At 40.4% G+C, this 72089-nt stretch overlaps 5 protein-coding genes and 1 non-coding gene across 23 annotated transcripts in view; 3 read left to right on the top strand and 3 right to left on the bottom strand.

Moving 5' to 3' along the window:
- The window catches only part of ctss1 (cathepsin S, ortholog 1), an 11831-nt gene extending 7258 nt beyond the window's left edge, over positions 1–4573 (bottom strand). For 3 of the 5 annotated variants that reach the window (XM_089122650.1, XM_039665907.2, XM_089122649.1), the window contains exons 1-2: positions 4462–4573; positions 824–958 (exon numbers count right to left, since the gene is read on the bottom strand). The gene's annotated coding sequence lies outside the window, so the exon portion shown is untranslated. Of the gene's footprint in view, positions 1–812; positions 959–4461 lie in introns of all 5 variants that reach the window. The other 2 variants (XM_089122651.1, XM_039665909.2) reach the window with 1 other exon arrangement.
- Positions 4574–4861: 288 nt separating this feature from the next.
- Positions 4862–7857, top strand: lingo4a (leucine rich repeat and Ig domain containing 4a). The gene has a single exon (XM_039665903.2). The coding sequence runs from the start codon at positions 4862–4864 to the stop codon at positions 6674–6676; it is 1815 nt and encodes a 604-aa protein (XP_039521837.2). The 3' UTR covers positions 6677–7857.
- Positions 7858–11409: 3552 nt separating this feature from the next.
- Positions 11410–11600, top strand: LOC120475334 (U2 spliceosomal RNA). Its single transcript, XR_016147486.1, has one exon. It is a non-coding gene; the product is annotated as a U2 spliceosomal RNA (small nuclear RNA).
- Positions 11601–17100: 5500 nt separating this feature from the next.
- Positions 17101–58657, bottom strand: syngap1a (synaptic Ras GTPase activating protein 1a). 7 transcript variants are annotated; one of them, XM_089123282.1, is made up of 21 exons: positions 58394–58657; positions 49711–49841; positions 47664–47769; positions 34054–34148; positions 32836–32957; positions 32512–32665; positions 31369–31467; positions 29840–30079; positions 28405–28734; positions 27506–27650; positions 27278–27422; positions 26448–26684; positions 25226–25427; positions 24969–25150; positions 24088–24277; positions 22202–22792; positions 21291–21749; positions 20494–20667; positions 20139–20350; positions 19981–20053; positions 17101–17643 (listed from the first exon to the last, which is right to left on the bottom strand). In XM_089123282.1, the coding sequence occupies exons 1-21, from the start codon at positions 58413–58415 to the stop codon at positions 17614–17616; spliced, it is 3939 nt and encodes a 1312-aa protein (XP_088979408.1). In that variant the 5' UTR covers positions 58416–58657; the 3' UTR covers positions 17101–17613. The 7 variants fall into 7 exon arrangements, with proteins under 7 accessions (XP_088979408.1, XP_088979409.1, XP_088979407.1 ...); XM_089123283.1 differs by having other exon boundaries at positions 22202–22750; XM_089123281.1 differs by having other exon boundaries at positions 22202–22750; positions 24969–25427.
- Positions 58658–61790: 3133 nt separating this feature from the next.
- Positions 61791–68005, bottom strand: scn1bb (sodium channel, voltage-gated, type I, beta b). Of its 6 annotated transcripts, none has more exons than XM_039664118.2 (8): positions 67848–68005; positions 67419–67634; positions 66614–66780; positions 65675–65912; positions 64673–64814; positions 63767–63838; positions 63294–63317; positions 61791–62747 (listed from the first exon to the last, which is right to left on the bottom strand). In XM_039664118.2, the coding sequence occupies exons 2-6, from the start codon at positions 67471–67473 to the stop codon at positions 63772–63774; spliced, it is 669 nt and encodes a 222-aa protein (XP_039520052.1). In that variant the 5' UTR covers positions 67474–67634; positions 67848–68005; the 3' UTR covers positions 61791–62747; positions 63294–63317; positions 63767–63771. The 6 variants fall into 6 exon arrangements, with proteins under 6 accessions (XP_039520052.1, XP_088979044.1, XP_039520051.1 ...); XM_089122918.1 differs by having other exon boundaries at positions 63294–63314; XM_039664117.2 differs by lacking the exon at positions 63294–63317.
- A 747-nt stretch (positions 68006–68752) lies between these two features.
- The window catches only part of zbtb22a (zinc finger and BTB domain containing 22a), a 4927-nt gene continuing 1590 nt past the window's right edge, over positions 68753–72089 (top strand). Inside the window, exons 1-4 of one of the 3 annotated variants that reach the window (XM_039664115.2) lie at positions 68753–68809; positions 69087–69294; positions 70587–71178; positions 71272–72089. The exon at positions 71272–72089 is cut by the window's right edge and continues 1590 nt beyond it. In XM_039664115.2, the coding sequence (XP_039520049.2) occupies positions 69088–69294; positions 70587–71178; positions 71272–71780 (1308 nt within the window). In that variant the 5' untranslated portion in view covers positions 68753–68809; position 69087 and the 3' untranslated portion in view covers positions 71781–72089. Of the gene's footprint in view, positions 68810–69086; positions 69295–70586; positions 71179–71271 lie in introns of those variants that run through there. The other 2 variants (XM_039664116.2, XM_089122917.1) reach the window with 2 other exon arrangements.

The raw sequence follows: 72089 nt of genomic DNA, 5'->3' as shown, positions 1-72089 counted from the left end.
ACACTTCGAGACCATCTGTAAGACATTGCCAGCTCGACGTACGAGACGAGTGAGTAGCTTGAACATACAACACAGCAAATATTCGAGAGCTGTTGCGTCAAAAAAAATATCATGGAGGGAAAATCTGAGGGGGCACGACTCGAGCCCCTCACTAAGAATGGGCATGATGCCACTGTCAAACACGACACTTGGCAGTTTTAAAAAGGGAACTTTACAGAATTTTATGTTTATTATATATTATTATCATATTATTATACAATTTAGAATTTTTATATGAAACATTAATTTTCAAAAACATGTTTTACCCTAAAACTGTGAGAAAATCAAAGCCATAAATCTAAAACCAGTTGTGTTTTGCATAAATCTGTCAGTAAACGAGCGTTCAGTGAGTGTGTGTTCGGCTGCAGTTCCAAACGCGTCCACTAGGAGAATTCATTTACAATGCGCCGTTTCCAACCGCGAGGTCCTCAAGTGTGACTGTTGTTATCAGGACCATTTAACCTGTTCAGATCATGCCCATGATTTTTTTCTGTGTTCACACAGCAAGTGTCAAAACCTTTACCAAATTTCGTACCGTTCCGATGCAGAAAAAAATCTTACAAAAACAAATATTAAATTTTTTGGGTCAAAAATGACCGAAGAGCGTATCGACTACACGATGAGCTGATGCACGATACTCGGATACCGTATACTCGGAAACACACACACTCATCCTGCAGCAGACGCACACACAGCGTGAAGCGCGCACACACACACACACACACACAGATGGAGAGGATCTGACTCAGCAGAAACACACGAGGGAGATTCACCTCTCGCTCACCTCTGGGAAACGGATCAGATGAGAACGCTTCTCCATCCTCTCTCTGAAGCGACAGCAGAAACACACACACACACACACACTTTCTCCATCACCCCTGGAGCCGTCAGTCCAGCTGGGGAAGATCATGGGCCATATCTAAAAAATTAGCAAAACAGTCAAAGTTGAAAACGAAAAATGGGAAATGTTTTGTAATTTATCCCAATATGAGACACATTTTGTAAGCATGTCACACATGAAGTTTAAAAAAATGCAATAATTATTAATGTAACAACATGTAACACAAAACCCTAATGTTCATAACTTATTAGAAAAATCTAAGAAAAACTTTAGAAACTGAAGAAACTTCTTCAACAAAAATATATCAAATATGAAATGTCAATTTACTTTCACTGTAAATTATACGATTTACAAATATAAAACTACATTAAATGTACGGTTAGATCTATAGTTATTCACCAGTTCAGAAACTCTCTGCTAACCAATGAACAGCTTTTCACCGCAGCACACACACACACACACACACACACACACACAACAGATGCAGTGAAGAAGCCGAGACTCAGTCTGAAGATGCGGTGTGTGTTTTTCTTTCATTATATAAAGATCACTAAACATCAGCTGTAAACCCCTCTAATCTTCACACACACATAAACACACACAATCCTGTGTGTTTCAGTCTCTCACACAAACACAAGCTTCACTAAATATGAGTGTTTGATTTCTGTGCGCTTTCAGTGTTTGAATGAAACCATAAAGCTGCAGTCTCAGCAAATAACAACAAATCACAAACACAGATTACACACACACACACACACCCGTCCCGCAGATGCTGGATTAATCTGAGATCAGTCTCTCTCTCTCTCTCTCTCTCTCTCTCACACACACTCTCTCTCTCTCTCTCTCTCTCTCTCTCTCACACACACATACACACACACACACACACACACACACACACACACACACAGTCTGGAGCACACTCAAACAGTCATTCATAAAACACTCTGTTTGGATATAATGTTATCTCGGTAAAGCTGCTTTGAAACAATCTGTATTGTAAAAAACACTATATAAATAAAGGTGACTTCATGACAGTGACAGTAGAATGTGTGTGTGTGTGTTACTCGTGATTACACACTCTCTAGTCTTGCTGTTCTCATTAAACATGAATTAATACCTTTTTTCATTCTCTCGATGATGAAAATGACAGGCTCGAGGAGTGACATTAAGACGCACAAAAGCTCCATTTATCCATTTAAACTATTTATTTATTTCATTTATTTTGAGTGTTAAATCCGCAGATTAGTGTGACCCTCATCTTGCACCCGCATCTGAAGAGTAATGCGCGTTCTTGGCTCGAATCCACGCTCATGTTTGCGTAAATAAATCCGGCCGCGCGCGCTCCCGCGGGCGCTCGTGACTGTTTCGAGCTGATGCCGTTGAGTGGCGGACGCGCACATGAACGCGACAGAAACTACCTGAGGGAATATACCTGGATCTCTTTCTCCCGGTCCCGAAGAGTGAAGCAAGTGAAGTTCGCGTCGATCCGCGCAGTTTGATCGAGTCTGAGGTAAAAAAAAAAAAAAAAAAAAAAAAGCACCTGTGCGCGTGCACGCGGAAAATGATGTGACGATGATGATGATGGAGTTCGCGCTTCTGGACTTTGAAGGACAGACGCCTGGCATCAGGTGAGAATAAACACTATATTAATAAACAGAATGTGTGTGTGATGTAAGCTGGAGTGTGTGTGGTGGTGTCGCTCCTGAGGGTAAATCACGAACATAAAAACAAAGAAGTTTTGAGAAAAAGAATATTTTTCTATTTTTTTTTTTTTTGCATTGTGAACTTTAAACTTAATTTAATGGCAAATGAGCTCATGTACCCCCATTTTTTTGCTGTAATACAAAAAAAATAAATACATATTTATTTAACATATTATGTAACATATTTATAATGGCAGCGCCTCACCTGTCAGAGGTCATGTGCTTAGGTGAGGAATGAGTGACCTCTGACCTCTGAAACAGAGAGAGCGACACGGCTAAAACATTACGCATTATTAACTAATATGGCTTTGATTCTGATAAATTAAAAACTTTTGTACATTTGCAATGCCGTCACTGTGGATTAAAGCATCTGTAGTGCATTACTATCAGAAACATGTTTGCATGAGAAAGTTTGACATTTATGGAAGGCCAGAATGGTCAAAAACGTTAAATTTGCGTAAAATACTCGTAGTTTACGTGTTGTAATGTATTTTACAGATGCTTTCATCCACAGTGACTTGCAGACGTACAAAAAATGTACGTGATTTTGGACCTTTTGTCTTTCCATAGTCATGGGTTTTAGTAACGCAGGCCATCATGTAGGAGATGAGTGTGATTGGCTGTGAGTGTGTGTTTGCACATCTGGATGACAAGTGTGTGTGAGTGAGTGTATGCGTAAGTCTGTGTGTGTGTAATCTGGTCATCAGATGGCCTGTAATGATGGTCACTCATCCTCTGTTTGTTTACATCAGCACGTCTGTTTCAGTCCATTAAGCATCTTTAAAAGTGTGGACGTTTAAACTTCCTGCCCTTAAAGAGCATCCAGATGTGCACACACACACACACACACACACCAGCTCATTCACACACACACACACACAGAATCTGTGAATTAAACCACTCATGCCCAAGTGCTTTTGAGAGGATCTTATACTTCTATACTAGCTTCCAACATTGATAATAATCATAAATGTTTGTTGAGCAGCAAATCTGCATATTTGAATGATTTCTGAAGGATCGAGAGACATGATTTGCTGTAAAAAATTAAATATTATGAGTTTTATTGATGAAATATGATTCAGCGCAGTGAGGACACACACACAGTCTGACTGAAATTATTACTAACCGTGAGTTCGAGAGGAGCAGATCTAAACTAGTTCGACCCACCAACATCACACACACACACACACACACACACACAGGCCCTGTCCACACTACTGCGTTTTCGTTTAAAAGCGGAGACCTTTTGCTACGTTTGCACCTCCCGTCCAGACTAAAACGGGAAAAACGAAGACTTAAAACGGAGAAGTTTAGAAACGCTGCGTCTTGAATCTTCGGAGGGCGTTTTAGTGCAGACGAGACTAAACGGAGGACATGATTCCACTCTATGATTGGGTGTAATCAGTTGTGACGTGTCCTTCCCTGATTCGTCAGCCACCAGCACACGCATGCCCAGTGTTGGTGAATGGTCACGTGATCCGCGTTTCCAGACGGTTTAATGTGGATGGAAATCAATTCTAATACACAAATAAAACGCTGGTGTGGACGGAGATCGTATTCGTTTTAATTCTCCGTTTTTAAATGAAAACGCTGCAGTGTGGACGGGGCCTCACTCACTCACACACACACACACACACACACACACACAGATGCATGCTGTGTCTCTGGCAGCTCCTTGTTTTGTTGCGGCTTTGATACATTAAACACTGCCAACATTTGGTTATGCAAACATGACGCTTGGAGTCCTGGACAATCATACAGAGACTTATACACACACACACACACACACACACACACACACTCTCTTACACACATATACCAGAACTGGTCGCCGTGAGCAGAGCTGTGTTTGAGGAGGTAAAGAGTGTGTTGTTTTACCTTTAACTCTCTCTCTCTCTCTGCAGGCTGTGAGAGGGCGAGAGAGACTCTTCTGCTGTTGGTAATGAGAAGGAGCCGCCCCTCGTCCAGCTGGTGAGTGTTTCCCTCACATCTACACACACACACAGATTTTTAATGTTAAAAGATTTCTTCTGCTCACCAAGGCTGCATTTAAAAAAAATAAAAAAATAAATAAAACATATTGTGAAATATTATTCTAATGTAAATCATCAGTTCTCTATGTGAATATCCAGTAAAGTGTAATTTTTTCCTGTGATCTTTATCATCATTACTCCAGTCTTCAGTGTCACATGATCCTCCAGAAATCACTCTAATATGAGGATCAGGTAAACGGTGCTCTGATGTCTGGCTCTGTGTTCCCCTGTAGGCGGGTCTCCAGATGTGTGTGGCTGCTGATTGGAGGAGGCTGCACTGGTGGGTGGTGCTCCAGTGGGTAGTAGGCGTGGCTTTATCAGGCCCGTGTTCCCAGCGCTGCGACTGTGTCCCGAAGCTCCCCATCGTGAACTGCTCATCCAGACAACTAGCGTCCGTTCCCGACGGCCTTCCCGACGACACCCAGACGCTCAACCTGTCCGGGAACCAGCTGACGACGCTGACGCGGCGCCGGTTCACCGGGCTCACGCTGCTACGCGAGCTCGACCTCAGCGAGAACATGCTAACGGCGATCGAGGCCGAAGCCTTTGCCGGCTTGCAGAACCTCCTCACGCTGAGACTCGCTCGCAACCGGCTCAAGATCATCCCAGTCGGAGCGTTTTCCGGCCTTCCCAACGTTCAGGTTCTAGACATCAGTGAGAACGAGATTTTAGTGTTCCTCGACGATATGTTCCGAGAGATGCCGTCGCTACAGAAACTTGAGGCTAGCGAGAACGACCTGGTGTTCATCTCGAACCGGGCCTTCGGCGGACTGGCTAATCTCCAGGAGCTGAATCTGGACCGGTGCAACTTAACGACGGTGCCGGTCGAGGCCTTGTCGCCGCTAACCGGTCTCCTTCAGCTCCGCCTCTGCAGACTCGGGATCACCTCACTTCCCAATCACTCCTTCCGTACGCTAATCCGCCTTCGGGAGCTACACGTATCGCACTGCCCGTGGTTAGACTCGCTAGCTGCTAACAGCCTCATCGGACTTAATCTTTCCTCACTAACGCTTAGCCATTGCAACCTGAGCGCTGTTCCGTATTCCCCGCTTCACCACCTCGTGTACCTGCGATACCTGGATTTGTCCTACAATCCGATCTCTATTATCCTTCCAAATCTCCTCGGGGATTTGCTACGCCTTCAAGAGCTGCATTTAGTCGGCGCCGGATTGTTGCGTATCGAACCGGGCGCTTTCCGTAACCTAGCGGGCTTCCGGCTCCTAAACGTGTCTGGGAACCGATTAGCGACGCTGGAGTCGTCGGCGTTCCACTCGGTCGGGACTTTAGAGGTGCTCAGGTTGGACGGTAACCCGCTAGCGTGCGATTGCCGACTTCTCTGGGTGATGCGCCGACGCTCGCGGATTAGCTTCGGGCGTTCGCCCACCTGTGGCTCACCTGTGCAGGTGCAAGGCCGGACACTCCACGACTTCTCCGAGGCCGAGCTTCCCCGGTTGTTCACGTGCCGGCAAGCTCGCATTCTGACCCGTAAGCCGCAAGACGTTCGTACGGACGAAGGCCACACGGTTTTGTTCTTCTGTGCGGCGGACGGAGACCCGGCGCCGGCGATCACCTGGGTGAACCCGAAGCGCTCCGTTCTCACCGGTTCGGGGAGGGTCCGCGTGCTTCCCAACGGGACGCTTGAGGTGCGTTACGCACAGGTGCAGGATAGCGGATACTACCTGTGCGTTGCGTCGAACGCCGCGGGGAACGATAGCGTCTCTGTTAGCCTGCGGGTGCGCGGGTTTCCGGCGTCCACTCGAAACCGCTCAGGTCCGTTCTTTCTGGAGGGCTGGAGCTTCACGTCGGGACAAGTGCCGGTCAACGGGTCGCAGCCTTTCCCGTTCGACGTGAAGACGCTAGTGATCGCGGTGACTATGGGGTTCCTGTCGTTCCTGAGCTCGGTCGCCGTGTGCTTCGTGTTCATGTTCTTCTGGAGTCAAAGCAAAGGGCAGATCAAACACACGGCGACCATCGACTTCGTCCCGCGCAGCTCCGCGTCGGCGAACAGAACCGGCCGGAGCACCGTGGAAACGGGCCGGTTCACCATGAAGCTGATCTGAGCCTGTTCCAGGTGCTACTAACCCAACAGATCCGCAGTGCATGAGCTGCATGAAGATCCCAGTGTGAATGTCCTGTGGTTTCTCTCTTTTCCAGCACAAATATCTGAACATTCCCTCTGGCGCTTTTCGCTCAATTTTGGCCGAAAAATTTTAGATTCGTTTTTTTTTTCCTTCATTGGAATGGTACAAAATTTGGTAAAGGTTTTGGCATTTGCTGTGAGAACACACACACACACACACAAATCAACACAAAAATCATAAATGGGAAACGAATCTCATCTAGTGGAAGCGTTTGGTACTGCAGCCAAACTTTTTTTAACACGCTTGTTTAGATTTATGTCTTTGATTTTCTCACAGTTTTAGAGTAAAACATGTTTTTGAAAATATATATTTCATATAAAATGAGAAAATGTGCAAAAATACTATTTTACATAACAAAACTTTTTAAGGTCACTTTTTAAAGCTTTTTGCACTTGATTTTGACCATTTTTGACTGACACGTGAAGAGCACCAGAGGGTTATAGGAGGAGTTCACTTCAGAATTAAAATTTCCTGATAATTTACTCGGCCCCACCCATCCAAGACATCCAATATGTTTTTTCTTCAGTTGAAAATAATTCCACTCCAGGATTTCTCCATATAGAGACTTCAATGGGGTCCAACGGGTCGAAGGTCCAGATGTGAGTTTCAGTGCAGCTTCGAAGTCTCGACACGATCCAGCCGAGGAATAAGAGTCTGATCTAGAAACCAGCGACATTTACAACAAAATACACATTTATATACTTTAAGTCAATGTGCAAACGCCCTTTACAAAAAATAAATTAAAATAAAAGGTAAAACAACGATGTTGGACGGTTTTAAAATTGGAGGAGGAAATGAGAGTTTTTCGCTCTACGTAACATTTCTGAACCAGAACACGCGTGACCTTTCACCCTGATCACGTAATGAGTGAAGTCGTGGACGTGCAAGACCAGCATTAGTGGTTAAAAGTATATATCGGTGTTTTTGTTCTTAATGTCCGCTGGTTTGTCTAGACTCTTATTCCTCGGCGAGACTTTGAAGCTGCACTGAAACTGTTTTCCTCAAAAACCTTCATTTCTTTTCGACCGAAGAAAGAAAGAGATGAACATCTTGGATGACGAGGGGAGAGTAGATTATCTGGAGATTTTAATTCTGAAGGGAACTAATCCTTTAAATCAAGAAACATTTACTGGACATGCTAAATTATTTATGAAGTCTTGTTTTCTGAGAAAATTATCAAAATTAAGTGAGATTATGGGTTATTACAACTAACTGAAGCTAAAACTAAGAAATTTTTTTGTTGCTTTAGATTTTTTTTTACTAAAATAAAATATAAAAAACTTAAGCTTATAAAAAATTTGAGCTAAAACTGAACTAAAATTTTATAAAAATATATATATATATATTCAGAAGAAATAAAAAAAAATTAAAACAAATTAATTAAAAAAAAAAAGCAAAAAAGCTATTAAATTTCATTCTAAAATATTTTTTTCTTATTTTAATGGAAATGGTTGATTTTTATCAATTAAAGTGAAGAAAGAATGCGGTTTTCACGTATTTTCTCGTTTCACAATCTCTCGTCTGCATAACTCTTGGCATCTCAGATTTCTGTGTGTGTCTGTGGTTAATCTGCCCTGTGTGTGTGCTGATGAAGTGTGTGAGATGAGGACGAGCTGCAACTCTTCTGAAACGCTCTCGCTGATCTGCATGAGTGATGATGTCACCGGCTCTAACGAGAAGATCTCAGGTTAATTAGGGTCATGCATGTTCAGTAAATCTTAGAGGAATTACAGCATTTATTCTGTGATAAATGAAAGCGCTGCATCTCAGGTGCACGGTTGCATGTGTTTTATGAATGTTGATATTGTTGATGCAGACGGTAAAAAAATCCCATATTTATGCATTTACGCATATATATATATATATATATATATATATATGCAATTAACTCAGAGCAATATTGTATCCTCATGCACTGCTGTTTATTACCATACATAATCGTTCCAAATTTTGATTCTGTCAGTTTTTTTTTATTAATTTTACATCTTAATTTATCTCTTTGCATCATTTGTTTTATTGCAAATATTAATATGCTGATCTCTTTTTAGAAATATCAGGGGTTTGATTGTCAATTTTTCTCATGTTTTTTTTTCTCAATTTTTCTTATTGTGTTCTAAAGACGCTATTAGAAATATACTAGAATTTGAGAAGCGTGTCAGTTTAAATATTTCTATTTACTATTTTTGCTGTTCAATTTTTTGGTTTGTTTTAAATGATCAATTTACTTTTTAATTTCCTGGATTTTTTTTTTTTTTTACTATTCACTGAAAATTAATCAGTTTAGCAATTTCTGTAAGAAATCATCACCAAAAGCATTAAAGTTATCTCAAAACTATTTGTTTGATGCAGTGCTTTATTCATCATACATATCCAATGATCATATCATATGCTGTAAATATTCGTTTATATGTGCAAATCTCATTCATAATTCACATGAGATAACACTCATATGGTCCCTCATCAACATTCATGTTCACATCATGAGATTAATCTGAGTCTGAATGCAGACGCTCTGATTGGACGTTTCTAGTCACGTGTCCGTCTGATCTGTCGTCAGGGTCATAGACATAATAAATACTTTTAAAATTCCCAGTCCTGCCAAAGATAAAAGAAATGCAATTCAAAATTATAAATAAGATATATCCAACTAAAGACTTATTAAAACAATGATTTAAAATGGATGTAGGAAATTGCAACTTTTGTGAAACTGAACCCGAAGATTTGATCATTGATCTAAGTTATTTGTATGAAGTTGTAAAAAGGTTTTGGCTGGTTTGTCTCCAAAGGATTTCAGTTAATGAATCTAACATTTAATGATATAAAATTCGGTATTTTTCGTAATGATCACAATGATTTTGGCATTAACAACATAATTATTTTAAGTAAACATTTCATTCATAAATGTCGTTTTTACAAGATAATTCCTAACATTACTCATTGGCGAAATGAGCTGAATCTTTTATAGAACCATTTATAGATTAATAAGACCACAGATCGCCCGTTAGATAAACACAAGACGAATTATATCTCGTGTTTAACCACTAGAGACATCCGAGCAAACTTCAGATCAAAATTTTAAATAGGCGCCTTATCTTTATAAACAAACCACATATTTGAGCTTTAAACAACTACATTGTCGACTGAAAAACTACTAAAGCTACATTTTCGTGACACAATAACAGTAGTATTTTTAAATTTAACCTCTGAACGTTAGTAGTAAACCTTGACCAAATACAACCAAAAACAAACGTCCGATCTTGCTTGTGAAAGGTACTTCCTCGAAAGCTGTTTTCAATTGTGTGGCAATTTGTACAGTTTTACTTTATTTCTAATCCTATGTAACACCAGTGTTTTGATGGGACAGATTTATTCACATGTACGTAAGAACACAGTGTAATTTACATTTTACTAAGTGATAGGCCACCAACTGCCCTACTGGCTTTCTGAAAGCAGAGGAGCAACATATAAGAGTTGTACTTATCTGTTATGATTCGTTGAAATATGCTCATCATCAGTTGTTGATAAATATTTCTCCAAAAAAGCTCTCGACTTCACCCTCTGTGTAGGCCTGTACATGGAAGAGCGAGCTGAAGGTCTGAAGAGACAGAGAACCCTCTTGTTCATTTCCACAGCTCGGCCAAGTTCATAACCCACTCCTAACGACGGCTGTTTTCTGGAGCTTCACACTGGCGCCTCCTGCTGCTCAGCCAATCACATTACAGTCTGTGCTGCCCTCACGTGACATCGGACATTTCCTACTTCCCTCTTCGGATGTCGCGTTCGAGTGCTTTTCTGTCGGAAAGTAATCATGGAGGACACCAGGTTTATTCTTATTATTCATTGGAGAAAGAATTGATGGTATTTAATTTGGAATAAAATGTTGCCTCCCATTTACTTACAACCATATTTCACTGCACCAGATAGAAAGACAGCTTGCTGAGGATCCTGGAAGGGTTTGGGACTGTAACACAAATGTATACCCCGGCCCATATAATACAGTTTGGCGTCATTATGAAACTGTAAGGCGACTTTTCAGTAATATTAGAAGTCTAACTTTCTTGTGTTCACGTCTTGTTGTCGAGTGTCTTTTTATTATTTACCATCCTTAGTTTAATGAGTTTGGAGTGGATTTGAAACTTAATCCGTAGCACTGAGGTTGTGTAAAAAAACACAGATTGCTATTTTGTTGTGTTTTGAGTTTCATTGACCAGTTTTAGCGTCAGAAACGGCAGAAATTAAACGCCTCAGTGAGTGACGTTGATTCAAGCGTCGCATTTAGTCGCATTCAAGCGAATAAAAGTGTGCAAAAACACCGTTTCCTCTGTGTTATTTACAGAATTTATTGTCTAAATTCACCCTGAAATATTTCACTTTGTTAACGTTAGTCCTAGTGTGTGATTGGCCGATGGACTCTGTGCTCGTGTTTGGTTGGCCGATGGTAAACTCCGGGTTAACGGTTGAATCCGCTTGTTTTGAGGGTTTTCTCGTTATTTGTGCGAATCTCCGCGTTTGTCTCAGTCTCCGAGCGGGACATTATTTCTCGAGTGTGTGTGTTTGTAGTTTGAAGAGTTTCTCCTGATCTCAGACCGAGTGACCGTCATTGAGGTGTGTGTCGCGCTGAGTGAGTCCTTTAGCTCGAACCCTTTCTCAGTATCGCTTCTCGGCCTTTTGGCTAAGATCAAGTGTAGTATCTGTTCTTATCAGTTTAATATCTGATACGTCCCCTATCTGGGGACCATATATTAAATTGATTATTGGATCAGGGAGATGGAATAGGGGCTTGCTCCGTCCACTCCACGCATCGACCTGGTATTGCAGTACATCTAGGTGCGGTGCACCCCTCACGGGGAATAATAAAGTTCAATATTAGATCTTATGAATCGAAATAAAATTTCATCTGCACTTAATCATATTTATGATTTTTTATTAACTTTGTCACGAGTGAAATTAAATATTAGTAAAAATGTACGTGCATTGCACACGAGCATTTGTCGAAGATGTTCGGAAGTTCCTGACACGTCGACGCGTCCGCCATTTTGCAACGGGCAGTGGTGTTGTCTCATCAACGATGCCACAACATTGCCAAGATTTTGGTCGTGTAACCGAGGTGATTTAAATTCAGAAAAAAATGGGATAACCTTATATTGGTGAGAAAGTGTTGATTTTTATATGTATAAACTCAATATTACATGTTTTTTACTGCGGTACATTATTTTTAATATTTTTACTTTATGATACATTTTTAATGTTGTGTTAAGTGTTCTTTTAATATTCTTGTAATGCGTTAGTTTGCTAAATTCATCTAATGAAAGTCTATTTCATATATAGATATTCATGCCATGAATCTATCTGTGGTAGCAGCTCAGTCAACTTGCTCTCACATGTTCACGGACTGTCTTTAACTGTTCCAATATGGCGGACGCCTTATGTTAGCAGCCACGAGATCAAGTGCCCCTCAGAATTACCATTTGAGGAGTCGGTAAGTCGTTTTCTGTAAAAAGAAATGTTTTGATGCAAATCAGCTAGCCTTACTATGTTTAATGCTTTACGGGCATGAGGCTGTTAGCCTGACTTTGTCATACTCATATTCTAGTCAGGTCTTTGATTATGAGGCGTGTCTTAACCGAACCAGGTAAAAAAAAAAACCTCTGCACTCATCACAGTCCCACCCACCACAACCCGAGAGAGCGCTGGTGCCGGAAGTAAATTTCCCATTCATTTCTCCCATTGACATTTTGTAAAATCCATATCTAAAGTCTATTAGAGCATGTCTGAGGATAATCAGCTACGACTGAACTCATAAGCATACAATACATCATTTCAAGTGAAAAAACGAAGAGAAAATCCAAAAAAAGTCGAGGGTACAAGCCTGTGTACATATCATTTCCGAGCAAAAGAACTACTCCTCCCATAAACCACCGCGCCTCACTGAAGTCGTCTGAAAGCCACCGTGAAAGAGCCTTTTGAGCGACTTCCAAATCTGACGACGGGCACGTGAACTTTTTCTCCAGTGAATTTTATATAGTGAATGTGCAGGGAAACTCCTTTTCCTCGATTTACTGAAGCAAACGCATTTGCAGCTCAACATGCAAAAACATTGAGTATCTGGCTCGCTCATTAGCTAAGCTGTGGCAACTGCACATCCAATGGCGCGCGGGTGTCTCAGAAGTGCGACCAATGAACTTAGCCCTACGTCATTACGCGATCTTCAGTCTTCACGTACCTTCGCGGGGTTTCAGACACGTGACACGACTTCCACCAATCAGATGCATCACTGTTGGATTGTGGGATTGTTCAGGATTGTGGGTAATGAAGTACTTATCCTATGCATCGCGAATAAAAGGCATTTATCTTAAAACAAGGTTAGTGCCCCATGAACTTTTGCCGTTTATATGAGCATATACAATCGCTTAGTACAGCCGTAGCTGGTTTTAAGTCTACCATGTATGGTTACGTTTTTATGGCTTATATCTCAAATGTCAATGGAGGAGAAATCGTATAGAAATTGTATTTTTACTTCCGGCACCGGCTGTGGGCGGGACTGTGATGCTCTATTGGATAGTCGGTAAACCTACAACCAATCAGAGCAACGCAGTAAGTCAACTCCTTTGCATAGCGCAGTTTTCAACTATACAACTTACTTATTTTAGAACTAAAATAATGAGTGTTGCTTCTTTTACTTACTCTCCTCCATGAGTGCGACCAAAGGAGAAACCACAACGACCACAGGCTTTTCATTAAGTCCCATCTTCTTAGCGACCATCAGAGCCAGCTGATAAGTTAACTGTTACACTTTTGCGGAATCATGTAAGAAGGACGGCAAAAATATCTTTCCGATTGACAAATGCCTTGATTGCAGTTTCCTGTTCGTCTATTAATTTGAAATTCTGCGCTGTAAATCTATTTTACAACAGACGCGACAGCGGAATCTATACATCTCAATTCTCCAGCTGCAGTCACCTTTGAAGGAAATCAGTTAAGCGCTCTTTGATAACGTGATGATTACGTCACTGGAGATCATCTGTCCATCATCGCATAGTGGGCGGGGTTCGGGCTGGCATCCAGGCTACTAGGGTTTGGGACAGAAGTACAACACGTTGTTTAACTACATACAATAATTTATAAAGATGTAAATTGTATTAAATTAAATGTTTTAAATCCCATTTTAAGGGGTCATCTAAATGTTTGTAATCAAAAACCACCTTTAAAATCGCATTAAACTTTTAACAAAAAATAAATTTAAGTGCCCTATTAAATACGTTTAATTTTTTTCCCCTAAATTTAGTTTTCATTTAATTACTTTAGTATTCCATTTTAATGTTAAAATAAACAGTTAAAAAACACATCGATTATTTTTTAAATCATGAAATAAACAATTGAACAAAAATGTATTAAAAGTTTTACAAAAAACACATTTTAGGACCCTATGAAATATATTTAATATTGTTTTCAGAAATTCTATTGTCATATTTTTTTAATTACAAATTTATTCTTACAAATAATACTGACACATTTACAAAATTCTGCACATTCCCCAAACCTCCAATGTTCTTTTATTAACTATTATTTTAGTGTAACATGATGATGCTTTCAGTGTATTAATAAACTCAAACACATTCAGGTCCTAAAATAAACAGATCCATCAAATAAAAACACATATTTTGTTAAGCATGTATATATTTATTTATTTGTTTGTTGAAATATTTAAAGTTTTGTAATATTTCCCCAGAAAAATGTAAACTTCTCCATATTCACAAAAAGAAAGACATTTCTGTTTATCAATCATTGTCAATAAAATGAAATTCATAATTACAATAATAATCATATTTGAATATAATAATATCTTTATAATAATAATCATAATATGAACATTCAAAACATCACTCCATATTCAGAGATGCTGCACTCTAGAATCAACAAATCTCTCCCGCATTCGAGAATATGTCCATGAGTAAATATATAAATATATACATCCTACGCTCCTGAATCAGGTCAGGGGTCAGGGGTCAGAGGTCAATGCTATGGCTTGTCCGTGTCTATGGCTAAATTAGCGGGTGGTTCCCGTTCGTCATGAACTCATAGCAGTAAGAACTAGTGCTACACGATGGGAAAAGATACACAACCACGATCTGTCGTAGCATAACTGACCCCTGTACACACACCATGGCTGTGTACACACACGTGCTCGTGTTCAGCCAATCAGAGCGCCTCACTGCCGACACGTGCTCGTGTTCAGCCAATCAGAGCGTCTAAATGGCGACACGTGCTCGTGTTCAGCCAATCAGAGCGTCTCACTGCCGACACGTGCTCAGCCAATCAGAGCGCCTCACTGCCGACACGTGCTCGTGTTCAGCCAATCAGAGCGTCTCACTGGCGAAACGTGCTCGTGTTCAGCCAATCAGAGCGCCTCACTGCCGACACGTGCTCGTGTTCAGCCAATCAGAGCGTCTCACTGGCGAAACGTGCTCGTGTTCAGCCAATCAGAGCGCCTCACTGGCGACACGTGCTCGTGTTCAGCCAATCAGAGCGCCTCACTGCCGACACGTGCTCGTGTTCAGCCAATCAGAGCGCCTCACTGGCGACACGTGCTCGTGTTCAGCCAATCAGAGCGCCTCACTGGCGACACGTGCTCGTGTTCAGCCAATCAGAGCGTCTCACTGGCGACACGTGCTCGTGTTCAGCCAATCAGAGCGTCTCACTGGCGAAACGTGCTCGTGTTCAGCCAATCAGAGCTCGGTATGGGAACTGTAGGCACAGAAACACTGTTCATTATCATCGTTTTTTCATAACTATTATTACCTGAAATGCAGACCAAAGTAATACTTCCAACAGAAAAGGTAAATAAAGACGAAAGTAAGTGACTAAAGGCCCAGCAGCGACTGGCGTATATGAGTATCATCCACCAAACACCAAGAAAAGAGAAAAACTCAACCCACTTAAAATAAGAGAAACTTTCAATCTGGACTCTATGTACAGAAATCAGCAGCCCGTCAGTGTGAGTGTGTGTGTGTGAGAGTGAGTGTGTGTGTGTGAGAGTGTGTGAATGAAGAGCAATCGCTGTTCTCAGACCCAGTGAGCCGCAGACGGTCGACTGAAGAGTTGATGATCAGGACACACTCTCTCTCTCTCTCTCTCTCACACAAACACACACACACACACACACACACATACACACACTCTCTCTCTCTCTCACACACAAACACACGATACTGGAGTATACCATTTCACCGTTTCATGAAAAATATGAATAGGCAACATCTGTAGGGAAGCATCAATATGAAACTAATGAAGACACATCATGCTAAAAATATATAATATATTATATATATAATAATATATTTTTCTCCATCCCGTTTTAATGTTAAAATCAAACATTTTTAATGTAATGTTAAAATGCACGTCTAATTAATTGAAATCATGAAACTTAAACAATTTAACAAAAATGTATTAAAAGTAAAAAAAAAAAAAATTTAGGGTTAGGGTTATGAAATCTATTTAAATTTTCTCTAATTTTTTCTGTTTTAACTTTTCAGGATTGCATTTGAATGTTTTTTTTTCTTTTTTAAAATTTTGATAATCAAAAAGCATGTCTAATCAAGTGAATTCATTCAACTTTCTTAATGAAATAATGTATTATTAATATTGAAATGTTTTATTTTTCAGAAATTCTGCTAGAATTTTTTCTACATGTAGGGTTTAATACAAATGCATTACTAAAAATGGTGGTATTGATAAAATTAAGGCATAAAATATCAACAATTTAATTAAGTTTTTAAAATGTCCTCAAATGAAAGTGCCATTCCTTTAATGTTTTCAGTGCTGCACGACAGGCTTGCAGAAAACTAAAAAACACAAAAGATTGTCTACTAGTCCTTAAAAATAAAGTTTTAAATTATTTATATTATTATTATTATTACTTTGAGAAATACATTCTGCTGTACAATAGTAATCGTTTCGTATATAATTTAATCTTTTTTTTTTTAGAATTCTTTAATAATTCCTGTCACAATTTCTTCAAGTTAAACCGAACCTTTATTTTGCCGAGCTGAGAGTCTGTGCACCTGATGACGGACGTGATCAAATGAAGCCGGTGAAACGCGCGTGACTAACCCGACGAGCGACGGGAGCGGCGCACTGGCGTCTGAGAGCGACAGCTTCAGTGATGATGATGCTTTTCATCTGAAAGTCTCCTACGAACAGCTGACGTCTCGTGTTCGGAGATCCACATCCACGTGAGCGAGTGTCCGGCTCCCGCGTGGAGGCTGCGTTTGCCCTGTTGTTCTCAGAGAGCTCTTTAGGCACGGAGAGGAGACAGGAAGGGGCGGGGCTCTGAGCGGCACGGCAGCGTCTGATTGGCTCAGAAAGAATCGAGCCCCTCAATACATCATTTGAAAAAACAAGAGTCATTATTAGGAAGTTGAGGCTGCAACTGATCAAACACACACCACACACACACACACACACACACACACTCCTGCAGAAGAGAGAGAGAGAGGTGATGGGAAGAGAACGAGTGCTGTCTCTCTCTCTCCGTCTGCGATGATTTTCTTTGTGCTATCGGTGTGATTGTTTCGGCCTCGAGGTGCTGATTGTCGTCCATTTGGCTCAAAAAAGACAAAGACAGCAAGAGAGAGAGAGACACATCTGAGAAATATATATTTATATATCACCTATATACATATATATATATTCTCTCAGCGTGTGTTTGAGAGAGAGAGAGAGAGAAGGAGAGAAAGAAAGACTGTAGAGTCGGTCGTCCTGCTCAGGCTCCGCCTCTCTTCTCTCCCAGCCAATCGTCAGACACTCCTGGGTTGAGGTTCAACCAATCACGTGTCCTCTAGTCCTGCCCGGGCCAATCATGTTCCAGAGTGGGCCCCATATATCGGCTGAGGAGAAACAGAGGCCGAGATTCAGGGGCGGATCCTCAAATAGAACCGTTAAAACATTTCTATTCAAATAAAGCTGAAACAACATCAAATATAAACATAGGAAAAGTTGAAGAAAAAAAATTACATTTACAAATGTTACCTTGGACATAAGTTGAAACTGGGAATCAATAAATAACTAAAATAAAACAAAAATAAAATTAACTTAAATAGCAATATTTAATGAAATAATGAAAATAAACATGAAAAATATCAAAATAAAAGCCAATTCAAAATATTAATATAATGATAATAAAACTGAAATGAAATTCAAACACTCATTATACATTCATCACAATGGGAATAATTACGTCAATAATCATCATACAGTTAATTGCATTAAAAGACAGTCATGTGACTAGAATTACGAGGCTGATGATCAGTGAATGAAGAGCGGGTTTGAAGGACACGAATAAATGATGACAGACACGATGAGGAGAAACTGAAGAGTAAATGTGTTCGAGTTGATCATGTCATTCTCCATCAGCCAATCACAGGCCTCCCTCTGAGCACGTGCTGTCACTGTCAGCCAATCACAGGCCAGCGCTGGACACGACACAGTCCCTATTCACTGTATTCACACCAAGAGCCATAACTACAATGATGATTATAAAGTAATTTTAATAATCGCTTTACACATCAAAGCTATAATAAAGACACAGGGGAACGACATCATTGGAATCACCATCGGAACGAATTTTTTCCTGCTGATAAACAATATAAACATTAACAATCACAATCTGTCATGCTTTATATTTACCATTATAGTTATCACTTTATCTATCGAAATAGTTTATTATCATTGCTATAGTTATCATTATAGTTAATTTGATCACTATATGTGTGTATCTGTGTAGTTATTATTATAACCAAAGTTATCTGTATAATTATTATTATCATTATAGATATTATTATCACTATAGTAATCGGTATAATTATTACTATCAATATTATCACCGTAGTATGGAGGTACATTGCATTCACTTGAAGAAAAAAAATCTCTGTTTTTCTGAATTAACGAGTTAATTTTTCATGAGAAAACATTTTTTTTGCTCTGTTTTTCTGAATTAACAAGTTAATTTTTCATGAGAAAAAATGTTTTGCTCTGTTTTTCTGAATTAATGAGTTAATTTTTCATGAGAAAAAAAGTTTTTGCTCTGTTTTTCTGAATTAACGAGTTAATTCAGAAAAACAGAGCAAAAAAAAAAAAAATCCATGAAAAATTAACTCGTTAATTCAGAAAAACAGAGCAAAAAAAAAAAAAATCCATGAAAAATTAACTCGTTAATTCAGAAAAACAGAGCAAAAAAACAAATCCATGAAAAATTAACTCGTTAATTCAGAAAAACAGAGCAAAATATTTTTTTCTCATGAAAAATTAACTCATTAATTCAGAAAAACACAGCAAAAAAAAAAAAAAAATCCATGAAAAATTAACTCGTTAATTCAGAAAAACAGAGCAAAAAAAAAAAAAAATCCATGAAAAATTAACTCGTTAATTCAGAAAAACAGAGCAAAAAAACAAATCCATGAAAAATTAACTCGTTAATTCAGAAAAACAGAGCAAAATATTTTTTTCTCATGAAAAATTAACTCATTAATTCAGAAAAACACAGCAAAAAAAAAAATTTCCATGAAAAATTAACTCGTTAATTCAGAAAAACAGAGCAAAAAAAAAAAAAATCCATGAAAAATTAACTCGTTAATTCAGAAGATTTTTTTTCTTCAAGTGAATGCAATACGCCTCCGTACTATTGTTATTAGTATAACAGTTATTATTATCACTTTAGTTATCGGTAAAGTTATTATCATTATAGTTAGCGGTATAATCAATATATTTTTTACTATAATTATAATTATCACTATAGCCATTAGTATTACAGTTATTATTATCACTATAGTTTATCCACAGTTGTCGTTCTTGGCTGAAAAAGACTTAACAGTATATTTAATAATATTTGAGTGGAAAATCCAATGATACAATTGTTTAAATATGTATTAATCATGCGGTATTATCCAGTGAGATCTTACAAATAAAAATGGGCTTCATCACATTTGATTATTTTCTCTTTATTTGGGATCTTTATGGACTCAAATCAAAAGATAATCTGATTCATATCAAATGAACGGATCAGTGTAACATTACGAATCACTAAAGACTCAGAAGAGTCAAAGTGATATTAGATTCACACTGCCTTCATGATCAGTCATGGTTCATTCCTCACAGCCCTGAGCTCACACACACACACACACACACACTCGTGGAGAGACATGAAGGTTACAGTGTGTGTGACAAACCTGTTCTGTGAACAATCTGGTTTTGAGGTCAGGCATTCCACTCCCTCTCAGCTCATCCTCTACCGCCATCAGCCTGCAACACACACACACACACACACACACATTCCCAGGATGCTCTGCTGCGTCAGTGAGGCGTGTGTGTGTGTGTGCGGTCTGACCTGTTGATGATGCCCTTGATCTGCGAGTCCTTCTGCGCCTGCTGCTGCCGGAGCCTCCTCTCGCTGTCGTCCAGCCGGCTCTGGTACTGCAGCAGGATCTTACTGGTCTGATGCTCCTGCGACTGCAGCCGACGCTCGTACTCCTCCAGCTTCCTGTGTGACATCAGCAGCCGCTCCTTCAGCGAGTGGATCTCCTCCTCGTACTCGCGCACCTGCACACACACACACACACACACACACACCGTTCTGTCACTCACTCATCTCACAATGCAAATCTTGCCTTTTCGTTGTATAAATGGACTCCTCTCGGTCCACACACACACACACACACACACACACTCGGGTGAGTACTGACCCGGTCCAGGCGGGACTCGTCCATGCTCTTGGAGTGCTCCTTCAGCTTGAACTCCTCTCGGTCCACGCGCAGGCTCTCGATGTCCGCGGAGAGGTGAGGCATGTTGGACACCCAGGCCACCGTACGCTCCGACGCAGCAGTGGGGGGGTTGAGCGTGGACGGAGACTTCGAGCCCTGAACACACACACACACACACACACACAAAATAAAGTGTAACCAGATATTATTTAATATTTCTGGAAGAGTCTCTTCTGCTCATCAAAGCTGCATTTATTTTATTTACAGTAAAATATTTTTTTAAATAGTAAATCATCTGTTTTCTATGTAAATACTAGGGCTGTCAAACGATTAATCGCATTGTATTTACATAATATATGTGGGTGCACTGTGTATAATTATTTTATATATATAAATACACACACATGCATGTATATATTTAAGATATATTTTCATGTATATACTGTATATAGATTTATATAATTTATATATTGTATATATAAATATTTTACATATACATAATATTTTTTTCTTAAATATATACATGGATGTGTGCTTGTTTATATACATACAAAATAATTATACACAATGCACCCACATATATTATGTAAACACAAACTTTTATTTTGGATGCGATTAATCGCGATTAATCGTTTGACGGCCCTAGTAAATATTATAGTAAAGTGTAATTTATTCCTGAATTTATCATCATTACTCCAGTCTTCAGTGTCACATGATCCTTCATAAATCACTCTTATATGATGATTCGACAGCACGGACACGTAACGAGACGTTCGTACCTGTTTGTTCGCGCCTGGCTTGAGCAGATGCTGCTGGTTGGTTTGCTGCGAGGCTTTTGCTGATTGGCCGCTCGGTGTGTTCTCTGCGCTGTCATTGGCTCCGCCCTGAGGGGCGGGGCTCTCCGCAGCCGTGCTGGACTGATGCGGCAGCCCGGGGGCGGGGCTATCTTTGACGGACAGCTGTTGCCTGGGCAACTGCCTCCCACCGTAGCTGGACTCGGGCGACTGCAGCAGGTTCCCGCTCTGGGGGCGTGTCTTCGGGGGGGTGGAGTTAGCGGCCGAGCTGACGGACAGCTGGTGGGGGGGCTGAGGCTTCATGCGCTGAGGAGGGGGCGGGCCCATGGAGGCCTGGCGGGCGGGGTGAATGGTGGTTGGGGGCGTGGCCAGAGAGGCGGGCGTGCCGGTGCCCGTTGCTGTCTGTGCGGCGATGCCCATCAGAACCTGCTGCTGGAGATTCTCCTGACACACACACACACACACACAGAGAGAGAGAGAGAGAGAGAGAGAGAGATTTCAACAGCAGTATTAGTAGAGTTGGGAATCAAAAATCTATTCCAATTCTGGAATTGAATACTTGAGGTCAGAAATTGGATAAATTTCGATAGTGGAATCAATATTGCGTAACTAATTGTGTTCGTTAGTTATTTTTTTTTAGAAAAGTAACGCCTTATAATGTTGCACTACTCCCTTAAAAAGTAACTAACTGAGTTCATTTTGTGTTACTTTTTTTTTAGAAAAGATAAGAAAAGCAATTATAAAAACTAGTAAGTAACGCAAATAGTTACTTTTTAAGGGAGTAACGCAATATTGTAATGCATCACTAACTTCCCCCAACACGGCCTACTGGTGACGTCACGGGCATATTTGTTAGCAGTCTACGATTAGCACAGGTGTGTGGCGCTGAGCTTTACCTGCACCTGCAGCGACAGCTGTCTGCGCGCGTAGTCGGCCTGATTGTGCCGCGTGAAGTCGTCGCTGTAGCTGTGCGAGTGCACGATGTTGGGCTGCACCAGACTGTTCTGGTTCCTCAGGGCCGACAGATCCTCGCTGCGAGAGAACCCGCTGTGCCCGAACGACGGCACGCCGTAGCCCACGTGCCCGTTCTCCGGCTCGGGCGCTAGCAGCAGCGGCGGCGGGGCGGTGGGTCCGTGTGGCGGTGTGTGGTACTGCGGCCCGTCCGACGCCAGGTGGAACAGCGGGTTCTGGAAGGACAGAGGCACGTTCATGGCGGCCGCTTGCTGCTGCTGCTGCTGAGACAGCGAGTCCGTCGTCAGGCCCGAGTGGCTGAGACGCAGCCCCCCCGACATGCTGGAGCCGCCCGAGCCCGCCGACACGCGTCCTCCCGCCCTGAGGGGGGCGCCACCCAGCGGACCGAACCCCAGGCCCGCCAGGGAGCCCTGAGACGAGTTCAGCAGGTCGTTCACCGAGTGCAGGTTCGACACGCTGTTGATGCGCGAATCCTGCAGGTCCATCATAGAAACACTCTTATTCACACTGAGAACCTGACGAGACACACACGAGACCAGACCGTTTGAGAACGAGACGCGCTGTTACTCAAGCTTCAGGACTCTTAAAATCTACAGCAGATTAGAACGACAATATACAGTCGTCGACACCTAAAGTGGATCAGAAAAGTTAATCAGAGTTGTCCTAAGACAAGAACGGGTCGTGTACACCTGGAGCTGCGTGTGCTGAACTCTAACTCCAGCCGAGCCGCTCACGTGGACCAAACTCTAGTTCGTCTACACACTTATCCCATGACTTTAACCACAACCTGCACAACGCTGTGGATTTACAGCACTTTGATCAAATGCAAACACACTGCTGTCAAAACTGTGAACCACACATTCAACACAGAATACATTTCAGCCTTGTGCCTTTCACACACTGCCGAGTGCACTTCAGCTGGGCGTCCGACACCTGTGCCCTGATGTGGAGAGAGAGCAGGACCAGCCCCTCAGTTATTTGTTCAAATTACAGTATGTACTTTTAATTTCTACAGACTATTGAAGCAAACTGCTCATTTTCATTTACCTTAAAGAATTGTTGTGTTCTAAAAATTTAAATAAATCGGGTTCATTCATTGAAGAAAATGTTACTTTGTATCAAGCCACTGAAATTGTTCAAACTGTAAAGATGAAAAGTGTGTATTTCCTGTATTGGTGTTTGATGCTCAGTGTGTTCTGAAGTGTGTGTTCTCTCAGTGAGTCTATTTTGAGTGTGTGTTAAGTGTTGTGTTGCGGGCGATGTGAACTGTGTATCTCAGGTGACTGGAGTCAGAGTTTTGCACATGTAGCTGTCAAAAACTAACGAGGATATAACATGCATAACTGTGATGAAAGGTTTTGATCCACTTCAGCACTGTGCGAGATTTGCTATCTAGTACAAACATTGCTTTATGTGGTGAACTTTAGCTGTGTGATAATATAGTTACATTTTTTTAAAGGTAATTTATGCCGATTTAATCCTGAACAAAAAGATCTTATTAACATGCTTAATTATATACAGTATATATATACAGTCACAATGCAAAACCAATCTTTTTTAGTATTTTAACATTATATATTATTCTATAGATTAATACTAAAAAACAAAAACACACACACAAACACACACACATATATATATAATATTAAATTATAATACATTTCTAAAACATTAATAATAATAATAATAATAATAATAATGTAATACATTTTTTATGTGATTTTGAAACAAAATATGAGCTGGATGTATAATTATAATTTTATATGATGTGTGTGTGTGAATGAGTGAGTGCCTGTTTGTGTGTGTGCACCTTCGGGTCAGGTTCAGTGATGTCAGAGCTGCTAGTGCAGTAGGCGGGGCTTGAGCGAGCGAGAGGTGGGCGGGTCACGTAGAACATTTCCTTGTTGCCACGGGGATCCCGGTCGGAGAAAGCAGCCATTCCAGGGTGAGAGAGAACACCAGTGCCAGTGGGAGACGGCAGACGAGAGATGTCTATAGAACTGAACACACACACACACACACACACACGTGACAAATCAGTCTGATGAGTCCACAGCCACAGACATAGAGTGAATATGTCCCTTTAGAATTTATAGACACAGATATATATACATATATATATATATATATACATACATATATATATGTATATGTGTGTGTGTGTGTGTGTGTGTGTATTGTATATATATATATATCTGACAGACAGACAGACAGACAGACAGACAGACAGACAGACAGATAGATAGATAGACAGACAGACAGACAGATAGATAGACAGACAGACAGATAGATAGATAGATAGATAGATAGATAGATAGATAGATAGATAGATAGATAGATAGATAGACAGACAGATAGACAGACAGACAGATAGACAGACAGACAGATAGACAGACAAATAGACAGACAGACAGATAGACAGACAGATAGATAGATAGATAGATAGACAGACAGACAGACAGACAGACAGATAGATAGACAGACAGATAGACAGACAGACAGACAGATAGATAGATAGATAGACAGACAGATAGACAGATAGATAGACAGATAGATAGATAGATAGATAGATAGATAGATAGATAGATAGATAGATAGATAGATAGACAGACAGATAGATAGATAGACAGATAGATAGATAGATAGATAGATAGATAGATAGATAGATAGATAGACAGATAGATAGGTAACCTGTTGAGGTCTCTCATCATGAGGCTCTGGAAGTCGTTGGTGTTGAGTCTGCTGAATGCGGGTCGGCTCTGGTGTCGGTCCGGCGGCTGGTGACTCGCCTGTCGGTGCAGCTGTGGGTTCCTCAGCGCCATGCTGATGTCATTCAGTAACCGCGGCAACGGGCCCAGCTTCAATATGGCGTCCTGAAGACACGCAGCCAACCAACACTTCAGCTGTTTGTCAACATCACACACACACACACACACACACACACATACCTTGCTCAGCTGCGCCATGACCTCCCACAGGAGACTGTGCAGGATGGACAGCTCTCGGCCCAGGTCGATGTAGCCCTCGAACGCCCCGGCGTTACTCACACACTCCAGGTTGGAGATCTCATACAGGAACTGTTGCATAGAGCCCCACTCCATCTCCAGGAACTCGTTCATGAAGCCCAGGTAGTCCTCCTTCCCACTGAACCTGCAGAGAACACACACACACAGCAGTGTGGGCGCGAGAGAGAGAGAGAGAGAGAGAGAGTGTGTGTGTGAGAGAGAGAGAGACAAAGAGAGAGTGTGTGTATTTGTGTGTGTGACGAACAGAGAGAGTGTGTGTGTTTGTATGTGTGAAAGAGGTTGAGAAAGAGAGAGAGAGAGAGAGAGAGAGACAGGACAGAGTGTGATGGGCGACAGAAAGAGAGAGAGACAGATGATAAGTGGTGAGCCAACAGACTGAAGATCAACTCTACACACACACCGCTGTGAGACTCAACTCTACACACACACCGCTGTGAGACTCAACTCTACACACACACTGCTGTGAGACTCAACTCTACACACACACCGCTGTGAGACAACATGAGACAGAGATATAAACCCTGAGAAATGATGAGATACGCGGACACACACACCAGGGTTATGAGCCTCAGCGTAAACTATATGAACATGTTTATATGACTGGGAATAAAATGACGAAGCTCCGCAGATGACATGCGTGGAAACAATATCTATATATAACACACCATATAATATAATAATTAGTTTGCTCATTTTAAGTAAATCTGAAACACAATATAATTGGTTAGCTCCTATAGACGACATCGAGTGCACTACATTATTCGTTCCCTTGTATTAAGTAGATCAAAACGTGTCTAGTTCAACAATACATATTTTTTGTCTGCATGTCATGTGTGGGGCTCATAAATTTTCATGTTGCTTAAGTTGAAGTGCTAAAATCACTAAAACTGTAATAAAAATGTACAAATACAACAATAAAAATTAAATAAGAAAACTACTAAAAGTTAAACGAAACTAAAAATATGAACTACAATAGTAACAAACACTATTATCAGTAATTAATGCTCCTAAAACAACACTGGTGTCGACGCCTGAATGGGAATGGGAGTCGGTGGGGGCGTGTCCGCGCGGGTCATGTGATGGATGACTGACGGCTGAGAGCTGGTGATGGCGCGCTACATGACGCTGGACTCTAGTGACTGACTTTGAAAAGCTGGCCAGGCTCTGCACCACCTTGGCGATGAGCGTGAGTGTTCGCGAGGTGCGTTCGGACGGATACTCCTGCGTCATGTTGAACAGCGACGGCGACATGATGGCGGGACACAGGAACCGCAGGAAGAGGGAGGAGCTTATGAGGCGGTCGGCGATGTCCTCACGCCCGCGTTCAGCACAGCGCACACGCCACGAGGCGAACACCTCCTTCAGCTCGCGGGGAAACACACTGCGGAGAGAGAGAGAGAGAGAGACAGACAGAGACAGAGAGAGAGAGACAGAGAGACAGAGAGAGAGAGAGACATTCACTATCAGGGGTGCAGTTATGTCGCAAGTTATGTCGTAATCAGAGTAGTTCGATGAGTCTGTCTACACCTCCCCGGGGGTCAATAAAAAATATTGAATGGTGAAGGATTTAATAAATTAAATCATTACAATGCAAATTAAACAAATTTCAAATCATAAAAATGTAAAAGTTAAATAAATAATTTCAAAACAAAAAAAATCCAAAAAGCTTACTAATTAATTAAATTATAAAAATGTAAAATTGAAATAAAGAATTTTAAAATAAATACAAAAAAACAAAATGCATCAATAATTAACTAAATCAAATCATTTCAAAACAAAAACCATCAAAATAAAAACACTTTCTTAATAACTAAATCATAAAAATAAAAATAAAATAGCTAATAAATCATAAAAAACAGAGAACCGCAAACTTACGAATGTGTTGTTAAATTATCAAAATGTTAACTTGAAATGTGTGCGCGTTCCGCGTGGTTGGTTGGTGGGTCAGCTGATGTGTGGTGGGTTTGAACTGACCAATGGGAGTTGATGATCTTGCAGAGCGCCAGTTCACAGCACATGCGCAGGTTTGCCTGATGATCCGACAGGACCGAGGGAGGCGTTCGCATGGGGTCCACCTCACAGTTCTCCTCAGACTCGTACAGCGCTCGGATAAACTCTCCTGTGGAGAAGACCTTCGTCATCATCATCATCATCATCCTCACACACACACACACACACACACACACACACTCACTCACTCACCAATGGTGTCCTTCAGGTATCGATGCGCTATGAGCTTCAGGAACTCCTCGATGGCTTTGGTTGCCAGTGTGTTTTCTCTGAAGATCAGATGCTCTCGGTCCATGAAGCGATCAACCTCAGTCATGGCCATATCTGACAGGAAGTCCTGAACCGCACACACACACACACACACACATGCCTGACGTGAGTCACATGACCACTCCAGTATCATTGACTAAACTTTTAAGATTTATAGATGCACTTTTATGATGGACAGATGCACTTTTATGATGGACAGATGCACTTTTATGATGGGCAGATGCACTTTTATGATGGACAGATGCACTTTTATGATGATAGATGCACTTTTATGATGGACAGATGCACTTTTATGATGGACAGATGCACTTTTATGATGGGGAGATGCACTTTTATGATGGACAGATGCACTTTTATGATGGACAGATGCACTTTTATGATGATACATGCACTTTTATGATGGACAGATGCACTTTTATGATGGACAGATGCACTTTTATGATGGACAGATGCACTTTTATGATGATAGATGCACTTTTATGATGGACAGATGCACTTTTATGATGGACAGATGCACTTTTATGATGGGCAGATGCACTTTTATGATGGACAGATGCACTTTTATGATGGATAGATGCACTTTTATGATGGACAGATTCACTTTTATGATGGATAGATGCACTTTTATGATGGACAGATGCACTTTTATGATGGACAGATGCACTTTTATGATGATAGATGCACTTTTATGATGGGCAGATGCACTTTTATGATGGACAGATGCACTTTTATGATGGATAGATGCACTTTTATGATGGACAGATGCACTTTTATAATGGATAGAAGCACTTTTAATATTTTTATGACACACACACACACACCTTGGCCTTGCCAGTGCTCTGCAGGATGTGCACCAGCGCACACGCCACCTCCTCTTTGCTCTTGGCGCTCAGCAGCGGCTCCAGAACTCCACACAGCGTCCTGTAGTTGTTGGTCACGTACTCTGCAAACTCCTTGTAGAGCTCCATGGGCAGGATGTTCATGCTCTGGTATCGAGACTTGAGTCGCAGCGAAGCGTTGATGATCTTGCCGCTGCCGGAGCCTTTAGCCAGAGCGCTGGGCTGGAGCACCGGGTACCACTGCTCCACGAACTGGCGGCCCGTGAGGCTGGGGATCGGGATGCTGACCAGACCCAGATATGTACTCTTCTCCTGACACACACACACACACACACACACACACACACACACACACACTGGTTATCTACAGCAGGGCTTTCAGACCGGGCCTCGGGGCCCTCAGGAGTGACAGGGTTACGGGGCCCATAGGGGCTGTGAGGAAATGACTGGGGTCTGAGGGACAGTCTAGAGAAAAACTAAAATCTGTAAAAATAAATAATAAAAAAAAATCATTTATATCTATATATTATCTAACAAATAAACTTGATTCAAAATACAAATGAGTAAAATAAATTATGAAAAATGTGTTTAAATAAATAATTTGATTATTAAAAAAATTAGTAAAAAAGGTGAATAATAAAATAAATTATTTTAATTAATTTGATTAAAAAGGAATAAATTGATAATAACAAATTAATATAAATAGATGTAGATAAAATAAATATCTTTTTTTTTAATTGTATTGTATTTAATTGTTGAATACCATCGTTTTTAGTTATAAATTTGTATTATATCATAAAATGCAGAATCTGGAAAAATTTAAAGAATTTCACTTCAGAATTTAAAACTCATTGGCCCCTATTGATAAGACAAGCTTTTTGATTACAAAATATTTAGTGTTGGGCAACAATTATTCACATCCAAAATAAAAGTTTGTGTTTAGATAATATAGGTGTGTGTGCTGTGTATAATTATTTTGCATACATAAACACACACACATACATGTATATATTTAAGAAATATTTGCAAGTATATACTGTAAATATATTTATATATAATTTATAACATACATTTAAATATTTAAAATATAAATAATCTATAATAATCCTGATTATAAATGTATAATAATCCTGCTGTGTATCATCATCTCCATACGCCACACCATCTGATCTCGGCACAAGTGCTCACTAACACTGATTTACACAGATCTGTCAACAATATTTCAGAGAAATACACCTTTTGTGAACAAAGCTGAGATCTTTGAGTTCAGCTCATGAAAAATGGTTGAGTTTATAATTGTGTTCAGTGTTTGTTCTCTAAAAGCTTCATCTGTCCTATAAAGGCGTCAGATGGTAGAATGAGTACGGATCTGAGCCTCTGGGTCAGAGGTCAGTGTAGCACACACACACACACACACCTTCCGCCTCTTCTTGTCGGTCTCCTTGTACAGGTGCAGTCTCAGGCTCCGGATGGCCGGCAGGTTGTTGAACTCGAAGTGTTCGCCCCAGAACACGGTGTCGGTGCGCGGTTTGCTAGTGGTGCGCGCGTACAGCATGTCGTCCAGACACAGCTCGCAGTAGTAGCGCTTCTTAGCCGGCAGGTCGCGCGCCTCGATGATCCATAGCTTCAGCACGTTATCCACACGGCGGCTGTTATCCTGCACACACACACACGATGAGCAGCTATGAAACATCTGATACTGTCTGGTGTTCGCATCGCAGGAACAAAGAACGATTTTAGCTCTAGTTTAACTAATTTACTCCTCCAGAGTCAGTCTAAACCCACAATAGCCGCGTTTCCATTACCCTTCAATTTGCGCACATTGAAATTGCGAAATGAAAATACACTCAATGGAAACACGTCAATTTTGCAAAAACTCCCGTTTATCGCAAAAAAGTTTTTACGCTCGCATGAGGAGGTTTTTCAGGCAATTCGAAAAAGGATTTTTTCGCAAAACTGCGAAAATGGAAACGGATTTTGCTCATTTACAGTCACCTGACTTAGAAGACGGAGTGTGTTTTAGGTCCGTGTCCGCAAATAATAATAATAATTATCATCATTAGCCTATTATAACATTTATTAGCCGGCAATGCCATCAAGACATCAAAGCACAGAAATAAGGGAGAAACACCAGGAACTCCGTGTCTTTCCCTGCTATTAATGCTTGGATAACACACCACGTCTCCTTCCATAAATAATAATAATAATGTCTAGTGGTCAACCTGGCTGTGGAATAAGTTATAAACCTACCAAAGTCCGTTGATTTTTGGAATGACTTGTCGCGAGAGGAAAAAAAGACGTTTAACATCAGTTAATGGAAACACCGTCATTTCGCAATAGTTTTTTTTCGAAATTTGGAAAATATCGCAAAAGTTTTGCGCAAATCTGTAATGGAAACGCGCCTAGTGACGTTAGTGTTCTCTGATTGGCTGAAGGCACGCCAAACACCAGCACCCGCCATTTTTAAAAAAGCACAATGATTATAGCCTATATATTTACTAACTCTACAGAAACTAACTCTACGAACATGGAAAACTAACAGTTCCCATTGGAACGTTTTCCTGTTTGCGTTCGCAGCGCTAATAACTCTCAAGAGATTAAAGCCGAATGACTTAAAGATCAAGAGCTCCATCTATCAATGTTTTCCATGTTTGTAGAGTTAGTTTCTGGGGTAAATATATAAGCTATAATCTGTGTGCTTTTTAATAATGGCGGGTGCCGGTGTTCGGCCAATCAGAGAACACTAACGCCACGGCTAGTTCCTCTAGCGCTGGCTTAGAGCGACTCTGGAGGAGGAAACGAGTTCCTCCAAAAGGAGTTCCCAGAACTATATTCATTAGTTCCTGCGGTGTGAACACGCCTAAACCCGGTTTCTTCCGCTAATAGTTGAAGACAGAAGCATGAAGCGGTTCCCCGAAGCGAAGCCCGCGTGAAGCGCTGCGGTACCTTGTTGGGTTTGATGGCCCGCTGCAGGTTCTCGATCCATTTGTCCCTCTCGGCGGCGGAGCGACACGCGAAACACTTGGTGCCGGACGCCGTCGTCACCTGGAGCACAGAGAGTTAGTGTTTTTTTCATTTCCTTTTCCTCTTCAGAACATGGTCATTGATAACAGAGCATATTTAAACAAAAAATAATAAAAACAAAATCTCAGCATGTTCAAAAGAGAAGAAAAAAGAATATAGAAAAAAAAAGGAGAAGGAAGAAGCTGAAATTTGAAACGGCTACTGTTTTCTCTTTACAAAATATCATAATTTATCCTTTTTGAGAGATAAAACAAAACAAACAAAAAAAACGTAATCATTTGCAGTACATTTTATCTAAAAATAAGTAACACAATACAATTATAACGTGAAAAAGAAAAACAAAAATAATAAATATAAAAAAAACACAAAATGTAATACTGACAATAATATGAATATTAACGGAATGGCAAGAAACAGACTGTATTAGTGTGTGTGTGTGAGTGTGTGAGCCAGGGATTCTCGTAATCAAATAACCTGTTTCAAGGAAAAAGTCTGATTGTCATCAATAAAAAATTCTTAAAATAAAACATGATTGAAATAAATAAAGATCAATTCAATAAAAAATGAACAAAAATAAATACAATTTGATGTAATAAATAGTAAGTAAATAAACAAAAACATTTATTTAAAATAAAATCAATAAATTATATAAAATATAAATGTACTGATTCTGTCATGAGAAACGGATGTGTGTCGGTTTATTCGGTCTTAAAGTGACGGCGCCTAATATTCCCGCAGTCGTCTGTGTCGTTAATGTCCATAAAACAACAAAATACAGCTTTAACAAATATGAAACTATATTTAATTCTACAGTGAACAAAAAGTGTTATTTTACATTTAGGATTTATAATTCATTTCTGCACCTGAATACTTCTGTTAAACTGTTATTTAGTTCATCTCTGCTTGTAATTTGTTCTTATTTTATTACTGAGTGTTCACTTGTGTTTAATAATGCTTGAACTGTATCAGCAGTTTTTGATGTGCTATCCAAGAACCTCAAGTGAGCTTTGAGTAATAAATGAAAAGCAAAGTCCCCCGCGCGCACACACACACACACACACACACCTCGAAGCAGTACTCCTGGCCGAGGATGCTGGAGTGCACGGGCTTGATGACGGCGTCCTCGTCCAGCGTGAGGTCCAGCGCCTCGGCCGCGCTGCTGGGAGACAGCAGAGACTCGTGCGAGTGCGACTCCTTAAAGCTCTGCATGAGGCGTGTCCTGCACACACACACACACACACACACACAAACATTCATTTAGCAAAAAATGAAGCAAAAAATATCTCAGGTTGACAGACAGTTTTCTATACGTGCTGTGACTCACTGAAGAACAATGAGAGTGTGAGTCACTGTATCTGCTGCAGTGTGTGTGTGTGTGTGTGTGTATACCTCTCCTGGTCAGCACTGCGAAATCGTGGGAGGATCATGTGGCGAAAGCTTCCTGTGCGGTCGAGTTTGGGTTGACTCTTTGCTCGTTTAATTGACCCTTTCAGACGACGACTTAGAAAACTCTGCGAACACAAACACACACTCATTTTCATGCTGTTATTGTAGTGTGTGATGGTGGAGGATCTCCACTAGAGGGCGACATGAGCCAGAGATGAGGTTCCCGCACCGTGAGTCACTGCAGATGCTGCCCACGCGACGCTGCATGTGTGTGTGTGTGTGTGTGTGTGTGTGTGTGACTCAAACATCAGCTCAGAGCACTTTTAGCACACGCTTAAACTCTTATTATAGTCAGCATGAAATGGAGCTCAAAACTGACTTTCATAGCTAACAAAATATAATCTGAGACGTTCTAAAAATATTCTTTCTGAACGTTTCTCTTGGTTATGTGAACGTTAAAGAAATTGTTTCATTCATCAATTCTTCATTACTTTTTAATGCTCTCTAAATGTTCTGAAACAAATATAAACAATACAAATGTTAGATTAAAATGTTAGATGAGCATGAGCTCATGTCATTGGTCCGAGGCGTTGCCGTGACGACGCTTCTGATCTCAGGAACGTCCTGACACTGACCTCACACTGACACGAGCTCGAATTAAACACCAACTCAATAATCTGCCCTCAGGTTTGACACTATAGTCTCCCGGAGAACAGGGAACGTTCCACCAAAGTTATGAACAAACGTTCTTTCAGTAACGTTAATAGAACTTTCCTTCAATGTTATCTGGTCTTTAATAATGTTCTCAAAACATTAACAAATTATGTTATTTCTACATCACTCATGGAAATCTTACACATACTCTCTCTCTCTCTCTCTCTCTCTCTCTCTCTCTCTCTCTCTCTCTCACACACACTCAACTTTGAACGAATGTTCTATTAATGTTACCGAAAGAACGTTTGTTCTCAACTTTGAGAGAATGTCCCCTGTTCTCCGGGAATGTCCTTCAGTGTTATTGGGAGTGGAGAAAATCCTTACACAATCCTGGATTAAATATGCAAATGAAGTGCCTGAGATGATAAATGGACGACTCTCACTCAATTAAACACACAGCAAAATGAGGTCATGTGACGGTATGTAGAACAACACTACTGTATATGCAGTGCACGAGCTGTCCAGTCAGAACGCTTCGAGAGGGAGAGGGGGCGTGTCTGTACTCACGGGCTGTCGGAATGGCTGAGTAGGGGCAGTGGGCGGAGTTTCCATGCTTCTCTGCCGCGACGTGGCAAAGCTCTTCCTGCGAGCACGAGCGTGCTCTAAAACACACACACACACACACAGGAGAGAGAGAGAGAGAGAGAGGATTACTTACTTACGGTGTCCACAGAAATCCACAACATACGTGAATACTAGCGTTATTTCGTTAACAAAAACTTACGAAAAAAAAAGAGTTTTCATTATTAAAAACTCTCAGTGAGGACGGAAGACAAAACGGAGAGACAGATGTGTTTTCAAACGAAGCGTGTTTGTGTGGACATGGCCTAAAAAGATGACTTTAAAAAACTTTACCAAAATAAAATGTTCGTTTAAGTCCCTGTAAAGGCAATTTTACAAAAAAGTTCTAAACACATTATAAATGTTGCATATGTGTTGCTAAAACATATTACAAAGTCTGTGAACTGTGAAGTACTGAAATGTGCCGTTAGACCGTTAAACAGTTTTTCACCATTGCAATTTTGCGGATTGTTTGGGCGGGGCTAAAACAGGGCTCGAGCTCGATGAGCTCATGGACACGCCCCTATTTGATGACGCACAGAGTCCGATCTCTCCCCTTACACACAATAACACTCCCCGAGCACATTCGCATTCGCCGCTCAATCGCGAGTGACTATCAGTACTATTAGTTACTACAGCTGAGCCTACAGTTTGACACAGAAATGCATGGGCTACTACCTGAATGCGATCATGTACAAAACAGATCGGTATCTTCATTTAAATTCCCTAAAAACGATCACATCAAGAAGAGGTTTTTAGAGAGCCAACCTTGATGAAGAGCTGAGGATCGCCGTCAACACCCGCCTCGGTAGTGATCATTTTACACTGGATAGTTTTATAAACTTTCCTCAGAGACAACTATTCACTGATGATCCGCTGTTACTGGTGAACGGGGCCGAAACGACTATCTCCCGCCTCAGCGTTCATCCTCCCGTCGCGATTCGAAAGCAGTTTCACCTAATATCACCGTCGACCGCTTTCCCGCGAGTGGGCGTGGTTTCAGCGCAGCCAGCGGACACGCCCCCAGCGTTTGAGAGCAGAGATAACTGCTGATTTTTTCATGATTTCGATAGCTTATTTTATGTACTTGCCGACTTTTTTATCATTCAAATTTGGCTGGGTGGCTAATTACACATTTTTCTGTGGTGTGACAAACTCAGAACACATACTTAATTTTGACTTTACAGGGACTTTAATAAAAAAGAGGGCATAAGAAATATTATAGTGTTTTTTATCAAGCGACTTCATATTTGCGGGTGCCAGATGAGTTTAAATCCCCCTGGTGTTTTATGGTGTGATCTGGCGTCAGCACTTATGATCTGAAACACACACACACACACACTCGCGAGCTAGAGTTTATCAGTGTGTTCTTCACGAGATGCCATCAAACCTCTGTAATAAATCTCAACATGATCTCCACTGTATTATTTGTGATTTTAGTTGCTGAATAAATGGACTTCTCTCACACATACACACAAACTCACACACACACACACACACTCGGCTGTGTCTCTCTAGGCTGTTGTCAGTGTTTTGTCTTGTTTTGTGGTGATTCATCCCTCAGGACACCAAACCTTTACAGAACTTACATTCCTAGTGCTATAAATACACTGAGCCTCCATCTCTCTCTCTCTCTCTCTTCAGTCCCACACGTTCATGCGCTCTCAGTATAATCACAGCAGAAATGAAGCCAGAGGGTTCACAGACGAGGTTTGATTACTTCGCTCTCCATCTACTTTCGAGATCTCCATTTAGACGTTAGCAATACCTGGAGTTTCAGTGCGCTGGCGTTCACACACTCGTCTCGGAGGGGGATCGTGACTCTCTAAGAACTCGACCTGCGTCTGTCATGGACACTCAGTGACTGATCAGACAACAGGACATCGGTCTTCACACATGAAGCTGCGTCCACACAATCAGTTAGACCCCGCCCACCCATATAGTCTCCGCCCACCCATACAATCTATGCCTGAGTCAAGTCAGCTTCATTTAAACAGCACTTTTAACAATGTAGATAGTTTCACAGCAGCTTTACAGTGATAATAGGAAATTAAAGTGACAGAGATGGTTTTGTGTTTACAGCAGATCTTGAATAAAGTTATTGTCCAGCTAAAGTTAGTTTTGATTGATTCACTACCGTTGCAAAGATCATTAATTATCTGCCGCTTACACGACACAAAACTGAAAACTTTTTAATGCGTTATTGCCGTTCATTTGTACTACAAATTTGGTGGCCCTTACACACAGCCTCCGCCCACTCACATAATCTCCGCCCCCCTCTCACAGGGTCTCCACCTACCCATAGCCTCCGCCCACATATATATTATCTCTGCCTATTTACATAGTCTCTGCCCACTCATATAGTCTCCGCCCACTCATATAATCTCTGCCTATTTACATAGTCTCTGCCCACTCATATAATGTTCGCCCACTCATATAATCTCTGCCCATTCAGTCTCCGCCCACACATATAGTCTCCGCCCACTCATATAATCTCTGCCTATTTACATAGTCTCTGCCCACTCATATTATCTCTGCCTATTTACATAGTCTCCGCCCACTCATATTATCTCTGCCTATTTACATAGTCTCCGCCCACTCATATTATCTCTGCCTATTTACATAGTCTCCGCCCACTCATATTATCTCTGCCTATTTACATAGTCTCTGCCCACTCATATAATGTTTGCCCACTCAAATAATCTCCGCCCATTCACAGTCTCCGCCCACACATATAGTCTCCAAACACTCATATCATATCCGGCCACTCATATAATCTTCGCTCATTCACATACTCTCCGCCCACCCTTATGGCCTCCGCCCACTCATATAATCTTCACCCATTCACATAGTCTCCGCCCACCCATATGGCCTCCGCCCACTCACATAATCTCCGCCCCCTCTCACAGGGTCTCCACCTACCCATAGTCTCTGCCCACTCATATAGCCTCTGCCCATTTATATAATCTGCGCCCACTCAAATAATCTCCGCCCATTCACAGTCTCCACCCACACATTTAGTCTCCAAACACTCATATAATATCCGGCCACTCATATAATCTTCGCCCATTCACATGGTCTCCACTGACCCATTAAGCCTCCGCCCACTCATATGATATCCGCCCATTCACATAGTCTCCGCCCACACTTATGGCCTCCGCCCACTCATATAATCTTCGCCCATTCACATAGTCTCCACCGACCCATTAAGCCTCCGCCCACTCATATGATATCCACCCATTCACATAGGCTCCACCCACCCTTATGGCCTCCGCCCACTCATATAATCTTCGCCCATTCACATTGTCTCCACCGACCCATTAAGCCTCCGCCCACTCATATGATATCAGCCCATTCACATAGTCTCCGCCCACCCTTATGGCCTCCACCCACTTATGTAATCTCCACCTATTCACATATTCTCCGCCCACTTAAATAATCTTTATATATAACTATATAACCAGCCTAGCAACTGCATAGCAACACCCTGACCACCATTCCAGCATCACGGCAGTGAGTCGAACAGCATTTTCCGCTCAACACAGAGACACAGCAGGGATTGTGTGTGACGCCACTCGATGTCTTAGATCAGATGTTGGATCAGGACAGCCTTTCATTTATCGTCACTTCCTCCTCTGACGGGGATCTTGCTGGATTAAGAGATTTGTGTGGCAGGAATAGTGTTGGGAATATCAGTCACGCTCCGCTGTGTGATCTACAAACACGAGTTAATCATCAGCGTCTGATCTCATTCCAGCCGGCATCCATTACACTAATAATACAAACAGCAGATCACGGCAGATGCTTGAGAAGGAATACAGCCGAAACATCAGACATCACAGTCAGGAATATGAGGACTCTAAACATCTTACTCAATCCACACTCGCAGAAAAATCATTTTCCTAATGTTTCCCTTAAAACTCATCTTTGATCACCAAAATTGCATCATTAAAAAAAAACTCATTTCTTAAAACATCTTGAATGTAACTCGACACCCTTGCCTTGTTTAGTGGTTCTATGAATATGCTAATGAGCCCCGCCCCCGCCTCACTCAGCTCAGAGATCCACAGTTTGACGATCACATGTTGATCTGATTGATCTGGCGTCCTTAAAAAGCCTAAACACTGGGTTGTTGCCAGGGTGTTGCTAAGCAGTTGCTACGGTGCAGCGTCTATGGGATTTTTTTCAGGTGGAAGTGTAGTAATAGTAACACTTATTGTTGGAGGTTTAGTACTAGTGATGCTTAACTTAGTAATCAGCACTAATAAACTCTGAAGTTTCCGCTCACACTCTCTTATTCCTTCTGTTTCTTGAAGTTTTGTTCTGAATCCGAGGTCTTTGTTTAGTCGTCATGGAAACTGCCTCCGTTTAAGCAAAAAATACACACGGATCTCAGCACATGCAAAGCACACACAACCGCACACGGCAGCTTCACGCAAACAACGGCGGAAAGACTTTAATTAGTCATAAAATCACGGATTGTAAATTACACTTTCAATTTGTCCGAGTGCGATCAGGTCGCGCACGAAACACACACACACACACAAACACACCCACACACACACTGAACGCCATTCTAGATGTTAATGCAATGTCAGGCTGAAGTGTGTGAGTGTGTGTGTGTGTGTGGGTGGGAATCGCTGAAAGCGTCGCTGATACATCACACACACACACACACACAGATCTGATGCTTGAGGAAGGGTCTCTGTGTGGGCGGGATTGAGCAGAAACATCTCCGCGCACAGAAAACATCCCTCACGCTCTCAGAACATTAGCCTCAGTCCATGTGTTCAACTCACAAACATCATCAACAAACACAGCCATTAAACGCAATCATTATCACTCACCCTCACCCCCAAATATGAGCTCTTGTGCTGTTTCCATGCACGCTTATTAACGTTAGCCAAAACTAAAACTAAATAAAAATATTAGATGAAAATGTAAACATTGCCTTGGCCACTAATATCTGTAATAAGTTTAAGTTAAAGCGCTAAAATTAATTGGACAATGGAAGTAAATAAAAACAAAAAACTTGCTGCTGCTCATCAACTTATCAAACGTAAATAATACTATAAAATAATATTAAAAATGAAAAAAGGAACAGCAAAATGGCTAAAAATTAAACCAAAATGAAGACTGAAAATATATAAATTAAAGTTAATTTGAAATATTAATATAAACTCTAATTGACAATAAATAATTCTAAAATAACACTGTTTGCATGGAGCACTTAATAATTTTTGATCATAAAAATACTTTGTTAAACTTTACTTGAAGCCAGTAAATATTTCATTAATTATGCCTCGTAATGCAGGTTTTGTATGAATAATTGTAACCACAGTTGTCAAGACAACTTTCTGAACGTTTGGTAATAGATAAGACTATATTGATATGTTTGGTATTGGCGGAATACATCTGCTACACTGCTGCTGCTGTTACTGTTATTGCTGCTGCTGTTACTGTTATTGCTGCTGCTGTTACCGTTATTGCTGCTGCTGTTACTGTTATTGCTGCTGCTGTTACTGTTATTGCTGCTGCTGTTACTGTTATTGCTGCTGCTGTTACTGTTATTGCTGCTGCTGTTACTGTTATTGCTGCTGCTGTTACTGTTATTGCTGCTGCTGTTACCGTTATTGCTGCTGCTGTTACTGTTATTGCTGCTGCCGTTACTGTTATTGCTGCTGCTGTTACCGTTATTGCTGCTGCTGTTACTGTTATTGCTGCTGCTGTTACTGTTATTGCTGCTGCTGTTACCGTTATTGCTGCTGCTGTTACTGTTATTGCTGCTGCTGTTACCGTTATTGCTGCTGCTGTTACCGTTATTGCTGCTGCTGTTACTGTTATTGCTGCTGCTGTTACTGTTATTGCTGCTGCTGTTACTGTTATTGCTGCTGCTGTTACTGTTATTGCTGCTGCTGTTACTGTTATTGCTGCTGCTGTTACTGTTATTGCTGCTGCTGTTACCGTTATTGCTGCTGCTGTTACTGTTATTGCTGCTGCTGTTACTGTTATTGCTGCTGCCGTTACTGTTATTGCTGCTGCCGTTACTGTTATTGCGGCTGCTGTTACTGTTATTGCTGCTGCTGTTACTGTTATTGCTGCTGCTGTTACCGTTATTGCTGCTGCTGTTACTGTTATTGCTGCTGCTGTTACCGTTATTGCTGCTGCTGTTACCGTTATTGCTGCTGCTGTTACTGTTATTGCTGCTGCCGTTACTGTTATTGCTGCTGCTGTTACCGTTATTGCTGCTGCTGTTACTGTTATTGCTTCTGCTGTTACCGTTATTGCTGCTGCTGTTACTATTATTGCTGCTGCTGTTACTGTTATTGCTGCTGCCGTTACTGTTATTGCTGCTGCTGTTACTGTTATTGCTGCTGCCGTTACTGTTATTGCTGCTGCTGTTACCGTTATTGCTGCTGCTGTTACCGTTATTGCTGCTGCCGTTACTGTTATTGCTGCTGCTGTTACCGTTATTGCTGTTACTGTTATTGCTGCTGCAGTTACTGTTATTGCTGCTGCTGTTACTGTTATTGCTGCTGCTGTTACTGTTATTGCTGCTGCTGTTACTGTTATTGCTGCTGCTGTTACTGTTATTGCTGCTGCTGTTACCGTTATTGCTGCTGCTGTTACTGTTATTGCTGCTGCTGTTACTGTTATTGCTGCTGCCGTTACTGTTATTGCTGTTACTGTTCCTGTTATTGCTGCTGCTGTTACTGTTATTGCTGCTGCTGTTACTGTTATTGCTGCTGCTGTTACTGTTATTGCTGCTGCTGTTACTGTTATTGCTGCTGCTGTTACTGTTATTGCTGCTGCTGTTACCGTTATTGCTGCTGCTGTTACTGTTATTGCTGCTGCCGTTACTGTTATTGCTGCTGCTGTTACCGTTATTGCTGCTGCTGTTACTGTTATTGCTGCTGCTGTTACTGTTATTGCTGCTGCTGTTACTGTTATTGCTGCTGCTGTTACCGTTATTGCTGCTGCTGTTACCGTTATTGCTGCTGCTGTTACTGTTATTGCTGCTGCTGTTACTGTTATTGCTGCTGCTGTTACTGTTATTGCTGCTGCTGTTACTGTTATTGCTGCTGCTGTTACTGTTATTGCTGCTGCTGTTACTGTTATTGCTGCTGCTGTTACCGTTATTGCTGCTGCTGTTACCGTTATTGCTGCTGCCGTTACTGTTATTGCTGCTGCTGTTACCGTTATTGCTGCTGCTGTTACTGTTATTGCTGCTGCTGTTACCGTTATTGCTGCTGCTGTTACTGTTATTGCTGCTGCCGTTACTGTTATTGCTGCTGTTGTTACTGTTATTGCTGCTGCTGTTACTGTTATTGCTGCTGCTGTTACCGTTATTGCTGCTGCTGTTACTATTATTGCTGCTGCTGTTACTGTTATTGCTGCTGCTGTTACTGTTATTGCTGCTGCTGTTACTGTTATTGCTGCTGCCGTTACTGTTATTGCTGCTGCTGTTACCGTTATTGCTGCTGCTGTTACCGTTATTGCTGCTGCTGTTACCGTTATTGCTGCTGCTGTTACTGTTATTGCTGCTGCTGTTACCGTTATTGCTGTTACTGTAATTGCTGCTGCTGTTACTGTTATTGCTGCTGCTGTTACCGTTATTGCTGCTGCTGTTACCGTTATTGCTGTTACTGTAATTGCTGCTGCTGTTACTGTTATTACTGCTGCTGTTACTGTTATTGCTGCTGCTGTTACCGTTATTGCTGCTGCTGTTACCGTTATTGCTGTTACTGTAATTGCTGCTGCTGTTGCTGTTATTGCTGCTGCTGTTACTGTTATTGCTGCTGCTGTTACTGTTATTGCTGCTGCCGTTACTGTTATTGCTGCTGCCGTTACTGTTATTGCTGCTGATGTTACTGTTATTGCTGCTGCCGTTACTGTTATTGCTGCTGCCGTTACTGTTATTGCTGCTGCCGTTACTGTTATTGCTGCTGCCGTTACTGTTATTGCTGCTGCCGTTACTGTTATTGCTGCTGCCGTTACCGTTATTGCTGCTGCCGTTACCGTTATTGCTGCTGATGTTACTGTTATTGCTGCTGCTGTTACTGTTATTGCTGCTGCTGTTACTGTTATTGCTGCTGCTGTTACTATTATTGCTGCTGCTGTTACTATTATTGCTGCTGCTGTTACTATTATTGCTGCTGCCGTTACTGTTATTGCTGTTGCTGTTACTGTTATTGCTGCTGCCGTTACTGTTACTGTTATTGCTGCTGCTGTTAACTTCTAAAATAAACTTCTAATAAACTTCTAAATAAAATTCTAATAAATTTCTTTTCCACTGAATACAGAAAGACATGAACATCTTGCCTGGCATTGGGGTGAGTAAACTATCAGGAAATTTTCCTTTTGAGGTGACCTACTCCTTTAAGGACCTATTAGCCTGTGTCTCCTACGGAGTCACATGACAGGATTTTGTATTTATAATGCATTATAGCACCTATTTCACTGTTACATCTTTGGAAAGTATAATAAATTAAAACACATTACAAACACCCAATGTCATTTCAAATGTAACAAGGAATCTGCAAATATATTGTAATGCATTTTTTATTATAATGCATATTAACTAGAATTATTTATGAAGAGAAATAATGCATTCATGAATAGCTTTATAATGCATTAGACAAAGGTTTTAAGTAAAGTGTTTCCAATTGTTTTAATTAAAATAGGCTACTTTGAATTCTGAAGTGTTCAGAAGTCATACGACGATGCTTTGTGGGCATTTATGCAGTTGTCAGATGCTTTTATCTAAAGTGACTTGCATTGCTTTCAGTCCATATATATGGTGTATAATGTATTATCATGCATTCCCTGGATATCAAACCCACGACCATGGCAAATTATAAGTGGTTACTTAATTTCCCACAAAGCATCAGAAGTATATGACTGTTGTTACGCTGCTGTTTGAAATATGAAAACAGAATGTGTATTTCTGGTGAACCCTTTTAGCTGAAAGCCAGTAAAGATCATATATGAATAATATATCAGACATCTGTGGAGATCACATCACATCACATCCTTCTCTGCAGAATCAACCTGAACCTAAATATAGACATTCTGGGTTAAAACGGTTTCATTACCTGTATCATTTACTGTACATGTGTGCCAGTGACTCCGCCGGCTGGGAAAGGACCAGACGCTGGTTTGAAACACCCGAAGAAACTATCACAGCATGCAGCACTTTTTTGCATGATATATACTTCTATTTTTACACTGTAGGAATTCAGTTTAATGCATTACTTTATATACTTTGCAGTAAATTTAATTATTTGCATTATACAGTATATTTTATATTTTTGCACACAATAGGAATTTAGTTTAATGCACTATACATTTTGCCGTACTTTTAATTCTTTGCATTGTACAGTATATTATATATTTTTTACACAACTATAATTCAATTTAATGCATTATATACTTTGCAGTGAATTTCATTGTTTGCATTATATTTTTGCATTACAAGAATTTGATTTATTGCATTATATATACACTGTGCAGTGAATTTAATTATTTGCATTATATATTTTATTTTTATTTTATTTTTTGCACTATAAGAATTAAATTAAACACAAGATAGATGTACTTTGCAGTGAATTTAATTCTTTGTTTAATAATTTTGCATTATAAGAATTCAACTTAATGCATCAAATACTTTGCACTAAATTTAATTATTTGCATAATTTATATATATATATATATATATATATATGAATTATATTTTGTGCACAATAAGAATTACATTTAATGCATTATAGCTATATTCTGCACTAAATTCATAATAGAAACATGGCATAAAAAGGCAAAGACTGAGAGAAATGAACTCTGATATCACCGATCTGATCAAATGATGCGTTCACTGATGTACTAAACACACACTATGCAGCTCAGATATCACACACACACACACACACACACCGAATCAATGAGACGAGCAGCTGCAGTCAGTCTATATCACTCCGGCCTGAGATCAAAGATAAACCCTAATCTGAATTTAATATAGCAATAAAAATGATGCGATTTAGACACTAAATCCTCCAGAAACTCAGGCTCCCCTTTTAAAGCCACTGTTTTCTTTCTCATCTTGTTTGCATGAAGTTCAACTTTCTGATGTTCTCAACAGTCAATTCCACAATCCCTCACAGGAGACCGACGCTTACGAAGAACGAGTGAACAGCAGCTTGAGTGATTGCTCAGATCACGTGTTTTTCATGCCAGAGTTTGCTTCAGTTTTCCAGGTGATGCAACACTTTCACCCGCCCAGACTGACCCGAACGCCCTAGCAACCGCAGAGCAGCGACCTGGCAACCAATCACAATCATGCCAATGAGTTTCTGCAGTGCAAACGTCACTCACAATACCTATTTACGTAAAGTGCCCCTAATATGCTGTTTTGAATATTTCATGTGGCGTGTAGAGCTTTTTGTGAACTAAACGAGTCGTAATTCAGTCTATGCTCCTATTGATCCTGTGTAGGTTTGTACCTCATTTGCATAATGCCCACCTCTGGTTCTGATTGGCTGAGCAGCATCTCTTAGCCCCGCCCTCAAACACTAGTGTATCTGAGACTGGAAGAGTTCGGTTCGTGTTGTTCGCTGTTTTCTGAGACTGATACGGTAAAACCCACGCTGAGATTCAGATAATGAGCGTTTGGTGTCTGACCAATCAGGAGCAGAGCAGCTCTGAGAGAGGCGGAGCTTAGAGAGACTGAATCTTCAAACGAAGCGTTTCAGACACGGAGAGAAAGAGCTGAAGCTGCAGTGGAGATTATGAGGAAATTCGTGTTTTTGACCTTGAATGATGTAAAACTATTGTAGTAGACGCCAAACCAACATTACAATATTTAAAATAGCACTTTAAATATATGCGCAAGAAAACACATTCTTCCGTATTTAAGCCCAATGCGGAAAATGTCAAAACAAATAAAACGGAAAACATCATTTGCTTTGATATACTTCATGTTCAAGGACAAATTAGACTTAGTTTCCGAGTTTAAAGGTCCCTGCAGTGACTTACCGAAGAAGAGAGACAGGAGGCGTCAGGCCTCAGCGCTTCTGTCTGTCTCTCCTCAGTCTGTCTGTCTCTCCAGTCCAGCAACTTGCATTGAAAATCAGTCAAACTATCCCTCCCTCATCTGTCATTCTCACTGTCCTCAGATCAGTTCAGTCTCGCAGGACAATCACTGTCTAATTCTGTCAGACATGAAGAGTCCTCCTCACAGGAGCCAGTGATGCAGGGAAGTTTGCAGCTTCTGTGGACATGTGCAGTGCTCTTCATCATCATCACCATCATCATCATCTTCATCACTGGCTTATTGAAAAGGCATTTCGTTCCCACATGAATATGCACATCATGAATATGCCATCATGCATAATTCGCGCAATTGGAGCTCCGCGTCATTCGGCGGGTGTTCCTGCGTCTTCAGTCCGGCTTTCGGTGCTCTCTCCTCGGCCTGCGCTCGCTCGAGTCTCCGCCGTTTCCAGGGTAACGCGTTTCTCATCGTTCGCTCCGCGGCGGGTTCGTAACCATGTCGCCGATGGTATTGATGCTCTTCATCCCGCTACTCCCGCACCATCTTCTTCATCGAAAATAAATGTGATATATTCAGCGCGACGGGTTTAGACGCACAGCGCGCGAGTCAGGAATGATCCTGCGTGGGCGGACCGCGCGCGCATCATCCTCATCATCTTCATCTTCATCTCACACTGGCAAAAGAAATCATGCAGCCCTACAGAGCGTGTCTGACAGACTGAAGCGGAGATCTGCTACTACCCCTACACATGCGCGTGCACACACACACACACACACACACACACACACACACACACACACACACACATTGCGCACTGTAAAAATCTGAACGTCATTAACACACAACCTTGATTCAGTAACATGAACATTAGAAACTTCGGGCGCGTTAACCGTCCGTCAGAAGCTCTTCATACAGATTCCCGCACATTAACTAATATTAAAATGAGAAACTTCACCAACATGTTCTTAGTCCGTATTAACTGAACGCGCTCGTCATACAGAGACCCGGGTTCGTCCGCACTGGACGAGATCGGTTAATCTTTAAATTGAGAAGAGTGTGTCAGAAGATATATTAGTGATATTACTGGGGCAATTAACAACACTAGATTCACTTAAACGGCTGTTCTTCTACATTCAGTGACTTAACACACATTTAAAGTCACCATGAAATCGTTTCACCTAACATGATCCATGCTGTCAGACGCATCCTGGAAATGCTTAGAATACTTCAAATAAGAATAATTTTTATTTATGTGTTTTTTTAAATCCATGAAAGGGCCACCAATATTGTGAATAACACACACCCGCCGCGCTATAAACGAGCTGAACGCGGGTCACACACACCCACTCAGAGCCCCGCGCTCACGATGGTTCAGTCCGGAATGAACCAACCGGCTCACCGTGGGGGAGCTGGCTAGTGGCACAACGACTTACAGTTTCCATGACAACACAAGCCTTCAATCTGTGGATGGCCGTCCTCCATATTAAATAAAAGCCAGAATAAAGCAAAAGGAAAAATAAAGAGAGAGAGAGTGAAAGATGGTCGGCCAAAGTGCTTTCGCTCCCCCGAGCCATCGGTTAACACACAGTTACAGCGATCTGTAATTATTGTCATGGTTACCAGCAGAAAAGTGTGTGTGTGTGTGTGTGTGTGATTTAGCTCCTGAAATACAATCACATGTATCAGTGTTCATCAAAGGCAGCATTCATAATCAGATGTGTGTGTGTCTGTGTGTGTGTGTGAGAGAGAGTTTTCTATAAATAAATATATATGTTTAAGTATGAATATAAATACAGTCGACTAAGGAATATGTAAATGCGGCACCAAGAGCTCCTGCTTTGGACGAACAGGCTTGTATTCACACATAAAACTTGTATATTTCTGTACATTTGGATACACACTGAAAGCATCTATATATATATATATATATATATATATATATATATACACCCCTTAATATATGAACGACTTGAAGCGCGAAGTTTACGAATCCTTTAACATTCATAGAATAACATAAATAATAAAAAATAATAATAAATTCACAGAATCTTGCGATGGATAGTATCTTAATGTTCACATCAAGAACAATAACTATAATCATAAAGGCATGCTATTCTTGTAAAATATTATGTGAAACAATAACTATAAAGTTTTAATAATTGCTCTAACTCTGAGAGAATAGTGAAGTTCACAGCGCACTTAAAAGTGGAACGGCACAGAGGAACGACATCGCTGGAATCACTTTCAGAAAAAATAAATAAATAAAGCGTCTCTCCAGTGTGTTCCTGTTTTTACCTGGAAGAAGGCGGAGCCTTAGAGCCACACCCACCTATTACATCATCATCACTGACCAATGGGAGTTCAGAGGTGTTTACCAGCCCAAGCGAACTCTTCATACTCCTGAAACGAACTACGCTTTGGCCTGGCTTTTTTTAAATGACTTCACACCAGTTCCTTCTGTGATTTCGCTAATATAGATATCATAACGGAATGTGTGTGTGTGTGTGTGTACCTGTCTCAGGATGGGGTCTGCTATCTGCAGGTACGCTGACGGTCCTGCGCAGCAGTTTGTGTCGGTGAGAGACGTGACGGTGATCATTCATCAGCAATGGATGAACCTGACAAAACAAACAAAAAAACACATTTATCATTTAACATCTCATCTACTGTATATATACTGTATATAAATGTACGCTAAAGTATGCTAAAGTTGCCTAAAAAGAGGAATAAAAAATCATAGTTTGGATATTGATCTTAATGCCTTAATTAGAAAAATGAGGAAAACTCCAACCTTTAAGGACACCAATTTTCTTTGTGAATGAATAATGTATTATAAATAAATGAATAAATAAATGTTTTTTCTTAAAATACAGGGTGCATAAGTCATGGCACCCCTATGTTAAATTCCCATAGAGTCAGGCAGATTTTTATTTTTAAAAGCCAGTTATTTCATGGATCCAGGATAATATGCATCCTGATAAAGTTCCCTTGGCCTTTGGGATTAAAATATCCCCACATCATCACACACCTTCCACCACACCGAGAGATTGGCATGGGGTACTTTCTATAAGATCATCTTTCAATGCAGCTATTAGGCGAACTGAAGTAAAACCGTGCCGATCTCCAGGTGTGGTGGAAGGTGTGTGATGATGTGGGGATATTTTAATCCCAAAGGCCAAGGGAACTTTATCAGGACGCATATTATCCTGGACCCATGAAATAACTGGCTTTTAAAAATAAAAATCTGCCTGACTCTATGGGAATTTAACATAGGGGTGCCCTGACTTATGCACCCTGTATTTTAAGGAAAAACATTTATTTATTTATGATACATTATTCATTCACAAAGAAAATTGGTGTCCTTAAAGGTTGGAGTTTTCCTCATTTTTCTAATTAAGGCATTAAGATCAATATCCAAAAGATGATTTTTTATTCCTCTTTTTAGGCAACTTTAGCATGGGGGCCAAAATATCAATATATATATGATAAGTATAAGACAGTTAATTTTAATGCCTAGGGAGCACAGGTCACTTTTAGGCGTACGCTCTCTCTCCCATCCCGCCTGTCCTCTTGGGTCTCATCCACACTTCCTCCCCCTGATCAGCTCTCAACACTGGATACTAACAGTGCAAACAATGCTGTTTCTCCACTCTAACATCTTGTTTAGTCAACTTTTGCCCCTCTACCCCCTGGCTATCTGATGTTCTCCTCAAACATCGCTCTAAACTCAGGGCTGGAGAGAGGAAGTGGCGTAAATCGAAAGATCTCGCTGACCTTGGTCCGTATCAATCCCTGCTCTCCTCATTCTCTGCTAATGTCTCTACTGCTACAATCACAACAAAATCTCCTGACTCTAGCACGCATTTCAAAATCTTCTCTCTTCTTAACCCTCCTCCTCCTCCATCAACCCTAACAGCTGACGATTTTGCCACATTCTTCATAAATAAAGCGATCACCATCAGCAGCCAATTCTCCACACCACAAACTGACCCACACATCTTAACGGCAAACACACTTTTAGAGGCAGAAGTCTCCAAACTCGTCCTTTACAACCCCCTAGCACCTGTCAGCTTGATTATCCCCACCCGTCCTATGTCTTCTTCAGGTTCACCTACACTTAGCAAAAATATATTTGAATGGTTATCCTGGGAAGAAGTAAAGTAAAATTTTAAGGCTTTGTCCGTTTTTGACCGGGATGAAGCTAAGTGTAACCCATTTACGAAGAAGCCCAGAGGGTTAAACGATGAATGTAGACGTAGCCTTGGACTAACTGGGACTCATCACAGCACTTGAATACTGTTGCCTCTATTGCTTGTATTTCTTGTATATCACTTTGGATAAAAGCGTCTGCTAAATGATTACATGTAAATATAATGCTTCAATATAAAAATGATATATTTGTATGATTGGTTTGTAGGCGCGCTAGAGTTTGCAAGCAGCTTTTCCAACACTCATGCTGATGATCCGTAAGAGTCAAAGTGTCATCAAAGGCCTGCAGCTCCCTCTAGTGTTCACAGCTGTGACTGTGTGTGTGTGTGTGTGTGTGTGTGTGTGTTCACCTCCTCTTGATCCAGCAGGTAGAACTGGTCTCCATCTCTGACGCGGAGCTGGCGGCTCCAGCCGGGGGAGTCGTGTGTGTGGCCATTCAGAGGAGTGTGAGGCCGAGAACATGGAGACACACACCTTCCATCTGCACACACACACACACACACAATATTAGTGCACATGGTACAACTGAATCAGACCTGAATATTTACTTTTACATTACACAATATTGATAAATAAATAAATAAGTGGCACTTTACTGTCAGATTTATTTGCATGGCAGATACACTTACAAATTGAATCACCTTCAGCAGGTCAAACTAAATAATAAATGTTTTTGATTATTTTAATTTCTTCTATGTAAAGCACTTTGAATTGCCATTGTGTATGAAATGTGCTATATAAATAAACTTGCCTTGCCTATGTTGTTTTATTTTACATAATTTTACGTTTTAATTACAATTATTAATTTTACATTAAATCTACAATTTTTGCAATACTGTAAGCTAAATTTATGTCTAAATACAGTATAAAATTCTGGTCAATGTAACATTATTTTATTATAATAATTTATGAACTAGTATTCAGAATGTTTTATTTTTGCAATACTGTAAGCTACATGTATGTCTAAACATAGAATCTGGTTTGTGTAAGATTATTCTATAGCAATAAACAGATATACACACATTTTAAAGCAATATTTTTTTAATGTATCAATTACAAATATCTATATTTATAATAAACTCCAGAATAGGATCGCAGATTGAGGGAATAACTAGTTCGTTTATAGCTGGTTAACAGTAACAATAAGGCAGTTTTAATCAAAGATGAAGCAGGCGGGACACATTTTTACAACAGTTAATAAATTCAATAGATGACGTTAAAATGATGACGTATGATTTTAAAAGTGGTGAGGTCACGACCTCTAGGCCAACATGGGTCACATGACTCAAACACTTCGAGGACGGTATGTGTGGAAAGCATATATCTGGATGAATATGAGGAGGTGCGGCACAGTAGCGCTCAATGCACCATATATGGAAACACACACAAGACAAATTTAAAACTCATTTTGACACTTGCTTTTGTGTCCCGATCGCCCCCACAGCGAGAGAGAGAGAGAGAGAGAGAGAGAGAGAGAGAGAGGAAGATGGGTTACAGCCCAAGAGATGTCACTTCCGTGACGCCCACTCTCTCTCTCTCGCTCGCACACCCCCAGCCTGTTACCATGACGACCACGGCCGAGCGGGCTAAAAAACGACTTAAAGCGACCGATATAGCGTGAGAGAGAGAGGGGGATTATGAAAGAGAGGAAAAGGAAAGGCAGAGAGGTGGGTGTCAGATGGAAGTGTTTGAGTACAGCATGAAAACGGGATGAGAGGAGAGAACTATTCTGGAAGAGGGAGCCAACTCTGCGTTGCCGTGGCAACCGTGATGGATGTAATCCCTCTCTCTCTCCCTGTAGGTGGGAGTCTTCCTCCTCTGGCAGCTGGACCCGCAACACATGTGCTTTCCAAACGTTCTCCAGAACACTTTCCACGGGCCGTTCCTGTCCATTCATGGGGTTTGAGAACGGCGGCTAATTTAGTCATGATCAGCTTTGCACTCAAGGTCATTAATGCAGCATTGGCTGCTTATCAGAATGACTACTCAATGCTAATATGGCGTTTGCTAGACTAATTCATGGTAACATAAGAACATTAGATTCAGTGTGATGAAGAGTGCAACACTGAAAACATGGAGAGTCGGAAAACTCAATGAGTCAACTACCAGAAGAAATTATCAGCAGCACAAAAACTTCATTAAAACAAAAGTTTTTTGGGCAAAAGAGGACCGAAAGGCAGATTTAACATCTAGTCATGGAGCTGAGCTTCTCAGAGATCAGAGCGACAGTCAAGCTATAAGATAATAAACCATGAAACCAACATGAATAAAGACGATGCTGAGCAGATCCTAGTCCTGAACGACCTTTAGCTATTCATGGACAAGAATCAAGAAGTTAGTTCACATCTTTTTCCATAAAGAAAATTACTGTAAGTGTGTCAACATGTTATTGGCTTGATTTGGAAATCAATCCTCAATATTTCCATAATGTCACAGCTAACCTGCTAGACTCGCGGGAACACAGCTTCTGCAGTAAACAGGTTTATTATTAAAAGCCTTTTCTGCAGCCGTGCCGATGATGGGAAACGAGAGCGTTTAAGACGAGTCTGTGATTGATGCATCGAATGTGTGATTCTTACTAGGGATGTCCCGATCCGATCCACGGCATCGGTATCGCGCCGATACCGGCCCAGAACGCTAGATCGGAGATCGGAGGGGAGAAAAAAATATGAGCGATATCCAGTTTAGCGGCGCAGCCTGTCACGTGATGATTGTTGTGTTTAAGCACACGCGCGCAGAGAATCACTCTCGCTTTTGCGCACGGATTCTAATGTAATCGGATGATTCCACAAAAGCTGCATTTCAGTCTTTTCAGAAATTCATTGGCTATCAGAAAATAGCGTCATTTCATTCTCTATTGCAACTGGATAGATAAACTGTCACTCAAAGAGAGAGCGAAACTGGCGCGCGTAAAGTTTGAAGCGAAATTTACGCGCGTGACGCGCGTCAGAATCAAAATCCGTTGGCGGTCATTGTTTTTATGTCGACCGAACATTCATCAAGAGAGTTACCGCTCTGTATTTACTCTGGATAGCAGAACAGCGGCGTGGGGATCATCGTCGCCGTATATTTGTGTCCACCGGACCCTTCGGAGCCGAACCGTTTGGCGAGTTTCACCATTTGCTCGCTCCAGGAGCTGCGCTGGATGACGGCCGCTGTCAGCGGTACTTCCGCCTGTCACGCGCCCAGTTTGATGACCTGTTGTCCCGCATCTGAGCGAGGATCACCCTCGCCCGGCTCCTCATCCATCTAATCTAGCTGTCATTTATTTTTGTTTTGATAATAAATAAAGCCAGCCTTCAAAAGTTATTAACCTGTCCTGTGATTTTTTTTCTCTCTCTCACGTCCAGACACGAATGTATGCATGCACATATGTTGATATATATATATAGCGCGCTATGTATGTTATGCGCGCAGTATGTCTCGCTCTAGATTCCGGGAGATTTGAACTAATTTGCGGGCATCAGGGAGACGCTATCAATATGCGGGAGACTCCCGGAACTTCCGGGAGACTTGGGATGTCTGTCTTTACAACATAATACTATTTCTAGATATGGAATGAATAACATTCAATACAAAATGAACATGTCTCCATATAGAAATAATGTTTTAAGTGATGAAACATTTGCTTTGTTGTGCATAATCCCACCATGCATTTAGTCATATTAACAAAATAATTTATTGAAGCATCCAGACACTTCACCACGAGCAAGCAGCTAGGCTCCTGATTGGTTAACGCGGCGCGAATTCACGCCAAAGTTCAGATTTTTCAACTCGGGCGGCAGACGCGAATTCGCGTCAAACGCGTGAATGCACAACGCTCAATTCGCGCCATTCGCGCCAACTTGACGCGCGAATGAGGCGTATTCGCGTCTTCCGCGCCGCGCTCCACGCCTCATTCGCGCCGCAGGAATTTTTCTTGCATTGACTTAACAAAATCATTCGCGCCTGACGCCCTATTCGCGTCCGGTGTGAACGTAGCATTAGTGCATCGAAGTTGTGATAGCGCTGTCGGCTAACGCGAAATGCTACTATTTACATTCCATGGATGTTTATTCATATATACAATTGTTTTGGACTAAAAACTTCTTCAAATTGGATTGTATGGACGCTTTACAGTGAAACCAAACCATTTTTGTTGGAATGTGGACTAACAGATGGCTAATTGGTGAGTTTCTTCCAGTTTGTGTTGGTTTGTTAACAGTGGTCTGACAAAGAGACAGATTGTGCCCGCTGTGTTGATTGTAGGCCTATCTTAAAATGGTTTACGTCGTTCGAATCACGAGTTTCTCAGCTTTCCAAAGATATGTATTATGTTTACTTTTGTGTTTGTTTTGTTTTGTCTTTCACAAAGTTAAACCTATAAACCACCCTGTGGGCCGTATACGGCACGTCGGACCACGAAAAAAAAAATATCGGACTAATATCGGTATCGGCAAAAGCCAAAGGTGCGGCATCGGTATCGGTATCGGAAGTGAAAAAGTGGTATCGGGACATCCCTAATTCTTACATAAACGCTCAGAACAGGCCACGTGTTCAGCAGTGATCCGGACCGTCAGACACACCGAGCTCCAGAAGAGCCCATGATATGACTTTATTTATTTATTATAGGCATTTGACTTTACATATGAATGAGATGATTCATCAACTCTACATCTACATAAACATAAAACTCACCAAATACACAGATCAACAACTGGAAAATAACATTTAATGGAGCGTAGCTGGAAGAAAACTAAACTAGAGGTTTCTCGTATTTCATGGAAAGACAGCATTACTGCGTACAGAGAGGCTGCTAGATCTGCTTATTTACGTCTTTCTTAGAAGAACACCAACACAATCCTGGGTGTTTATTTAATACAGAGACTAAATCAACAAGAAAACAAGCTTTAACTTCTGAAGTTTCCCAGCAGTAATGACAGTAATGATCTTCTTTACTTGCAAGATTTCTAATGTTAGCGGGGAAATTATAAATACGCAACTGTAGTTATAATAACTAGATACTAGTAGTTACTACTACAGCGTCGCATCAGACAGTGCAGTGTAGTCTCCCTGAGGAAAACTCATTCATTGCAAATGCAATAGGAGATGAAGAATTGTCCAAACTCGTTAAATCATCTAAATCCACAACATGTATGCTAGACCCCATACAGACTACACTACGGAAAGAGATGCTTCCAGAGGTCAGAGATCCTCTTCTTAATATCATCAATTCATGTTTGTCATTATGTAGCAAAAACTATTATTTAAAAACCGCAACTTGATCGTACAGAATTAGTGAATTACAGACCGATCTCGAAAAGTCAAGTCAAGTCACATTTATTTATATAGCGCTTTTCACAATCCAGATTGTATCAAAGCAGCTTCACAGTGATAATATGAAAGTAGTACAACACAGATCAATAATATTGTTAAATATTAAATAGTAAATATCCCCAACTAAGCAAGCCAAAAGCAAGGCGACAGTGACGAGGAACCAAAACTCCATCAGATTGGATGGAGAAAAAACCTTGGGAGAACCCAGGATCAGTCGGGGGCCAGTTCTCCTCTGGCTAACATTCATATTGTTTATATATAAATATTAAATATAAAAGGCAGTATCCTCACAACTGTGTTCGTTTTTAGAAAGAAATGATATCTGTGAGGATTTCCAGTCAGGATTTAGGCCGTACCGTAGTACTGAGACAGCTCTCATCAGAGTCACACGTGATCTGCTCTAATCATCCGATCTCTCTAATGGTTTTACTCGATCTTAGTGATGCATTTGATACAATTGACCACAACATTCTTTTAAATAGACTACAAAACTATGTTGGCATTAGTAAAACTGCATTAGCATGGTGTAAATCACTCTTATCTGACCGTTATCAGTGTGTAGCAGCAAATGAAGAGATGTCTTATCCATCACAAGTTCAGTATGGCGTACCACAAGGCTCAGTACTAGGACCGCTGCTGTTCACAAGATACACACACACACACACACATATAAACACACACACTCTACATGCTACCCTTAGGAGATATCATCAGGAAGCATGGCATTCATTTTCACTGTTATGCTGATGAAACTCAACTCTATATTTCTTTGCGCCCCAACGAAACATATATAGATTTATCGTGATCTAATCATAATCTGATAATCATTTCCTTTGATATTTTAATTATGATAATTAAGTTTCAAATAAACAAACTGACATTTTTTTGTCATAATGTGGCTCAACATCTAAAACAAACCAATTATTTTGCTGTTACATTAGAAGATAAACACTTTTCAAAACAAATGCTGAGATGTGCTAGTCTGACAGCAAACAGAAGTGAAAAATAAAACGCGCAAAAGGGGATCAGATGCCTAAACCGCATCATCAGTGACGGGTCTGCTCATCATCATATAACCTCAACATTTCCCCACTGCATTCATGCACAGAACGAACAGAGAGTCTGTGATTGGTGACAAACGCTCAACCACTCCAGAAACAAAACCTGAAATACATTGTAACTAGAGAACGAAGACACAACAGGAGCAGAACGCTTTTCACCATCGGCTAAACAGCCGTTACTGTGATATAACAATACAATCATGACGATATGATCACAGTCACAAAGACACGATCACAATCATGAAGATATAGTCAAGCTGATGGTGATATGACCATCCGATTTAGTTATTAAAAAGAAAAAACAATTTACAAAAATCTTTTTCCATAGAATGTTCTCTCAAGGTTTCAAAGTAATCAACAAACGTTCTTCCGGTAACATTAATAGAACGTTCGTTCAAAGTGATCTGGTCTTTAATAATGTTCTCTAAATGTTAGAACAAAAACATTATTTATACATAATTCATGGAGCCTTTTTCTGAAATGTTTTAGTTGGATGTTTACAGTATATAACATTTTTTAAATGTTGCTACTTGTTTCAGAACGTTCAGCAAACATTTAAAAGTAACGCTCTCATAATCGTTGAAGAATGATACAATGGAATGTTCCCTTAACGTTCATAAAAAAACCCAAAAAATTAAAAACGGGATGTTTTGACCGTTCAGAGAACATACACATAACGCTTCCATTATTAAATGGGAACATTAGCAAAGCGTTCTTAGAACTATTTTGGGCTGTTAGTTTACAATCTGCATGTGCATTAACTTAATTCAACATAACTATTTCAAAGTAGTAACCAGTAAACAATCAGTACATCAGTTCAACAACAAAAATTCTGTAGTCAGAAGTATGAAACAGTATCTTCTCGATCCACACCAGAACACAATCAACACTGAACTGAATTGATCTGAATAATACTGATATCTCCTAAGGGTAGCGTACAGAGTGAACAGCAACGGTCCTAGCACTGAGCCTTGTGGTACGCCATACTGAACTTGTGATCGATTAGACTTAGTGCTGGCCATTCCAATGTTTATTTTACTTATGATATGATCTTAATATACCGCAATACCGCAACACAATATCAACACTTTGGAAAATCTGTTTATGGTTGGCATTGACATTGTTGAATAAATGTTAGCAGTGCACGTTTCAACGTCAAAACGCGACATGAGAGTTTTTATATGAATGTTTCTGAAGTGAGCTGATGATCTTTAGAAAAGTTTCGATGTTATTTCAATTGATTTTTTCTTTGTCTATCCTGATAAAGCAGCGTTTATGAGCGCTGGTTTGTGTTCAGTCGATATCGGGGAAACCACTTTGTGTTCAGTCGTTACCATGGAAACCGATGTTTCGGCCACTCCTACAGCGTCAATCTACTGCAGTATGTCCTCTCTCAATCAGTATAAAATGTGGTTAACACACCCAGTCATGCTTAAAAAAAAAAAAACATCAGATACCGAAAATGATCAGAATAATTTTGAAAAATTCTGTGATATAGATTTTTGGTCATACCGCCGAGCACTAAGACATCTCTTCATTTGATGCTACAAACTGATAACGGTCAGATAAGTGTGATTTTAACCATGCCAGTGCAATTCGAACTAATGCCAACATAATTTTCAAGTCTATTCAAAAGAATGTTGTAATTGATAGAATCAAATGCAGATGAGAACAAAACTTGAGCTGATCTGAATAACGACTCTTCCATCTTCTGTAAAGCTGCTTCATTCCTGAATCTGAGCTTGTCTCATATTTGATGAAGTTTGCATCATGATTCTGTTATTTTCCTGTATTACTGTTTAAAACACTGATGATATATAATAAAGTACCAAACTGTTTCGTTCTGAATAAACTCACTTTACAGACAGAAGTCCGGCAGACAGGAGAGCATGACATTTAAACACGCTCTCTGAAACTCCTCCAGCTCAATGTAAATGACCTCTTGAGATTCACAGTGGCACGACTGACGCTCGTCACATCATGTCTGATACACATCCATCTGATCATCTGCACTAAACAACACCAAACACCATCATGGACAATCAAATATGCATTAATTTATCAACATGAAACCCTAATGTATATAACTGATCAAAATAAACTAAGAAGAAACAGAATTATGCCTATTAACAACCATCAAACACAGGGAATTCTGGGAATGGCATTTCAATGTAAATTATAGGGTTCTTTTTAAGCTCTAAAGATGGTAGATGTAGGCTAACCGCTATAGTGATTCACTGTACAGTTACATTAGATTTATGACAGTTTTCCCTGCACTGTTAACAACCGAGCACCGATATAGGATTTTACAGTTAACATTAAAATAATTTTGTGATTCTCAGTGTGAGAATTTGTGTTGATGTTCTCGCGCGTGTTCCGGAAGCTCTCCCTCGTGCGCGCGCGCGGGCCGCTCCTGACTCGGTTCGGTTCGGGAGTCTATAAATAAACCTGCTGTTTCTGAGCTCAACTATTCACACTGATTATCGATCGCAATGATTGGACTCTCACGCGGAAGGTGCATTATCGATCATGTGAATATAATGTAAAGGCATCGCGGGGCTGCAGAGTGAGAGCTGTCAATCATCTGCCGGCCAGCGCGAGCCCGCATTGATCAGTGATCATCGGAGCCGATCAGATGATCGATTATAACTCTTACCTTGTGAAGACACATAGGACATGATCCTCCGGCACTGACCGTGATCAGCTCGCTCTGAGAGGATCCATCATCACTCCTCCAGCGCGACAACATTCAAAAATAAAGGAGAGAAATGACGCACAGCTCTCTGACGCGAGGCGCGCGCACGCACGCACGGTGCTATTATTATAATTATTATTATACTACTATTATTGATCTGAATGATGATCGAAAAGATCCGCTGATCACTTTGCGCTCCCGTCACCGAACGCAAGCGCGCACTGGCACGCACACGGGAACGCGCACGGGCGCGCGCACCCGGCACGGCGCGGTCCAATGAGTGAGTAATCGATACCGGGCCCGAACCCAATGAGTGAGTGGACTGATCGAGCCCGAACCCGAACTGAACTAGAACCAGTGAGAAGTTAGTCAGAAAGTTGCCCTGTGGAGATGAAGTGGATCCACTGGAACTCCATAAATTGTCAAATATCATTATAATATCATATAGAGTAATATATTCCTGTGATCAAAGCTGAATATTCATCATCATTACGCAGTCTTCAGTGTCACATGACCCTCCAGAAATCACTCTAATATGAGGATCTGATGATCAACACACATTTATGATCACATCTTGTTATTTCAGTGAATCTTCTCATGGAAGACCGGGATATAAGAGTGAGAGTATTAAAAGTGTGATTTCTAGTCCTGGAAAACTCATGAAAGTGTGTTAAATTCTTAAAAAGTCATGGAATTTTTTTTATTTTTATAATTACACATTTTTCTAGTTATGGAAGGTAGATATAGAAATCTGCTATTCTATCTAGCTATTTCTCAGTAAGTAATCACAATCAATTAATAACGTCGAGTTAAACTGAAAAAAATATTATTAAAAATGATTTTACTTATAATTATACATTATTATTACTAAAAAATTAAACTAAAAATATTTATATAAATATTAAATTAAAACGCAGTTCCTAGCTTCTGTAAAATAAAGCTTATTTCTATTTATTTATAAATATCTTATTTCATTTCATGAAATATTAAAACTATAATAATTAAAAAAATTTAAATTAAATTGCCATTTAGTTACTGTGAAAAATCTATATTTAAATGATTATAATTAAATAATTATATTTAATTATTAAATCATTTTAAATATTGTTATTATTATTCAGTTTTCATTATTTTAATGAAATAGTATTATTATCATAACAAACTATGTGTATTTATGTAAATATGTAATTAAATTAATAGGATCATTATTATCATCTATTAGAGTCCACACAAACCAACAACCACCACAAAATATCCCAGAATTCCTCAAATAACAGCAGTGTTTTTTGTGTTTTTATCCCCAGATTAAGTTCCTTCAGTTTTTTTTTAATCCAGATTAAGTGCCAAGTCCTTAAACACAGCCACTGTTCTTGTTTTTGAGAACTCAATCGATTCAAAATACATTTACATTTCAAGTTTAAATCTTAAAAAAAAGAGGATCGCGTTTAGAAAATTTAGCTAACAGACAAATAAAGTTTATAAAATAAATATCACTGTTCTTTTCACATTCATGAAAACCAAAAATTAAATTTCTAAACGTAAATTCAAAGTTAGGAGTCACATAACATTTGATAAAATCACAAACGTCACACCGAAATGTCAGTGTGAGTGAGCAGTTCCAAAATAAATGTAAAGAAGTTTCAGGTTTCTCTAAACAGAAAGAATAACAGCAGGGTGTGCAGCTGTTTTCCCTCCAAAACGCATCACTTCCTGGAGGAGGATGATGTCATTCACCTGAGGTCAGAGTGATATTTGAGGCTGCAAGTCTAGAGAAAAACTGTACAAATACATCATAGAATATAACAATAATAAATAAATTAATAAAATAATTATAAAATACAAACAATAATAAATTAATTCAAATTGAGAAAAATAAATGCATTAATAGCAATAAATAAAATTGGATGTAAATAAATAAATAAATATGAATAAATACATTTATTTTATTAAAAAACACAATGAAAAAAATTAAATTTAATAATTTTTTTTATAAATTTAGAATTTTGAAAAATGTTTTGATTAAAGTTTAGATTTTTGAAGTTTTAATAAGTTTTGATTAAAATAATAAAAAATGAATTAAAATAAATACATTTGATATTAACAAATAAATAACTAAAGAAAAGCATTTGATTAAAATGAATTAATATAAAACGATTAAATAAATAAGTTGATAAAGAATACATACAACTTGTTTGAAATAAATTCTAGTCTAAAAATCATAACGGTACAGAAGTATGAAACAATAAAAATAAAAAATAAAAATAAATAGTATTTTACACATTTATATATTATCACAGTATTAATTTGGTGTTTTCATAAAAATATATACTTGTCTCAGATTTGAGGGGTTTATATTTCCAGGTGATCAATAATCCTTAACACTACAGTAAACTACAGTGAACTACACGGAACTACAATAAACTACAAATTTCAACTCGTTTAACTACAGTAAACTACAGCAAACTACAGAAAAGTACAGTAAACTACAGTAGAGTACAGTAACTTACAGAAAACTACAGTGAACTACAGCAAGCTGCAGTAGACTACAGTGAAGTACAGTCAACTACAGTAAACTACAGAGAACTACAGTAAACTACAGTAAAGTACAGTGAGCTACAGTAAAGTAAAATAAACTACATTAAAGTACAGCAAGCTACAGTAAACTACAATAAACTACAGTGAACTACAGTAAAGTACAGTGAGATACAGTAAAGTAAAGTGAGTTACGGTAAATTCCAGTGAACTAAAAGTAAAGTACAGTGAGCAACAGTAAAGTCCAGGGAACTACAGTAAACTACTGTAAAGTACAGTGAGCTACAGTAAAGTCCAGTGAACTACAGTAAAGTACAGCAAACTACAGTAAAGTCCAGTGAACTACAGTAAACTACAGTAAAGTACAGTGAGCTACAGTAAAGTACAGTGAACTACAGTAAAGTCCAGTGAACTACAGTAAACTACAGTAAAGTACAGTGAGCTACATTAAAGTACAGTGAACTACAGTAAACTACAGTAAAGTACAGTGACCTACATTAAAGTACAGTGAACTACAGTAAAGTCCAACGAACTACAATAAACTACAGTAAACCACAGTGAACTACAAGTGAGCTAGTGTAAAGTACAGTGAACTACAGTAAACTAGAGTGAGCTAGTGTAAAGTACAGTGAACTACAGTAATCTACAGTGAACTGCAGTAAAGTACAGAGAACTACAAGTGAGCTAGTGTAAAGTACAGTGAACTACAGTAAAGTTTAGTGAACTCCAGTGAACTACAATAATCTACAGTACAAGTGAGCTACAGTAAAGTACAGTGAATTACAGTAAAGTAAAGTGAACTACAGTGAACTACAGTAACAGCACAGATTTTTCAACAAAAGCAGTTTAATTCCACATGAGTCACATGATCATCATAAACATCAGATCGTTTCAGTACAATCTCGTGTAAAACAGACTTTCATGCTTACAGAAAATATGCAAAAATATAGCAAATCATAACAGTAATCATATAAATAATTCTTTAGTTTTGTCAGTGTAATGCTCATTAAGAAATATTATGTTATGTTAAATTATATTTCATGTAGTTTGGTTTTATGTCCTGTCATGTTTGACGAAAAGCATCGTTCATCGTTCCTGTCGATTTATGCATTAATAATGTGAACAAACAAACAATCAAACAGTCGACAAGATTCATTTCAACTCGTTTAATTTACATTCTCTCTCTCTCTCTCTATTTCTCTCCCTCCTCCCCCATCTCTCTCTCTCTCTCTCTCTCTCTCTCTCGCTCTCTCTCACTTCAGTGCTTTAACATAATTCTGCTACATTGGAGAACTAGGGTTTATTGTCATATTGCACCACATTATACAGATATGATTGATAAACTCTATCAGGATGGTTAATTATTATTACGTATATAAAGGAAGTTTCTTCAGATTCACATTTTTTACTCATGCAGTTTCAGCAGAGCATCGGCTTCCAGATCATCTTACAGTCACTATAATATATGTGTGTGTGTGTGTGAGTAAGTAGGTGTGTGTGTGTGTGTGTGTGTGTGTGAGTAGGTGTGTCTGTGAATGTGTGTGTTTGGCCTTGATCAGCAGCGATCAGCAGCGATTCCTTGCTCTTTACTGACCTCTAGTGCAAACTCAGAGTATTGCGCTTGTCAATGAGCGAGGAGGAATAATGCAGTGAGTTCTCAGGAGAGCGTTCGGTTCATGCATAGCGTGAGGAATCATGCGGAACACGGGATCGATCGTCAGGAACAACAGCGGATAAAACAGGAGTGAGTGGCAGCAGTTCAGGAGAGGCTCCTGGGAAAATCCTGCAGAAACCAGAACAACGTGTGAGTCAGCAGCGTTTCTGCTCTGGAGCTAGCGCTAGCTAACCTTCTCTCGCCAGAACCAACAAACCTTCTTACGGCAACAAAACAGAACATGCACAAAAACATTACTATACATCGATCATGGAGCGTTTTCTCAGAGATGTTTTAGTTCAAAAGTAACGTTCCATAATGATTAAAGAATGATACAATGTAACATTCCCTTAACGTTCACATGACCAAGACAAAAAAAAAAAAAAACATTTAATAAACTGGACATTTTTTTTTTTTAACTTTCATACAAAAGTTTTCATAAGTTAATGGGAACATCAACAAAGCGTTCTTAGAACATGCTAATCCATGTTAATTGATGTTAGCAACATGCTAATTTAAGCTAACAATGTGTTAAAACCATGCTACCATCATGCTAACAAAATGTTATATAATATTAACAACATGCTAAATCATTCTAGAAAAGTCCTTATTCATGTAAACATGTTAATTTGTGCTAAAAATATGTTAAATCATGCTAGCAATGTGCTGAAAAACCTGATAGTGACGTGTTAAATCCTGCTAATGTGATAAAACATACAAGAAGAGTGCTAATTAATATTAACAACATGATACATAATGTAGCAATGTGGTTAAAGTTGTCAACAACATGCTAATTCATGCTAACAATGTATTAAAACATGTTAGCAATGTGCTAAAACATGGTAGCAGGATGTTGAAAAATGCTAGCAGCATGCTAATTCATGCTATCGACATGCTAAAACAAGAAATGTGCTAATTCATGTTTGGATCATACTAATTAATGTTAACAATGTGCTAAACATGTTAATTCATGATAGCAACATGCTAACAATGTGCTAAAACATTAGCAACATGTTAATACATGCTTATTAATATGTTAAAAATGATAACAGAATGCCAAATCATAATAGCAACATGCTTTCAGACAAGCCAGCATAAGTTGTGTTTGTGTGTGGCGTAAACAGAGCCGTCGCTGCTAGTTATCTCACCTGTGTTATTCTGCGACCTGCACACCGGCGCAGTTGTCTTTGCCCTCAGGTGCGATGGCTAAATACTCCGCTCTGCAACACAGAACACAAACGCAACACAACGAGTTCAGGTTTAAGTCTTTGCTTCTGCAATAATAAGCCCGTACTTCTGCGACGAGAGCCCGTATTTAACGACGTGCGCTTTTAGTATGACCATCACAAAATGTAACTATATGATCGTCCGTCTCTCGAATCTGATAAATGCGACTTTAAGGCATGAAGATGTTAAGATATTAGGCAACATTTTAAAATAAGCTAATGCATTAACAAATAATGTTGGATGGTGACGAATGACTTTACCATACAAATATCCTGTTGATCTGCTGGTTTAGGGCCCTATTTTAGCGATCTAAGCTAACGGTCTAAAGCACATGGCACAAGTTCAGTAAGTGCGCGTTTTAATCCACTTCTGCTAGGTTTAACGACGGGACAAATGGTCGGCGCTCCCGGCGCTGGTCTAAACGGGTCGTCTCTATTCTCTTAATGAGTAATGCGTGTGTTTTGGGCATAACGTGCAATAAACCAATCAGAGTCTCATCTGCCATTCTCTTTAAAGCCAGTTGCGCTCACGTCATGGCGGATTCGCTATTTATAAGGAGGAATTAGCAAGCGAAAAGACTAAACGCTAAACGCTCTAGCGAGGAAACGGATATGCTAGTGCTCGAGGTTAAAGCTACCATATCTTTATGTACACAACAATAATCTTTTATTTCATATTTGGCATGTTTGTGTGTTGCTGCGTGTTCCTGTGTGTTTAAACAACGTGTCGCAGGTCGTGAAAATGAAAACTGCGTCAGGCTAAAGCTAGCAGAGCGCTCTGGCGTCGCGCTGCGCGGGTGTGTGATGTCCTTCGACTGCGACACTCACGCGCTCGCTCGCAGAGCTTCCTCTCCCGCCGCCGCGATTTTCCTGTAACAGTAGATCATCTCCACCAGCAGCCAGAGCTGCAGCCCGATGATCGTCACGTACATCATCACCTCCGACACGATGGAGGCCGTCCCGCGGGTGGCTGCCACACACACACACACACACACACACACTTTTTGTAAATATTTTTGTTAATATATTTTCTGAAGAAAGACAAACAGATAGGAATGAAATAGAGTAATCTGTTTTGTAGAGGGGCGTCAACTTTCATTTCTCATCTGTGACTCGGAGCCAAGTTACAGGAGGGGGAAACGGCTTCAGAAAGGACGGCAGCTTCATGATTTTAGTTTTACACAGAGATCAGTCGCTCTATTAGTAAAATATGTTGACTTTATTCATCTTTGTTGCATTATATGCCAACGGTGACGGCTCAAAGATGAGAAAAAAGCCCTTTCATCATGTTTTTTTCCCAAGTTTGTGTGTCTATAACTCAAGTAATATTACAGATATCTCGATGTCCTTTTAGATGTTGGTTCTTAACAAACTGTTCTTTTGGTATGTTCATTTTTAAGGCTCTACATGGTTCAGTTCTACAGATATGAGGATCTCAATGCGGCTCCAGGAGTAAATTGTTCTATTTGTGAAAGCCACTTTGCACACAGCTGATCTCGTACTTGATTAGTGATACTGACTGCGTTCAAAGAGCAATGTGTTTGGCTTCCCTCCAGTAAAACAATCGCATAGGAAAAACCTGTCAGAGAGACAGAAATAGTCTTTTTCCAAAGTTTGCGTGTCTGTAACTTAAGAAGTATTACAGATATCTCAAAGTGCCAATTATTACCAAACTTTTCTTTTTGCATCGAACATTTTGAGGCTCCACATAGCTCACTTTCAGAGATTTGAGGATCTAAAAGTGGCTCCATGTGCAGATTGCTCTTTCACCAGAAACACCTGGAGCGGGCCTCCAAAGGTCATGCAGGACAGGTCATGGTGACGGCGTACCCTTGGCCACGACGGTGAGGTGCACCAGCTTGCTGACGACGGTGGAGTACTCGTAGTGCTCGTAGCTCAGGATGCGGTTGAAGATGCACTGGTAATCGCCCGTGTCGTTGAAGGTCACGTTCAGGATGTTGACGGACGCGTCCTGAAGGTCGAAGGTTTTCCTGCTGCCGAACCACTCCATCCGGTCCTGGAAACGCTCGTCGATGATGTCCGACGACTCTCCGTTGTAGCTGTAAATCTGTCCACCACACAAACAGAAAAGTTTTTTTTTTACATTTTATTTGTATTCATTTATTTTAATCATGTTTTGATTGTTTAAATATGTATAATAGTGATTATTTAAATTTTTGTTACATTAATAATTATTCATTTAAATCCATTTGTATTTAGTTATTTATAAGAATACAGTTTGTTTATTTTAATTAATTTATTCATCTAAATTACATTTATTTAAATAAATGAATTTAATCAATTTATTATTTTTAATGAATTAAACTTATTTTAATTAAATGTTTTTTTATGCGTTTTCATTTATTTATTTAAATTAATTTGTTTTTATTCAAAATAACTTTTACATTTTAATTACTTTTAATTAATTATTATTTAAACCATTCATTATTTTAATGAAATGTTTTTATTCGTGTACCTGAAATTGTGTTTATTTTTTTAATGTATTCATTAATTGTTTAAGTATTTGTTTTATTAAAGTAAATCTATTCATTTAAATCAATTATTCATTTATTTTAAACTGAATATTTCGTTTGATTTTTTTACGCAAAATTTTGATTTAATCTTATTTTACAGTAAATCAATTAATTTATTATTTAAGTATTTATTTTTATGTATTAATTTTAATTAAATCTAATCATTTAAATCAAATATTTATTTTGAACCATTTCTTATTTCAATCAGATGTAATTATTTAGTTCAAACGCTCACGTGGGTGAACTCGTCCTGTCCGCGCGGCCGGAAGTGCCAGTCTACGGTGGCCGTGGCTTCCACTTCCCCGCGCATCTTGCAGGAAATGCATCCGAGCTTGAAGACTTGTCCCGCGACGGCCTCGGTGTCCGAGTCCACCTCTGCGCATGCGCCGCTACACACGGACACTGCACAAACACACACACAGGTCATACTCACACACACCAGCAGCTTCATATTCTCAAGAGGAAACATCAAACTCATACTGACAACACCTCAGATATTTGTTATTTGGAAAATATCAGTTTGTATTATGTTCCATCATTGCATTATTTTCTAATCAACAGTACTGCAGTCACATGAGTTATTTAAATGAAAAATAATTTAGAAATGTATACATTTCTGCTAAATGTATTATTTTAAAAAAGGTTGTTTTTTTACATCTAATTGTATGCATGTATTCATTTTCATCAAATGTAATATTTTTTTAAACATTTTTTAAATAAAATAAAAATATTAAAATAAATGTAAATACAAATTCTTTTAAATAAATAATAAATATGTTTTTAAAATGATTAAAATAATCAATATTTAATCCAAGTAAAAACATAAAATATTGAATACAAAAATTACGTCGATTGAAAAAATTAATTTATTTTTACATCATTTTATTTTTATTAAATATTTGAGCTTTTTTATAGAAATTAAAATATATATATATATTTGTCATTTCTGAGAGCTCCGTAACCTTGTTACTCCCTGAGGACCCCGGACCCCTGTTAATACCCGAAGGCCCCGGACCCCTGTAGGTCAGAGTCAGACTCACCTGAGACCGTGAAGAACACACACAGGAGCAGCAGACGTCTCACACACATGTCCATGATGCTCACAGAAGACAGACACTGAGCTGGACCGTGATTCTCTCTCTATCGTGGGCTTTAGAGTCCACAGTGACGGGTCTTCATGTTCTGAGGTTCTGAAGGGCCCCGTCCCGCGGATGTGATGGACTCCTGAAGAACACTAGACCAGCATCAGTTTGGCTCTGAAAGATGTTTGGTGTGTGAAAACACGCCAGAGAAACACAGACAACATCAGACTTACACTCATTCCTCTGTTTACATCGTTTATTTCTGTGCATGATTGACGTGTATCCGAATAAACACACGCTACGCACGCACATTCCTTTATGAATATATTTCCATCCCTGAGCATGAACGCATCCTCACTGCACGCATGCACACAGATCTGAACTTGCCTGTGACTCGCGTGGATTAATCCTTAAGCATTAACCTGATGTTTATGATCGGGTCTCGCTCATCTGTCGGGTTTAAACGCCATTCTGAGAGGCTCGTTCACGCGTTCGCTCAGTTCTGATGCATTGCGGTAAAAATCACGGGCCGCGCGCCCGCGCGCGACGCAACCTGAACCCGCGGTGACGTCACGACGCTCCCGCAGGTGCAGCCCCATCAAAACTCACTGAAACACACAATATGATCATTAACTGTAATAAACAGGGAGTTCCCTTCAAACTAGGTCCCATTTAATACCAAATACAAGTATTTACGGTACAATATGATTTTGAAATATATACATTCTTTTACACATTCCACACACTTCTATAAATTCTTTTAACTAAAGTTAATTACCTATTAAAATACCTTTCATGCATCACCGTGCTCTCTACTAATAGGCTAAGTTATTCAGAGAGATAACTAGCATGATGTTATTAATTTGATTATGGTTTATCAGAGTTGTGAACGTCATTCTTTTTTACATTGCAAATCATTTTTAACGTTTGATGTTTTTAATGCTCTTTCCTGCAGGTTTGTGAGCTCCAGTCACCAGCAGGTGGCGCGCGCGGACCGCAGTACTGCTCCGCTCATGAATATCAATTAGCTTACGCACAATGACGTCATGGGCTTCACGTAATTACTATTCATGATTCCGACATCCTTTGTAGCAGGATTGGCTCACAGTAGCAGTCACATGACGATTCTATTCTATATATTTATTTAGCCACTTAATTCCATTAATGTGAGACACTAACATAATAAAAAAATATGTTGTCGTTATCACTGTGAACACACACACACTCACAAACCAAAGCATTTATGAAGAATATGAATATCTAAGCACTGTGGTTTTAAAAGGGGCGGGGTCTCGGAGAGGGGGCGTGTCTCTCTCTTCCGCAGCAGACCTTCATCACAGTAAACGCTGGTGAGATTATAAACACATTCATATTTCATTTTAACCGATCAAGGGATCATAATCATCATTTTTTTATACACACGGTAGTTAAACTCGCAGATCGCGTGTCCAAAGGTTGAATCGCGCAGATCGTTTCCGCATGTGATGTAAACACATGATCAGAAGCTCTCATATGATAATGTTATGATCTGCTAGCGGGCCTAACACCGAACACTACCGGAATAAACGGGTGTTAGGCACGAGTTGTGCTGCTGATCCCGGATCAGATTCGGTTTCTCCCCGGTAGGATGGAGCAGATCCTCGGTCGCGCAAGCGCGCCCCCGGGCCCGGTTCTGCAGGTGTGTTTCCCGAGCGCGCGCGCCGCGGTTCTGGAGAACCTGAACCGGCAGCGCGAGGAGGGTCAGCTGTGTGACCTGTCCATACAGGTGCAGGGTCACGTGTTCCGCGCGCACAGGTGTGTGTTGGCCGCATCCTCCCCGTACTTCCATGACCAGGTGAGTGTGTGTGTGGAACTGATGTCACATCACACACATGCAAACCCTCTCATTTGCATATTAATGTCTGTTTGATTTGAAACCTTGCATGATCCCTCGCGACCTGCCCTGCAAACGTTCTCCTAAGAACGCTCGTTCAAAGTTATGACGTCAGCACAAATGGAACGTTTTTCAGAATTCCATTTTTAAAATGTTCCAACTTATTTTAGAATGTTCGGAGAACATTCAAAACTCATCCTGATAAAGTTTAAATAAATTAAAATGGAACGTTTCCGTAACAGTGGCATATCATTTTTTTAAATGTACATTTGGAACGTTCACAGAACATTTGAAAATAACGTTATTATGGGAACGTTTCAAACTGGACTTAGATCATATTTTTGTGATCTGGGTGGAGACAATGTTGCAACACTAGTGCTATAATATTATTCAAATGCTAAAAATAGTTTCAAATGCACAATAACTGGTGAAGGTTTCTGACATTGGTAGCAGAACTGATGATGTCATCAAGGTCAGAGGATCCAGGGCCCTCCACCAACATCACATGTGGTAACACTTTTTGACAGTGTCCTTGTTACATGTACTTCCCATAGTAATAACAGTAAATTGTGCATAACTACCCTCAACCGAACCCTAATCCTGCCCTAACCCTATAGTAAGTGCATGTTATTAATGAATATTACTCAGTACCACCAATGTTCCCTCTAATTTTTTTTATGCTGAGCAAAACGTTTTTCTATTGGACGGACATCTTTCGCCACCTGAGCAAAAATATTCTTTACACCCGACCTGTACGACATAGGTAGAAACACAATGGTTCCAACATTCAGTTGAACAGTATGTTTTATTTGACCCTTGATGTAACTTGTTGGTATTAAATCATACACTATTAGAACACTATACGAGAAAATTGAATGCTCTTACAAGCTTTATAATGGCAGAGAATGGCGGTTTCTGCTTTAAAGTCTTTCAAACTGCATTGATGCATGAGGCCTTTATTAACCCCGGAGCCGTGTGGAGCACTTTATGATGGACAGATGCACTTTTATGATGGACAGATGCACTTTTATGATGGATAGATGCACTTCACTGCCATTATAAAGCTTGGAAGAGCCAGGACATTTTTTAATATAACTCTGATTGTGTTAATCTGAGAGAAGAATATCATACACACCTAGGATGGCTTGAGGTAGAGTAAATCATGGGCTCATTTTCATTTTTGGGTGAACTATCTCTTTAAGAATGTGTCTGTTGGATCTGGTCGTTCAGCGCTCGGTTCTGCCTGTGTCCAGGTTCTGCTGAAGAACGTCACCACGGTGTCTCTTCCCTCGGTCATGGACCCGCTGGCCTTTGAGAGCGTCCTGAACTCCGCCTACACCGGGCAGCTCAGCATCGTGCGCGACGACATCATCAATTACGTCACCGTGGCCAGCTTTCTCCAGATGTGGCACATCGTGGACAAGTGCACGGACATCCTCAAGAGGTCACGACCCCTAGCGCAGGTCAGCCCGGGCGTGGCGAGCTCCTCGAGCCATCAGTCGCCCAGCAGCTCCGACTGCTGCTTCCCCGACCCGTCGGACCCGCCGGGCGAACACGCCGCGGAGAAACGTGCGCTCCCGCCTCTGGCCACATGGAGGCGCCCTCAGCAGAGCCGGTGGAGCCGAAGCAGCCTAACGTTTCCTCTACGGACCGAGCCCGAGTGTGGGCCGGATCCGCACCCGCCTCTCCCGTCCATCGAAACGGATTTCGCCGCGAGACACCGAATCCGCGTTCGGCTCCGAGGAGCGAAAGAGGAGCAGCGGCGGGTGGAGGCAGATGAAGGCGTCGGAGAGCCGGCGGAGGACGAGGATAAACTGAGGATGAAGAGCGAGGAGCGCCAGGCCGGTGAGTGGAGCTTCTTCATCACTGCCGTTTAGCACCCGTCCACCAGGGGGCGCCACCGCGCTGTTTCTGACTGTGTTTGTGTTCTTCTCTCAGGAGTCGTGGAGTCGGACGGGCGTCTCGGAGAGAGCCTGTGGCAGAGCGAGTGGCCGTCGGTGGACGAAGACGACGAGGACGACGAAACGTTGGATGCGATTGCGAACGCGACGGTTTCCCAGAATCCTCCCTGCTCTCCTCTCTCTGCGACGCCGAAAGTCCACTTCTGTCACTGCGGGAAAGCGTACACGCTGAAAAGCATGCGCGACCGGCACGTGAAGATGCAGCACCTGAACCTGCGCCCGTTCGCCTGCCCCGTCTGCGCCAAGAGCTTCAAGATGAAGCACCACCTGACCAAACACGTGAAGACGCACGGCGGCCTGCGCCCGTACGAGTGCGCGCTCTGCGGGAAGAAGATCGTGTGGCGGGACAGCTTCCTCAAGCATCAGGCGCGCTGCCAGCAGACGTCGAGCGCGGCGAGCTATCAGCAGGAGCTCAGCGATGCTGCCGGACCAGTCAAGGTGGAACACGACGATTACTCGTTACTGGAAGAGGAAACGCTCGCGTAAAGGCAGATTCCCCAAACTCGCTCTTAAAGGGACAGTGACGTCATCAGTTACGCCAGACTTTTGTTCATCTGCAGAACACCGATGAAGATCCTTGTCAATGTTTTCATCGTTCATCAACGATGGGTTTTCATTGGCTGTCAATGTTTTTATCGTTCATCAACGATGGGTTTTCATTGGCTGTCAATGTTTTTATCGTTCATCCGCAATGGATTCGGATTTTCTCTCAATGTTTTTATTGTTCATCATCAATTAAATAATTAATTTATTCTGATTGGCTGTCAACATTTTTATCATTCATCAGCGATTAAT

The sequence above is a fragment of the Pimephales promelas genome, chromosome 18 (assembly GCF_988280905.1).
Source record: "Pimephales promelas chromosome 18, fPimPro1.hap1.1, whole genome shotgun sequence".
NCBI lineage: Eukaryota > Metazoa > Chordata > Actinopteri > Cypriniformes > Leuciscidae > Pimephales > Pimephales promelas.
The sequence above is the reverse complement of the archived record's forward strand: the minus strand, read 5'-3'. Positions and strand labels throughout refer to the sequence as shown.

What these genes read in the sequence shown, in the direction of transcription:
- scn1bb (XM_039664118.2), bottom strand. Translation starts at nt 67,473, where the DNA reads ATGGACATGTGTGTGAGACGTCTGCTGCTCCTGTGTGTGTTCTTCACG. An exon ending in TGTGTTCTTCACGGTCTCAG is followed by an intron (nt 66,781 to 67,418) that starts GTGAGTCTGACT and finishes GTGTTTGTGCAG; the next exon opens with TGTCCGTGTGTAGCGGCGCA. An exon ending in GAAGCTCTGCGAGCGAGCGC is followed by an intron (nt 63,839 to 64,672) that starts GTGAGTGTCGCA and finishes TCTGTGTTGCAG; the next exon opens with AGCGGAGTATTTAGCCATCG.
- lingo4a (XM_039665903.2), top strand. Translation starts at nt 4,862, where the DNA reads ATGTGTGTGGCTGCTGATTGGAGGAGGCTGCACTGGTGGGTGGTGCTC.
- syngap1a (XM_089123281.1), bottom strand. Translation starts at nt 58,415, where the DNA reads ATGTCCTATGTGTCTTCACAAG. An exon ending in ATACCTGAAGGACACCATTG is followed by an intron (nt 27,423 to 27,505) that starts GTGAGTGAGTGA and finishes TCTTCTCCACAG; the next exon opens with GAGAGTTTATCCGAGCGCTG. An exon ending in ATGATGAGAGACCTCAACAG is followed by an intron (nt 24,278 to 24,968) that starts GTTACCTATCTA and finishes GTGTGTGTTCAG; the next exon opens with TTCTATAGACATCTCTCGTC.